General features: G+C 32.8%; 2 protein-coding genes and 1 pseudogene across 2 annotated transcripts; all 3 read left to right on the top strand.

Annotated features, from left to right (window-relative positions):
- Positions 1–2,814: 2,814 nt before the first annotated feature.
- LOC108321620 (30S ribosomal protein S5, chloroplastic-like) lies at positions 2,815–3,668 on the top strand (annotated as a pseudogene).
- A 19,196-nt stretch (positions 3,669–22,864) lies between these two features.
- On the top strand, positions 22,865–25,167 carry LOC108321645 (uncharacterized). Its single transcript, XM_017553461.2, has 4 exons — positions 22,865–23,011; positions 23,566–23,758; positions 23,852–23,915; positions 24,456–25,167. Exons 2-4 carry the CDS (start codon positions 23,598–23,600, stop codon positions 24,750–24,752), a joined length of 522 nt encoding a protein of 173 aa, XP_017408950.1. The 5' UTR covers positions 22,865–23,011; positions 23,566–23,597; the 3' UTR covers positions 24,753–25,167.
- A 23,254-nt stretch (positions 25,168–48,421) lies between these two features.
- LOC108321661 (cytokinin hydroxylase-like) lies at positions 48,422–52,263 on the top strand. Its single transcript, XM_052873248.1, has 5 exons — positions 48,422–48,889; positions 49,050–49,276; positions 49,421–49,662; positions 50,049–50,427; positions 51,610–52,263. Exons 1-5 carry the CDS (start codon positions 48,610–48,612, stop codon positions 52,027–52,029), a joined length of 1,548 nt encoding a protein of 515 aa, XP_052729208.1. The 5' UTR covers positions 48,422–48,609; the 3' UTR covers positions 52,030–52,263.
- The last annotated feature ends 292 nt before the right edge of the window (positions 52,264–52,555 follow it).

Here is a 52,555-nt window from a genome sequence, read left to right as displayed (position 1 = left end):
CATCATTAGTGTTTCCAAACAAAATCATAAGGAGATTTAAATAATTTGATTTCATACGATCAAAATTATTTTCAATATTAATCAATAATATTTATTGTAGCAACTTATATTAATGTAATAATTTAGAAAATATACAAAAAATAAAGGTAGACTTATATAAAACTTGATTATTTTATCATTAAAAAATCAAGTTAAGAATAGAAAATGAGTTAACTAAATTTCATTTTATAAAAATTACAATCTTTCTAAAATATTTTTTTCCTTTTTTTATTATTTTTTTTTTAAGATTTTGACCAATTTATTCATTGGTATAAAGATCATAGTGCACCACTGGAGGACAACAATTATACCCATTCAAAATATGAATCAGAGTAAATTTATTGTTTACTTTTTTGAGTCAATTTGATAATATGATTACAAAGAAAACTGGTTTGCATGTGATTCATTTGGGTTCAAGAGGAATATTTATTTATAAGTGATTATTAACATGTATTCAGATAATTGATGATTTTTTTTCAGAGTTTGAGTATGAGGAGTTTTATAATAATAAAAACTCAAGTTCATATATAATGGATGTAATTACTTTAGGCTAAGCACGTTTAACCATAGATTTCTTATGGGTTAGGCTACCGAAAAATAAATGCATTTGGTGATATGAGTAGCCAAATCAATCCCTTTAAGCTATCCTTCAACTGTATAGTCTCATACCTATACAGTCTCTAGATCCCTCTCATTTCGGTGTATGTTCGATTCATCCATGTGTCCCTTCCACTGGAAGCCTGCCAAGAGCCGCTCCTTGTCAGTACCCCATGCACTTCGTGCCTCTTGCACCGGCGATCACTCCCCGCCCTCGTCAGTGCCCGGGTGTCACATGCTAAGTGTGACATCCCCATAATATACGACATGCATATATAGTAAAGACGCCATTCGGTTATAATATTGGAAAGCAGTTAGAGACATATAACAGACTATATTGGTTATAGTCATCCAAAATAAAATCAGAGTTGGTCTCTTAAACATAAAGGACCACTGTGAATTATCATCAGAATAATACTACTAATCAAGATCCTAGACATACTAAGCTGCAACATCACCTTCTTCCAGCGCTTGCTCCACAGACACCTCATCTTCATCTGCTCACATCCAATTTAGGATGATCATTGCAACAGGAAACATACCCAAACAAAGCACGAACACACAAGCAAGGGTGAGCTAGTTTCACAAGCAAGCATACTATATTAAAGTAAACAATTCAACACATAAGTACTTTAAGCCAAGCAAGTTAAACCATACAAAGGAACATGTCACAAACTAGACTTGACTCGTTGCTTTATAAACCGACTCGTCCGGACCAGGATGATTACCGAGCTATGGCGGGTTATGCACTCGTGGTGGCCTCTACTGCTTTGCAAAGCCGTTGCTAATGGGTTCCACCCTACCACACTCACGAGGTTAGTCCGTTCTGCGCCCTGGAGCATACTGGAAGCCTCCAAGACTAGGACCTCCTGCTACTCCTCACCACATGGATCAATCCTCTCTACTTGAGAATGAAAACCCCCAAGACTGAGCTACCATGCAATCATTCTACACACTACCAGGACACCACCATGTATCCCCTCCTTGAGGATCATGGAATTACGTTCATGAACCGTACTGTCACTTTGTAATCATATACTTTCTGCCACAATCAACATATACACAATCTCAACAATATACATTACTCACCACTCACAAATTATAAAAATAACATCTCCACAATTGAATCTAAGTTAATCAATACCAAGAACCAAACAGCTCCAACTAACCCATAACAGCTCATAAAATGCATCAATTTATACATACCTACAAGTAATATAATTATTGCTTAACACTCGTGTTTCAATATAAGAAACAACTATCCTTACTTTATTATATATATATATATATATGTTACGTAACGTTATAAATATATATTTTTATATTATATTAAACTAATATATATATATATATATATATATATATATATATATATATATATATTTATAATATATATATTAGTTTAATATAATATAAAAATATATATTTATAACGTTACGTAACATATATATATATATATATATGGATCCTTACTTTAAATTCCAAACATACAGTGACTGATTTTCTAAAATTATAATTTATTAGAAATTAACACATGATAACTTTATGCATCTACAATCAACTTGTTTTATTTTATTTTCATCCTAGTAGCGATTTTTCTTTACTCCCAATTGGTCACCGGAGAGGACCCAGATGTCTGAACGCATCAAACTCAGGTTTTTAAGATTCCTCTATCCTACCAACAAAGAAAGGCTCTCAACAATTAATAATTAATTTATTTAAATTATCTACTTTGTTCTCTTATGCTCTAAATCTGAAATGCCTAATTTTAATATTTTCACTTCCTCTCACAGCAACCTCAAACAGTACCTGTACATCTATTTAATACTCATATACATGCTATTACAGAACCCTTACTCCAGACCTTCCAACAAGATCAATTTCAGCCAACAAAGTCATTCAAAACAGATTAAATTCATCACATCACAACATGCACAATTTCACAGTTTCAGTTATAACACCCAATACAATAAAAGTCATAAAACAGTTTCACAAGAGCACACCAGTTCAACATTCATATGCATATATTTTTATAAAATAAATTCATACAAAAATAATTAGCTCCCCTTACCTTAGTGGTTACAAGCACAACACTCTTTAGAGGAAACCCCAAAACAGTATTCTTGCACAGAAGCAAGTTCAACAGGATCCGTCCAAAGCAGAATTTTAATCGGATGAATGGGAAGCTCTCAACTCCGTGAACAAAAGCACACTATCTATTTGAAATTTCAACGGTGGCACTACAAGAAATATGTTTATTACCGAAGGATTAACACCGACGGTCTTTTATCCTTCGGTAAGGCAGTGACAGTACCGAAGGAATACGCCCTTCGGTAAAAGGTTGAATTGAGTGAAATGAAAATTTTGGGATTTCGCTAACCCATTCTCCCAAATTCAGTTGTGAAATCTTCTCCCTCCCAAAACCTCTGGACCCTAATCTCAACGGTGGCCATTTTTTCGCAATTCCCGCTTCTTCCCGCTTCTCTCTTCTCCCCTCGCTGCCGCACACCGTCTCCCTCCTCTTCGCCAAACCCCAACACCACCCCTCCCTCCTCTACGCCAAATGCAAACCCTCCGATGACATCGACACCTCCAACAACGTCAACCCATTGGAAGACATCCCTCGGAGCCTGCGGAGGGATTTGTCACCCCTCCCTCCTTCGACGATGGCCCCCTCAAGACGGAGGACGAGATCGCCGCAACCTACGAGGAGCTCTACGGCCCCACCTTCAGCGGCGTTTTCGTGCTCGGGAATGACGTCTTCGAAACGGACGCCCTGGTGAAGCAGGACACGGGGTTCGGGTCCAACACGAAGAAGGAGAAGGTCCGCGACGGGTTCGAAGATAGGGTGGTCCAAGTGAGAAGGGTGATGAAAGTTGATAAGGGAGGGAAGCAATTGCCGCCGTCGCCGCCGTTTAGAAGTCGTCGCCGTCGTTCAAAAGTCCGCCTCCAATGCCAGGAGGAACATCGTGAAGGTGCCAATGACTAAGTACTCCACTTTTCCCACAGGTACACACTCAGTTTCTGCTTAGAATGTTATAGTTCTTTTGCTTCCTTGTATCTTCTGGAATTGGAGACTGAGATTAAGATTGAGATTGAGTTTCAGTTTGCTTCTCTTGTATTCATCATGTTTCCCCTTGTTGGTTCATCCCAAGAGCACCAGAAAATTACAAGCAGCCCTTCACGAACCAAAGAATATAAGGTTAGTTGTAGCATTGATTTACTGTTAGATTCCAAATTTTAGTTCATTTTTTACCCTAAAGCTTGTTAGTAGCTAATGAGATTATGCATTGGTTTGTTAGAGATCCGGGACAATGCAAAATTTAGACTTGTACAATTTGAACAGAAATGCTTCAAGACATTTTCTATCTATTCAACCTAACAATATCCACTAATTATAACACTATAACTTACAACATCAGGAAAGCTCCCCCTAAACTCCATTTGTAAGAGCATATTATGCACTTCTTTTAACCTACCCAAATGACAAAGTGAATGGAGAATAATATAATATGACATGGTGTTCCAACAAACACCCACTTCTGGATACTCTCTGAACACCTTAATTGCCACCTTTCTCCCATCAAAACTGTTAGATAGCCTAGCTAGAAACAAATCACGTTATTATGTTATTTCAGTTTCATATCCCTGGTGTAGAATCTGACTTTTAGTATTACCTTTTTGCTTTGAACAATTTGGTGTGGTGTTGTCTGAACAAATATGCATGTAGAGGGAATCTACATTTAACCCTTAGAAACAAATGTTGAAAAAGCAAAGACAAACTTTTGAGGGGCTAAGTGGAAACTTGCACAAAGAGAGAAATTAAGCTTGTAGAAATGGATGCATATATTTTCATATGGAAAAAAAGTGTGGTAGAGTTCCTTTCTTATGCAATTCATGTTTCTCATCATCTAGTATACATATCAGTTGATGATTTTGAATTTTTCCCTTCTCAGCTTAGGTTTTTGAGACCCGTGTGGCATTTGTACTAAGAGAGTAACATCAGAAAAATAGTGCTTTGTAAAAGAAAGAATTACTGAAAAAGAGCATTTAACATTAGGAATAAGAAATTAGGAAAAGGAAAATTGTGAAACAAAGTAAGATTTTTTCCAGCAAGGAGGGTTGGAGGTTTAAATAACCAATCTTAGCCAAGTCTATGATTAAATGATTTTAATCATTCAAAAACATGCTCAAAAGGAATAGGCGTACTAAAACTCAAGTAGGAAATGAACAGCTGTCAACCATGTCATCTGTGTCCATTTATGCATGGAAGAAGCTTTGATCAAATTCCAGCAGAGAAAAATAACCACTCCATTGCTAATAAGCCCGTAATTTACCATCAAAACATTGTTTCTCACTCAAGCTGTTTTTTGTGTCTAATAGCATTCATTCTTGATGGCATCTATTTCTATTTTATTTATATCTTCATATTTATTGTTATTTGCAACAAGCTGTTGCTTGATTTTGTCTGGGTTAGATTTATGTTAGGATTGGTTGTGTTTGCAATGCTTTAGGTTCAGGAAGCTGAGAACAAGCTTAATGTTCCTAATGTTGCAAAGGAACAACCGCATGATGTCAATTATTTTCTACTCTTCTCAAATAGTTATTTTTATTTTAAAATTTTGCTTGGAAATACAATTCCAGGGATTGCTTCGTTAAAGCACAAGTCAATATTAGTGCAGTATTAAACTTTATCTCATTCTTAATTAGGAAACAAAGGGTCATGAACCTAATGTTACTAGTAAGAGAGAGGTCCAAAACTACAGTCTTGTTGGTATACCAAAACTAATGCCTAGTTAAAAGCTTTTAATGAGGGTACATGTTTTTTGGAATTCCCATGAGGTAGTACTCATATTTCACATAGAGAGTAAAACTAAAAGCAGTGAAAATTTCTGCTAGCTGCATGTGTGATGTGGACTTGAAATCAATGAAAGAGACTCAAGGAATGTCTCTGGCCTTTTTGTGTTCACTTTTGGGGACTTAGGGACAGATACAGCAACGAGTAGGACACATGAAATTAAATCAACCACCTATATATCTCTCCCCATTTCAATCTTCTATATCATAACATAACATATTATGTGACCACAGTAGTTAACCATGGTTTGTAATATATACATAAGATAATGTTAGAGTATGTTTAGAAACTTGTTCAAATTTAAAAATAGATGAATCACGTGTAAGATATTAACATTATATACATTAATGGATGTCCTGTGGATTATTTGATGTGCATTGGATATTGATCATTGATTAGATCTTTGAGATGCACATTATGCATGTTTGTATGTGTTTGAAAACTGTTATGCAGGTCTGGTTGTAATTGAATTTTGTTATACAGGTCTGGGTTGCACAACAAAAACCATTTTGCTGAAACCTGCCCTGCATATTACCGAAGGCTTTTGCCCTTCGGTAAATGCCCTCGTATGCCCATTACCGAAGGCTTTTGCCCTTCGGTAATTACCGAAGGCTTCTGGCCCTCGGTAATTACCGAAGGGCAAAAGCCCTCGGTAATGGTTAGCGACAAGGGATTTACCGAAGGATTTTTGGCCGTCGATAGGCCTTCGGTAAACACCCATTATCGACGGCTTTTGGCATTTTCCGAAGGCTTCTGGCCTTCGGTAATGCCATACTTTTTTGTAGTGTGGGAAGTGGTGGAAAAGTAGAGAGAAGTCAGAGTAAGAATAAGAAAATGAAGCTGAACTTAGAGAGAGAAAGAGGAACTGGATGAAGAATTCAGAGCTGGAAAATGAAACATCTTCTAAGGTCCTAGGGTCCTTAACTTCTTGGGCCAGGCTGCAGGGCCTAATAGCCTTACATTTTCAGTGTTGCAATTAAAGTTAACTATTATTTTTATTTATTGACAATGAAATTAAGTGATGTTGTGTATGAGTTAAATATGTGATGATGCTAATCATTTTAATTTTAATATACATGATTTGGTTTACAATCTTTAATATATTGATTTCATTTTTTCTCAAAAAGAAAATACTATACAGTACAATAATGTTCTTATAATATTGCTTAAAACAGAGATGTAAATTTCAACTTGGAAATAGCTGTTTGATCTATTTATCTAATTATCAATTCATTGTTTAAAGATTTTAATGATAATAATAACACCACTATATCACTCACCTGCAATTTTTGTTCACAAGTATTATATATGATGAACACAGGGAGAGAGCACGTGCTTGGTCACTTTTATTATTGTCGCGAGAAGGTGAGAAGAATAGTGATAGCACGTGCCACACTCCCAAATTCTTTATGCATTAATATATAAAGAAGTGAAAGAAGATCTCAGAGATCACCACACTTTGTTTCTTCTTTACGCAAAACCCGGTGTCCACATTCATCATACCATCACGATTCTTTTGCATAAGAATTGAAGTGAAATTAGGTTTCAAGACTTAAAGGTTTGTTTTTGGCTTAATACATATTTTAGTGTCTTTGTTTGTTATTTTTTTCAAAGTAGTTTTATGAGTTTTTTCGGTAAAGTGATTTAATTTTATTTTTTTTTGTAAAATTTGTCCAATTTAATTTTTTCATTGACAACGTTTAAATTGCTAACGATATAGTTATCACGCAGTAGAGTTCACAATAACTGGTTCAATCACTATAAACTTTATTGCATGACAATTTATTTTGTTTTTCTTGCATGAACTTTATACAATTAACTATTTAAATGTGTACTATATCAAATATACCGATCAGAGTTAATTGTCATTTATGAGCAGGTATTAATAGGTCAGATTTTCTTACGCGCTACAAATATACGCTATTAATTAATCAAGCCCTATAAATATACGATTGTAAAATAACCTTGATAGATTCTAATAAAGTAAAAAGATATCTCACTTGAACATCAGATGTCTTCTGCACGTCAACAACAACCTATCGTAGTGGATTGCATTATCGAAAAGGATTGGACGATCGAAAGAGAGCATAACAAAGAATGACGACCGACTCTAGAACAAATTCAACCTATAAAATGTAAAAGAATTATTAAAAAAAATAAAATAAATATTAAACTGTTTAATTTTTATTGTTTTCAAAAAATTATAATTAAGTATGTTATGATAAGAGCACATTGAAGAGTGTGGAATTTTGGGGGAAAATGGTTGGCCAAGTTTAACGGAAAAGGTCAAAGGGTTGTGAGTGGGTGAAGAGGTGGAAGGCAACAAGTTGAAAGTGTGAGGGTGATATCAGATGATGTGATACGACACAAACCAATCATCTCACTCTTTCCTCGCATATGGTTTCTTTGTCTCAGAAAAAGACACCTTCGCCACCTTCTTTTTAGCCTTTCACTTTCCTTCTGTTCAAGTTTTCAATGTCACAATCATTACCATTTAATCTTTTTTATTAGTTTTTTCTTTATTTTAAACACTTTCATCATTCCTGGTTTTAGACTTGATTCAGCTTTTGCATAAGTTTTCAGTAAGTTAACGAGAAATAGTTTTAAGAGATTTATATTTTTTTATTATGTATACCATATTTCATTTATTTAATGACTTATCTTAATTTTTAAGTTTCAAATCAAATGGTATCTTTATTCAAAGAGCATATGAAAGATATTCAATTTCATAAAAAGGATTTACATTATTTTTAATTAAAAATTTCAATTTTTTTCCACCGAGGAAATTTATTACATAAATATGGTATATATTTGACTTCATTCAAACTTATATAAAATATTGATACAATTTTTAACTTAAAAACTCGAGAGATTGAATTTATACTTTTTTTATATTATTTAATTTTATTATTTCTACTCAATATTTATTCCCAGTAATATTATCTTATTTTTTATCATGTGTAATAATCCATTTTTTTAACAAATATAAATTAATTAATATTTTAATATCATCAATAATATTTGTAACTAGAGGTGAACTTATTCACATTACAATTTATTAATATATAAGATTATTTGAGAAAATATATTCAAAATACAATTATAGAATTAATACAATTTTTCAAAAAGATAAACTTATGATCTAAAATACTCCTATACTAATTCTTTTATATAAGATTACTTAAGAAAATACAATCAAAATAAAGTTATAAGTACTTCAAAATACAATTATAGACTTAATACAACTTTTCAAAAGAATAAATTTGTGATCTAAAATACTCTTATACTAATTCTTCAGTTCCTATTCCATATTTCAGTTTGAGAGTTATATCTCATCAGCTCATGTCCTTGCTTTTGTATATATATAATATATACGATCATCCCATAAGAAAAGAAACAAGACACACAAATATAAAAGTAAACTAATTTTCACAAGAATAAACTCAAATAGAAAGATATAATACATTTTCACAAAAAGTTGTCAAACTAAAAACTTTGAAATATAATATAATTAGTGTACTAAGGTTCATGCATTATGCTACAAAGGCTTTCGAAAGACTAGTGTATTAAATGGACTCGTGAAACTTTGCACTGTCATGCTTGGTTTCAAATTCTCTAGTGATGTTCCAACGCTCAAGACTAATGTCCCTAACCAAGCCATGAGAGGGTTAACTCCACTAGTTCCCTAAGTACGTTTCTTTTTAATATTATATTGTATGACATGTGAAGCCTCTTTAGACTCACACCACCAAGATATCTAACTCTATTTGAGTGAGATTCTATATATCATTATTTGTATTCAAGTATGATGTACTTTAGTGACATGTTATATTAGTTATAGGACAACTTTCCTCAATTACTTTCATCTTACTCCTCTTTTGTTTCACAAAAAATCTACCACTCACACATGTAAATATGCTACCACAATGGTAATGAATTCAAACTTATCAGAAAGTCCACCCTTAACAAATGAGCATAGATTAAGCCACCATACAATACAATAGAACAAACCACGACAAAAGAACATGACTACATAAAGTAACATCAAGAAACCATAGCACAAACGAAAAATGGTCAACTATGACATACATAAGATTTATATATACAAAAACCTACTGACAATTCTAGGAAATAGGGAAAACTTATTCTACAAAACAAATCCATATTATTATAATATTGTTTCTATATATCCAATCCTAGTATTAATAGCAAGACATATTATAATGATATAAAATAAAAAAGTATAGCAAGACTAATATAAAACTTCCTAAAATGCATAAAGACTAATCATGATTTTGACAAATACCATATAACCACAAAGACCGTTGAATTTCCAATTTGCTTTTTCTATTTGAAAGTGGATTTAAAGACTATTAGAAATGAAAAAGTTGTTTATGTAATCAACTAATTCACTAATTATAAAAGCTAGCTTAACTATTAAGATATTAAGCTAGATTATTCAAACGTGTTCAAAAACAATCTTGACATATTTCATATATATAACATAAGAAATAGACCAATATGAAAATCCTAGAATTTCATCATTTAACACTTACAAATTTCCCAGAAGTACATGATAACACACACATTTTAAAGTTGTTTACATATAAAACACACTAAAATGATTCACCATATAGTACAAATATTACATAAAGTTTCACCTGCACCGTATCTACTTAATTCTCAAACTTTCTACTTAATTCTCAAACTTTCTACTTAACTCTCAAACTTTATGGATACAAATATCAAATTCTAAAGATTTTTACATATTAAACACATTAAAATGATTCACCGCATAATACATATATCACATAACATTTCACTTGCATCATATCTATTTAATTCTCAAACTTTATAAATACAAAGGTCAAACCATAATTCAACTCTCTCAATACCATTTAGATACAAAGATTAAACCATAATCCAACCCTCTCAATATCATTTCTATTTCTATAATACATTCAATTTAGATATTATAGAGTAATTTAAACACTTTAAACTACTCAAAACTCAACCTTTATGGAGAAATAAATTCAACAATAACTCAACCCTCTCAATACTATTTCTATTTTACTTTGCTACATTACCAAGAAAAACATAACAAAATTTTCTTCTTCTTTCCACATTTTCACAATTCTAACATTATATTTTCTATATCAATTCAACTTCAAAACAGTTATACATGCCTTCAATCTATCAATCACAATCACAATGTATGCATCTTAGATTTTCATTCATACAATTATAAATACAATTTAGAAAAAATGAATTGATTAATTTTCTTTACCTCAATATGAGTTCACGAAATAGACCATCGTTTACATAACTTATTCTCTTTGATTTGCTCTTTCTACATACTCAGTAGAGTCCAAACAAAGATAGGGCATGATTCTAAGATTGTAAATAGATAAAATAATATCTAGAAGGTAGAAAAAAAAAGACTACATATAAAGTGAAAAATAGATTTTTTCAGAGAAATTTTTTAGAAAATGAACTTACTCTATTTTAAAATTCAATGTAAAATACTTATTAATTCTCAATTTCAGAGTAATGCAATTAGATTTTGAAATAGATGAAAATGAAAATTGAATTTAAAAAGAGAAGAAAATAAAAAGATGAATTGTGAACAAGTAAAAAAAACCCTAGTACAAACTTCCCACTTCTTTATTCTCTTTCTTGTTTATATATATAATTACTCATATAATCATCTGTGACATCCCAAAAATACAGTCATAACTATAAATTTAGAAAATCACATATAATAATAATTCAAACAGTTTTCCACTAGGAAATTGAAAATTTTAAAACTTTCAAACGAACGAACGCGCAAGGACGAACGTCCTTGAGTACAAAACCAACATAACGGACGAATGTGCAAAAGCCGCACGTCACGGATAAGAATTACAATAAGAAGTCGAGCGTACAAGAAACTTGGCCGAACGGTTTACAGAAACAATTACCGAACGGCCGAAATCAATTTAAATGAAAACTAGAGATGGTCGAACGACCACTCATTTCAACAACTAACTAGCCGAGTGTCTCACTGCTCGGTCTTCACTTCAACATCAATCAGGTTCTCTTCATTCAGCGCCTCTTCCAAACGCTCGTCTCCCTCTGCTCACATCCACACGAATGATCATCGCAATGACAAGACGGACGTACAAGGACAAAGGACAACACAAGGAAAACGAAAGGGTAAGCTTACGTAATTTAACCCATGCATTAACATATAAGTTCCAGTCAACAGTTTATTCCACACATACATAGCAACATACGCATTCATCATACATCACATAATTTAACGCACGTACAAAATAAAACTCAACACGACTGACTGTCCGGACTGTATGAAATCTGCGTAGTTACAGGCGTTCGCGCACCCGGGTGGTGTGGTAACTGGCATCCTCATCAGCTGCCACCCGAGGTTAGTACGCTCGTCCAAAGTACCTCTAAGGACGACGACCTCCTGCCGTTCCCACACATGACGTGCGTTCTCTACTTGAGAACGAGCACTCACGGAACATCAGGATTGAACAGCCAACATTAACTTCCCACAGTCATACTTAACAATTTCCAATAATTTTCCAAGAGTCGTTCCTACCGGGAACGCTCATTCAATATCCATAACTTTCATTTCATCTCAAATATTATTCACCATTCACTATTCACCAATCCATAATCATTTTCATCTTGATAGGGAAATCATCAAAACCGAACGTTCTGTTCTCAATAAGACCGAGGACGAACGCTGTCAGTGAGACCAAAAGACGCTCGTTCAAATCAAAGTACGAACGGCAGAATTTCAATAACGTACGGGAATACATAATCTACTGTTCATTGGACGAACGCTATTTAGTGGGAAAAAGAACGAGCGCTCAAAATGATACCGAGCACTATTAGGACGAATGCTCGAGGCCGAGCACTATTTGGACGAACGCTCAGTTGGAGACCGAGCACTATTAGGACGAATGCTCGAGGCCGAGCACTATTTGGACGAACGCTCAGTTGGAGACCGAGCACTATTAGGACGAATGCTCGAGGCCGAGCACTATTTGGACGAACGCTCAGTTGGAGACCGAGCGCCACTTTGAGCGTACGTTCAGTGTAAGACCGAACGTCTTCCAGTACGATCGTCCGGTGTAAGACCGAACGCTATTCTGAGCGAACGTCTGGTGTAAGACCGAGCGTTCAATAACTCAGATTGAAAATCTTGAAAAATAAACTAAGGGAAGTTTGGAGCAGTAATACGAACGGGGAAAAGTTCACTGTTACATATTCATACAAGTACACAGAAAGAAGAAGTTCATCAAACGTACAGTATTCAACAGTGAAAAACCGAACGCTCAAACAGTGAGGACGTTCGTTCTCGACCAGGATTCTACCCAGATGACAGTATCCCATTTCAATGATTTTTGCCAACAGAACCGAACGGTCAATGACCGTTCAGAACGAACGCACAACATCTCATGGAAGGTTCATTTCTCATAAAATCAGATCATCTCATTCGTTCATATAAACCCAAACTCTCAATTTCATATATTTCATTTTATCCAACATCTCATGCATAATATGTAACTCAGTCATATATCATTCTCATTCCATAAAAACGAACGTTCAACATAAATCAAGCATAACAGCTTCAGATAATCAAAATAACGAACATTCATGCAAGTCACCCTAGAAACATCATACAGTAAAATAACGAACGTTCATACCATCATTTCATACATCAAGCATTTCTTTCATACAGCCAAATAACGAACGTTCACATAGCATACATCAAAAACAGTTAAACTCAGTAAGCTTCCCTTACCCGGAAATGGACGAACGTTCACTGACGCACACACAGACGCTTCTCCACTCAAGTTCCACTAACCAGCGCTCGTTAATCCACTGTACGAGCGAACGAACCCCAACACCAAACTCAGAATCACGCTACTCTAAGAAAAGACGAACGCACAACTCAGAATTGAGTTTGCATGCAAAGAAAACGAACGTTCAGAGAGGAAGAAAAGACTTACGAGATTCACTAACCGAACGTTCTCCTCTGGAAGCTCTTGTCGCCGAGCGTCCTTCCACGTTGCCGGAACCAGAATTGGAGGAGGTGCAGTGGTGGTTCCTTAGAGAGATAAGGGTGCAGAGAGTGTAGAGAGAAGGAGGAGAGAACTTAGGTTTCTCAGAAATGCAGAAGAGAGGTGCGTGCAGGGGAAGTGGGGAATAAGTTCAGAATTTCCACTTGCCAGCGCACGTTCGCACACCACCAGCGCACCCCATTCCGCCAACGCACGTCTGCACTCTGCCTGAGCACTCCACTACGCCTCTGACAACCCACGCCGGACGGTCGACCACTGCACTGTTGCCACGCGTCTTCCACCATCGCGGACGCACGTTCTCTCTGACTGTAGATGCCGGACGTCCACTCTCAGGGAGACACGTGTAATCCACTACACCGAACGCACGTTCCCACTGTGCTCTGACTCAGTTGGGCGTGCGACAGCTGGCGTTCAGCAGAGGGTGTCGGGCACTGTTTGTCGGCCATGTGTACTGCTGAGGTGGCGTGCTCTCCTGCTGCCACGTGGACGCCACGTGGACGCACGTTTTTCGAGGCCTGACATTCCCCCCAACTACAAAAATTTTCGTCCTCGAAAATTAGGACTGAGTCTCGAACAGATGGGGATACAAATCCTTCATAGCATCTTCTACTTCCCACGTAGAGTCGCCTGTCTTCTCGTCCCAGACGACTTTTACCAATCTAACTGCTTTCCTCTTGTAGTACTTGGTGTCGCTATCTTCAATGCGTACCGGCTGCATTTCCAACGTACGATCTTGACGAAGACGAATATTTTCCAACTCTAATACATGAGAAGGGTCGGATACGTACTTCCGGAGTTGAGAAACATGAAAGACTGGATGCAAGTTTGATAACTGAGGCGGCAAAGACAACTCGTATGCAACTGGTCCAATCTTCCTCAAGATCTGATAGGGTCCGATGAACTTGGGAGATAACTTTTTGGGTCGAATAGCTCTCCCAACTCCAGTGGTCGGATGCAATCTAAGGAAAACATGATCTTCTGCATCGAACTCCAAGGGCCTTCTCCTCTTGTCAGCATAAGATTTATGTCGACTCCTGGACATCTTTAACCTCTCTTGAATCAGCTTCACCTTCTCAGTCGTCTGCTGAATGAGTTCTGGTCCTGTTAACACCTTTTCCCCTTCCTGAAACCAACACAAAGGTGTTCGACATTTCCTTCCATATAGAGCTTCAAAAGGAGCCATTCCTATACTGGCTTGAAAACTGTTGTTGTATGTGAACTCCACTAAAGGCAAGACTTCATCCCAGACGCCCATGTGATCTAGGACACACGCCCTCAATAAGTCTTCAAGCGTCTGAATGGTTCTCTCGGACTGACCGTCTGTCTGAGGATGATAGGCCGAACTCATTTGAAGTTTACTACCGAGCTCACTTTGTAATGATCTCCAGAACCGAGAAGTAAACCTCGTGTCTCGGTCTGAAACAATGCTGGATGGAACTCCATGCAGGCGAACAATTTCTTGGATATAAAGCTTAGCCAGGTTCGTCATTGACATCTTCAGGTTGACTGCTAGGAAATGAGCACTCTTCGTCAGTCGATCTACAATTACCCATACGGAATCATGATTCCTGACTGTGCGAGGTAAGTGAGTCACAAAATCCATCGCAATGCTGTCCCACTTCCATTCTGGAATCTCTAACTGCTGAAGTAATCCACCAGGCCTTTGATACTCAGCCTTGGCTCGCTGACATGTTAAACATGATGCCACAAAACGCGCGACATCACTCTTCATTCCCGGCCACCAGAACGTTGTCCTGAGATCTTGATACATCTTAGTCATACCAGGGTGTATGCTAAGACGACTGTGATGTCCTTCCTCAAGAATAATCCTCTTTAGCTCGCCATCATTTGGAACACACGTCCTATTCATGTAGCGTAAAAGACCGTCCGTTCCAGTGTTGAAATGCTTAGCTTGATCTGTACCGAGTGCGTTCAAGATCTTCACCAGTTCTTCATCTTCTCGCTGTTTCATTCTGATTCGGTCGAATACATCACTAGAGATCCTACAAGTATAGCATTTGATAACATTCGGTTGCAAGTCAAACTGTAACCTCAGATCTCTAAAACTTTCTACCAAACTCAACTCTCGGACCATCATAGAGGAGACGTGAACTACCTTTCTGCTTAAGGCATCTGCTACCACATTTGCTTTTCCCGGATGGTAGAGTAGTTCAAAGTCGTAGTCCTTCAAGAACTCTAGCCAACGTCTCTGTCTCATATTCAGCTCCTTCTGATCAAACAGATACTTGAGACTCTTGTGATCACTGAACACTTGGAATGTCGATCCATACAAGTAGTGTCTCCAGATTTTCAAAGCAAAGACGACTGCTGCTAATTCCAGGTCGTGAGTTGGATAATTCTTCTCGTGAATCTTCAATTGCCGAGAAGCGTACGCGACCACCCTCTTTTCTTGCATGAGTACACAACCCAAACCCTGATGAGACGCGTCACAATATACTACGAAGAGTTTAGCCGTGTCAGGAATGACCAATACCGGGGCGCTCGTTAACTTATTCTTCAATTCCTGGAAACTTCCTTCACACCGATCGGTCCAAGCGAACGGTTGATCTTTTCTGGTCAGCTGAGTCAACGGAGCTACTATCTTGGAAAACCCTTCAATGAACCGTCTATAGTAGCCCGCGAGTCCCACAAAGCTACGAACTTCAGTTACCGAACGTGGACTCTCCCACTCCAATATTGCTCTTACTTTTGCCGGATCCACTGATATTCCTCCAGCTGAAACTATGTGTCCCAAGAATGGCACTTCCTTCATCCAAAATTCACATTTAGAGAATTTGGCGTACAACTCCTTTTCTCTTAGTACGCCCAGAACAGTCCTCAAATGATCCTCATGTTCTTCATAGCTCTTGGAGTAGACCAAAATATCATCAATGAATACCACCACAAACTTGTCTAGATACGGCCTGAATATACGATTCATGTAGTCCATAAATATTGCTGGGGCGTTAGTCACACCGAATGGCATTACTACATACTCGTAGTGTCCATAACGAGATCGGAAGGCCGTCTTCTGAATGTCTTCTTCCTTTACCCGAATCTGATGGTATCCCGACCGTAAATCAATTTTTGAAAATATGGTCGCGCCATGCAATTGATCCAGTAGGTCATCTATCCGAGGCAAAGGATACTTGTTCTTGATAGTCAGCTTGTTTAACTGCCTGTAATCAATGCACAGACGAGAACTGCCATCCTTCTTCTTCACTAAGAGTACTGGCGCTCCCCAAGGTGATGCGCTTGGTCTGATAAACTGCTTGTCCATTAACTCTTCTATCTGTTCTTTGAGTTCAGCTAACTCTGCTGGTGACATCCGATATGGTGCAATAGAGATAGGTCCAGCATTCGACACTAGGTCGATAGTAAATTCCACCTCGCGCGGAGGAGGTAATCCAGGCACTTCGTCAGGAAATACATCAGGGAATTCATCCACAACTGATCGTTCTCCACTCGACTTACTGGACGATCGCTCATGATTCAAACCTTCAAGTCGTTCGTCAGAATGCGTCATGATCAGAAAACAACTAGCACCATCCACGATGTCTTCCTTTAGCTGACCGAGCGTCACCGATAGCTCTACTTCGTACTCGTCCGGAAACACCAATTCCTTAGCACCACAGTCAATGAGAATGCGATTGGCAGCCAACCAATCCATTCCTAGGATCACTTCCAAATCCTTTAGGGGTAGGCAGATGAGGTTTACCTTATAGTTACGTCCTTCAACCTCTATAGGACATTTAACACATACAGTGGACGTCCTAACCTCACCCGCTGCTGGGGTTGATACTACCAAGTCGAACTGCATCTCGCGTTCGGCCAATCCCAATTTCTCAACACACGCCTTCGAAACAAAGGAGTGTGTTGCCCCCGAATCATACAACACACAAACAGGCATTCCATGTAATAAGCAAGTACCAGTGACGAGCGTACCTGAACTGGCAGCTTCCGCGCCCGTGATCGCATAAACTCGACCGACAGCCTGAGCTCGTCCACCCCTTCCTTGCTGCATTCTCCCAGCATTTGGCGGTCTCATCGCCGCTCGTCCACCCATATTACAGTCGCGTTCTATGTGACCATTTCTTCCACAACGGTTGCAGGACTTCACTCCCAATAACTGAGGGCATGACGACCGGTAGTGTGGTCCTCCACACTGGTAACACCTGACTGATCCCTGCTGTCCAGACTGTCCGGCAACAACCATAGCCTGAGAATTTGATGGTTGTACTGGACGAGCATACGGCAACCTGTTCCGATTCATATTCGGTCTGGACATGATCGGCCCTCTAGTTGGTGGTTGCTGCTTCTTTAGTCGTTCTGCTTCAGCCACATTTTTCTCCAACACTTTTGCTCTCTCAATCATGGCCGGAAATGACTTAATACAGAGGCTGGATATCAATACCTTAAGATCACTCCTCAGTCCATTTTCAAACTTCCTGCACTGCCACACTTCACTGGCGGCAAGGGTATTAAAGCGAACCAGATGTTTGAACCTGTTGGTGTACTCAGAAACAGACATATTACCTTGCACCAACTGGAGAAATTCCACTTCCTTGCCGAAGCGAACACTATCCGGAAAATACTCCTCATAAAACTTTTCCTTGAAGACTTTCCAGGAAATAGGGCTGTGAGATTCTGTTAGCAACATCTTCGCAGTCGACCACCAATGACTGGCCTCTCCAGTCAATAAATATTCAGTGAATGCCAGTCTTCTATCGTTCGGACATTCCTTGGCATCATAGATCTGTTCTATGTCCCTTATCCACTGATCAGCTCCGTCAGGAGGGCACTTCCCATCGAACCTCGCAGGGCGATGCTGTAAAAAGCTCTCCAAAGTCCACTCACCCTGATGAGTAGCATTCGAAGCAGATGCTCCCGGCGTACCCCTAGTAGCTGCAAGAATTTCCATTAGCTGCCTCTGAGTCATTTCAGAATTGGCGCGAGCAGCTTCCAGATTTTGTGAATTAATCGCGTTCTGCTGCATCAGAACAGCATTCTGCTCTTGTAGCTTCTCAATCACAGATTCCAACAGCCTCGTGTTATTCGGCACATCATGTTCATTGATCTGTGGTGGAGGAGGAGGAGGAAGTCTAGGTGCCATTGGTTCTCTGGAAAGTAGAGGAAATGATCGTTAGATAAGTTCAAAGAGTCTATATTACTCAATAAACGAATGTCGAGCACACAGCAAAACATGCATGGTGCACTCACAACCTACAATGTCCTTAAAAGAACAAAACTGCTCTGATACCACTAATGTGACATCCCAAAAATACAGTCATAACTATAAATTTAGAAAATCACATATAATAATAATTCAAACAGTTTTCCACTAGGAAATTGAAAATTTTAAAACTTTCAAACGAACGAACGCGCAAGGACGAACGTCCTTGAGTACAAAACCAACATAACGGACGAATGTGCAAAAGCCGCACGTCACGGATAAGAATTACAATAAGAAGTCGAGCGTACAAGAAACTTGGCCGAACGGTTTACAGAAACAATTACCGAACGGCCGAAATCAATTTAAATGAAAACTAGAGATGGTCGAACGACCACTCATTTCAACAACTAACTAGCCGAGTGTCTCACTGCTCGGTCTTCACTTCAACATCAATCAGGTTCTCTTCATTCAGCGCCTCTTCCAAACGCTCGTCTCCCTCTGCTCACATCCACACGAATGATCATCGCAATGACAAGACGGACGTACAAGGACAAAGGACAACACAAGGAAAACGAAAGGGTAAGCTTACGTAATTTAACCCATGCATTAACATATAAGTTCCAGTCAACAGTTTATTCCACACATACATAGCAACATACGCATTCATCATACATCACATAATTTAACGCACGTACAAAATAAAACTCAACACGACTGACTGTCCGGACTGTATGAAATCTGCGTAGTTACAGGCGTTCGCGCACCCGGGTGGTGTGGTAACTGGCATCCTCATCAGCTGCCACCCGAGGTTAGTACGCTCGTCCAAAGTACCTCTAAGGACGACGACCTCCTGCCGTTCCCACACATGACGTGCGTTCTCTACTTGAGAACGAGCACTCACGGAACATCAGGATTGAACAGCCAACATTAACTTCCCACAGTCATACTTAACAATTTCCAATAATTTTCCAAGAGTCGTTCCTACCGGGAACGCTCATTCAATATCCATAACTTTCATTTCATCTCAAATATTATTCACCATTCACTATTCACCAATCCATAATCATTTTCATCTTGATAGGGAAATCATCAAAACCGAACGTTCTGTTCTCAATAAGACCGAGGACGAACGCTGTCAGTGAGACCAAAAGACGCTCGTTCAAATCAAAGTACGAACGGCAGAATTTCAATAACGTACGGGAATACATAATCTACTGTTCATTGGACGAACGCTATTTAGTGGGAAAAAGAACGAGCGCTCAAAATGATACCGAGCACTATTAGGACGAATGCTCGAGGCCGAGCACTATTTGGACGAACGCTCAGTTGGAGACCGAGCACTATTAGGACGAATGCTCGAGGCCGAGCACTATTTGGACGAACGCTCAGTTGGAGACCGAGCACTATTAGGACGAATGCTCGAGGCCGAGCACTATTTGGACGAACGCTCAGTTGGAGACCGAGCGCCACTTTGAGCGTACGTTCAGTGTAAGACCGAACGTCTTCCAGTACGATCGTCCGGTGTAAGACCGAACGCTATTCTGAGCGAACGTCTGGTGTAAGACCGAGCGTTCAATAACTCAGATTGAAAATCTTGAAAAATAAACTAAGGGAAGTTTGGAGCAGTAATACGAACGGGGAAAAGTTCACTGTTACATATTCATACAAGTACACAGAAAGAAGAAGTTCATCAAACGTACAGTATTCAACAGTGAAAAACCGAACGCTCAAACAGTGAGGACGTTCGTTCTCGACCAGGATTCTACCCAGATGACAGTATCCCATTTCAATGATTTTTGCCAACAGAACCGAACGGTCAATGACCGTTCAGAACGAACGCACAACATCTCATGGAAGGTTCATTTCTCATAAAATCAGATCATCTCATTCGTTCATATAAACCCAAACTCTCAATTTCATATATTTCATTTTATCCAACATCTCATGCATAATATGTAACTCAGTCATATATCATTCTCATTCCATAAAAACGAACGTTCAACATAAATCAAGCATAACAGCTTCAGATAATCAAAATAACGAACATTCATGCAAGTCACCCTAGAAACATCATACAGTAAAATAACGAACGTTCATACCATCATTTCATACATCAAGCATTTCTTTCATACAGCCAAATAACGAACGTTCACATAGCATACATCAAAAACAGTTAAACTCAGTAAGCTTCCCTTACCCGGAAATGGACGAACGTTCACTGACGCACACACAGACGCTTCTCCACTCAAGTTCCACTGACCAGCGCTCGTTAATCCACTGTACGAGCGAACGAACCCCAACACCAAACTCAGAATCACGCTACTCTAAGAAAAGACGAACGCACAACTCAGAATTGAGTTTGCATGCAAAGAAAACGAACGTTCAGAGAGGAAGAAAAGACTTACGAGATTCACTAACCGAACGTTCTCCTCTGGAAGCTCTTGTCGCCGAGCGTCCTTCCACGTTGCCGGAACCAGAATTGGAGGAGGTGCAGTGGTGGTTCCTTAGAGAGATAAGGGTGCAGAGAGTGTAGAGAGAAGGAGGAGAGAACTTAGGTTTCTCAGAAATGCAGAAGAGAGGTGCGTGCAGGGGAAGTGGGGAATAAGTTCAGAATTTCCACTTGCCAGCGCACGTTCGCACACCACCAGCGCACCCCATTCCGCCAACGCACGTCTGCACTCTGCCTGAGCACTCCACTACGCCTCTGACAACCCACGCCGGACGGTCGACCACTGCACTGTTGCCACGCGTCTTCCACCATCGCGGACGCACGTTCTCTCTGACTGTAGATGCCGGACGTCCACTCTCAGGGAGACACGTGTAATCCACTACACCGAACGCACGTTCCCACTGTGCTCTGACTCAGTTGGGCGTGCGACAGCTGGCGTTCAGCAGAGGGTGTCGGGCACTGTTTGTCGGCCATGTGTACTGCTGAGGTGGCGTGCTCTCCTGCTGCCACGTGGACGCCACGTGGACGCACGTTTTTCGAGGCCTGACATCATCAAACATATAAACATATATATCACCCTCAATCTTATAATTAACTAAACCTTTATCAGGTAAATGTATCACATCACTTAAGTGAGATAATTCTAATAAATACAAGTAATTACATTTCTTCTTCGTTCAACAAATATTTTTTTATTAACACTTATTACTTAAGAATTCTCATCATGATTATGCAATACACTAATTTAATCTTATCCAATAAAATTTAAAACACATTATATTGCAACTAATTAAACATCATAATATAACTAGTTAAAAATAAAAATGTAACATAAAGATTAAACTAATCTTTAAACTTACAATAAGCTTTTCAACTTGAGGTTCAAAAAGCTAGTTAAATAATCCCCATTCATTATAACTTTAAGCTCATCTAAACTAAACCATATTCAATCTATTATTCCACTTAAGAGATTTTGGGTTACTGTAAAATTAATTCTCAAGTTTAACCAAATCATGTAACAAGCTGGCTTTTGCTTAGATCCATCACATTTATGTTGTGGTAGTTGAGTAACGGTAGAAAAACACATTAATCTAAGTAACAGTTACAAACATTGAAAAAAAAGGTCTAACTTTGTACTGTTTCATACAGAAGGCACCATCTAAATTTTTTAATTTCATTTTTTCACTAGTTTTACCAGCCACTTATCAACAAAGTACACTGCAATGTTAAACCAGTAATTTTATATTAATTTACGCGATTGTAATAGTTTAATCATAAAACTTTTTAAAATATATTAAATAAAATTAATCTCTCAACAATATATTGATAACTTTATGTATTAAAAGTAAAATTAATCTGTTTAAATAGAAAAGGAATTTTTTTTCAAAATTTTCAGAAATAAAACTTCACTTCTTCTTATCAATATTCAATTGATTCTATTAGTAAAAAAATAAAGGTAATTTATTTTTTAGATTACAACTTTTTTATAAAAAATAATTTTTTTTCTCTAAGTGTTTAAAGTAATTCTGTACTCACAATTTGATAAAAAAAAAAATCAATTGATCCTGACATTTGCTTGCACGTGATAGTATTCTAATATAGTTTGTAATTTAAAGATTACAAAAACAATTAGAAGACAGTGCTCAGTAATGATTTCAACCCTAACGACGCCGTTTAAGCGTGTTCCTCGTTCATGCTAGCTTCGTTGCTTTACCTTAAATAGGATTGCTGTGAGCATAAGGTCCCCTTCCTCTCGCCCTTCCAGCTTGGTTGATTTCTTCGTTTGGAGGATACCTTCAGAGGTCTCTCTCTCTTTCTCTCTCTAGCATGTTTAATGTACTTTGATTTGTTCATTTTTTCTCTTTAATTTTAGCATTCTGTTCATTACCTCATCTGAAGATCTATTCCATATCTATATTACCCCCTTTTAATTTTGTGTCTGCTAGCTCTTTGTAAGATGGTGTTAGTGATTATTGTTGTTTAACATAAGCTCAAGTTTGATTTTTTATGTACCTTACTTATCCTGGCACTTCTTGATCTACCCATAACAAAGAAAAGACAAACATTTAACATTTTCATAGTTTACTCTCAGATCTGCCGTTAATTTGTGCACTGATTCGACCCCATTGTTTAGGTTGTAGATAATTGGGAAACAGTGAAATGGGTGGTGGCTTTTCGTTATGAAGTTTAGATTTTTAATTTTTCTATTTTCCATTTTGATGCATTTAGTTGATCTGGCTAAACGGATCTGTTGGTAACTTGCAGCTGGGTTGAGTGCTATAATTTCCTTTTGTAAATAAAATAAAATCCCAGCTTCTGTTTACATTTCCTGATTTTCTTTTTTGGCTTGGTTTAGGTGTTCGAGTGTGAAGCTAGCAAATTTTGAGGATGAATTGTTATAATCTTCATCAGAATGCCTTCTCAGCACGTGAAGAGAGGAGGGGCTCTCTTCCCATTGCTGATCAGAATGGCCCTGTATTTTGCCCTAAGCCACGCCGAGCTGGAGTTTTAATGAACTTGCCTATTCGACCAGTGAAATGGCATTTTGGGTAACTTTTATAATTGATCGTTTGCCTTTTGATTCCATTATTGTTCTTTTTACTTGATGAAGACCTGATCTGTTTGCTTTTGGTGTTTACTAGCCAACAAGCTGAGGGGTCTGATTCAAAAGCTGGGGCAGAACTACTTGACATTGTTCTTAAGAGGGTAAGAGACGACTCTGTTACAAGTTATTAGCTTATGTTTTTAACCAAGAAGAATAAAGAACAGTCAAATGGCATGTAAATTTTATCTTTCTTAGAAATAGTTTATGTTTCTAAAAAATGCATGTTATATGAAGTTTTTATTTGATATTGATATGTTTATTTTTATGTGAGAATGCTTGTGGTATTTTCAAAGTTGCATCTTTAGATCGCCATTTCTTATTAGATGTTTTTGAGCTTAAAGACATGTTGTATTTTTCAAGCTTTAGTAAGGTTTTATGAAACGGTCTTCAACTGCTATTGCGGCTGCAACACATAAAGTCGTTTTGTCTGCAACACTAATTGGCTGTATTTGTCTGTAATTTTTTGCAATATTACTTACGGTGACAACACCACACCCTCCACTACAACTTGCAATTTTATACCTTACTCATCACTCATTATTGATAGAACCGCAGATAGTTGTCATGGCCATTGCTTTTTGTGCAACGGATGTTGTTGTCTGTGATCTTTGATTGATTAATTTTAATTTTGCTTTCAATAGGAGAGTTACTGGGAGGACTTTTCCAACCAGATACCTTCCTCTCCTCCCTATTTTTGTGGTTCTCCTCCAGTTCGGGCTGCGAATCCCTTGATCCAAGATGCTCGCTTTGGGGATGAAGAGAACAGTCTTGCATCAACAGTTTCCTCGCCTTCTGGTTTGCTATCTCCATCTTCAGCATCTCGCAAAGGAGGATGTGCTAGGATGAAGTTTGGACTTAAACCAGCTGCAGTTAGAGTAGAAGGATTTGATTGCCTCAGCAGGGATTGTCAGAATTCTGGCATCCCTGCTGTTGCCTAAACTCTATTCATAGAAGTGTATATAGAAGAAATCCAGTGCCATCGCTTATTAAACTTGACTTAACTAGAGAATTTTGAATGTTTTGGAGGGAAGTAAGAAATTCAGTTAGTTGTGTACATAGCACAAGTTTATTCTATATGGTGAGGTGAGTCATCTCATTGTGATTATCCGTAGCAAGTTTAGGAAGTCGCAGAAATTGCAAACCTGTTTTCGAGGTTTGATTTGTAGAGAGCACGTCTTTTTGTAATATTAGGTGGTTTTATCTGAGTGTGTTTTAAAAATTTTAGGCTATCACCACAACTGTGTTCTGTATAGAAATTGGTGATTTTGGTTATGGTTCCTGTAAATATATTTAGGTGACTTTGCACGTATGCTTATTATATGAAGTTATTCAATTGTATTTTCTGTTCCAAAATGCAGATCTTATGTAATCCTTTTTAATTTATGGTTACCGATGTTCATGAAGAAGGTTGGTGGAATGTTGGTTAAGTATGACAGCAGCACCAACTACTTGTTAGATTATTATGAAAGTCATTTTCAATCACCATGACTGATTTATGAACATTAAAAAGGCTTTTCATTCATGCTTTTATTTGCAGAGTTAATGGATTATACAGTTTTTTATTTCAAATAAATTAAAGAGATTATATTTCATTGGTGAGATGTTTTTTCTTTCTGATGTATGAAGAAACTCACAATGTTGATAAAAAATGATTTGGATCATCCTCAGTTATTTGTTTTCTTGTGAACTTTCAGTTCTTGGATTTTAATTCTCTAATGGTTTAGAATAATTATATTACTATCAGTGAAAATTGCACAACATATAAATAAAATAATCAGTCTGTACACTTTTTTATTATTGATGTATATTGGTAGTAATATAATTATTTTAGATAATTAAATTATTCAAATCCAAGAGCCAAAAATGGTAGGAGAGAGTTGGAGAGAAAAATAGTAAAAGATAATTGACATTCAATCAAAAAGGAAAACAGTCCAAAAATATATAGATTAAAAAAGAATATTGCCATTATAATAATTATATACTATAGATAAACTCAACATATAAGTAATACATTAAAACGTTTATTTATTAGAAAATGTAGTTATAATAAAATTTACATATTTAAAAATTCTTATTTAATATAAATTTTAATTATATGTAAATGAATATTCATTCAGTACAATACACATAATAAAACTCTACTCTGAAATAGATGATAATATGCCAAACTACATTTTTTTAATCTTAATATAGTTGTTTATTGAATTTTCATTACATTTTTCATTTTGATGATGAGAAAAGAATGAGGTACTGGAGAAACTATTTCTTACATGGTTAAATTTTACATTGGTTAACTTTAAAATCGAACTAAACCTTTTTATTTATTTACAGAAATACTATTATATTTAATTTAACATTAGATTACTCTGTCCTCATTATAAATATTAGTAAAGATACATCACTATTCACAATTTTGTAATAAAAAATAATAAAATTATTATTATAATTATAGAATAAATATAAATAATTTTTAAAATTTTATTTATAAATAATATAGATAAAAGAGATTTAAAAAATAATCAAATTAAAACGATAAATTTAAAAAAAACCAGATCATCAAAAGAATAAAATTAATAAAGTGGTTATTTTAATAACCTCTCTGTCATCAATGTATTTATTTATTTATTTTATTTTTATTGACTTTGTTGGTAACTAGTCAAATTAACACAAAATGTTTTTATTTTTTTATTTTTATGCTAGAGCATTATAACGTATTGCACGTTATCATTTATAAAACTAAGAAAAAGACTCAGCTATTTTATTTTTAAATTACTTTGTGTGAGAAATATTGGTTGGTTCTTATAAAAATTTGCTTGTCCAACAAACAAACACTTCCTGAATATCGACCAACGCATTAAAATCTATTTTATAATTTGAACATTTTATTATTAAAGTATTATAGTGTTATCTCTTTAAAACTATCAGTACTCTTTAAACTCTTTTCTAGATTCTAATAGAATTTCTAAAATTGTTTGATTTATGTAAAACAAATTCAGAACTTTGTTATAATGAAAGAGAGAATATTTCTAGATGTGATTTGCAATAATAAATAACATTAAATATTTTTTTTTATCAACAAGATGGTATAAAAGAACAAAATGTTTTTGTAATCAACATTTAAAATTTGTTGATTTTTCTTTTGATTGAGTTTAGAGGAATTATTAGTTCTTTACTTTCTATTATGTATATGCATATGCAAATTAATATTTTTATATTAATTATTTAAGTTAAATTACGTAACTTTTAGACTTTAAATAAAATATAAATGATGTAACAAAATTTACGTCAATTAATCACGTGACATTAAAAAAATTATTTCCGTCTATTTAAATCATCAACATATGCAGAAAGAGGAGATATGTATTAGGGTAAATCGATGTAAAAAAAAACTATTTGTCTTAAAACAACTTATTTATCCTTTTTTTTATGCTTTTCCTAAAAAAAATCCCATACAAAACCTTCTAATTTTTAGAAATCATTACCATCTTGGCCTCTCCTTTATATATATATATATATATATATATATATATATATATATATATATATATATATATATATATATATATATATATATATATATATATATATATATATATATATATATATAATTATATTATGAAAGTTGTGTAAAACATTATCTTTATAACACATGAAGATTATATTATATTCTATGATATAATTTCGTTTGTCATAAAAAGTGTGATTACAATTCAAACTGAGAACGTAATACCCAATGATAATTATTTCAATTTGAATTATTATTTTTATAGCTTTACTAGTTATTATTTTATCCTTGATAAATTATTTTACTGTAGTTTATTTTGTTGCAAACCTTCGTCTCCATATTCATCTTTATATACTTTTTTTTCTTTATTATTATCTTTTTTTTTTCTACCCACCATTCCATCTCTAAGCACAAAAACACAAAAAGATATGATTGTTGAAAAAAATACATGAATTCTTAATGAAATGCATAAAAAATAATTCGATGATTTAAATATAATTGCGACATTAATCAACAATATAAGGGAGTTGTACATCAAATCTACGTTAATGTAATGGTGCTACTTAGGTTGTTTCTCGTTACACCCACACATTTCTTCTTGTATCTTTATATTCTTTTAAAATTTTAAAATTATCCTTTGTAATTAAGAAAACTCTACATTCTATTTTTTTTCTCCAACAAGTTTCGAAATTCGTTAAAAGATTCCTTTAACTGATTTCAAAATTTGTTAAAGGATTTTTCAAGTCTTCAATGAATTTCGAAGTCTGTTGAAGAAAATTCTTCAACGAATTTCAAAATTCATTTAATTTTTTTTAACTCATTTCGAAATTTGTTAAATCCTTTGAAATATCTTTCATTGGATTTCGAAATTTGTTGAAGGATTTTTTCTTTAACAAATTTTTTAAAATTCGTTGAAGGATTTTTTTCTTCAACAAATTTTGAAATCCATTGAAGAATTTTTTGAAAGCTTTAACATATTTCGAAATTTGTTAAAAATAAATCTTTTAACAGATTTCAAAATCCGTTGCATAAAACATAATTATGATAATATTTTTGGAATGTGGAGATGCGGGGATAAATGTGTGAAAGTGTAGGAAAAATCGTTCACTAACTTAATGGATCGCGTTGTTATATTTTAACATAATATATGGTCAATTTTCTATCATTATTTCATTTTAATTAAAAATAATTTATAAAATTATTATCTATAAAACTAAAAATTACATTGTAATAGGATTGCATTAAAGATATGTTTATATTAGTCTAAATTTTTCTAATAATTTTTGTTATGATTGTATATGTTTTACGTTTTCAAATTATTTTTAAAAATAGTATTGTTCCCTGATATATATATATATATATATATATATATATATATTATATTGTGAAAGTTGTGTAAAATATTATCTTTATAATACATGAAGATTATATTATATTTTATGATATAATTTTGTTTGTCATAAAAAAAATACTTTGTTAATTATGTTTGTATAACTTTTATAAAGTGTATATACATAATATGAACAAAATTTAAAATGAAATATAATTCATCCGAGGTAGTTTAGAATGACATTTAACAAACCTAAATAAATTAATGTCAAATTTTAAATGATTATATCCGATATTTTTAAGCTTAGATACCAATATGTATATGAGATATGAAAAAATTATAATTTCATATTTAAATTTAAGAACTAAAAAATATATATATATAATATTAAAATAAAGAATGAGATTTTGGTATTAGAAAAAGTGAATTGGACAATTAGGTTGGTGAGCCCATGATGAGGTTGGGCTATTATATAAAAGGTAAATTGGACAAAAAGAATCTAAGCAATGTGTTTTTTGTATTGTTGTAGTATAGTGTGTGTAAGTGAAGAGGGTTGATATATGAGTGAGTAGAAGAATTAGGGTTTGTGGAAAATTTGGCAGAGTGATGAATGCACATTAATAGAATGGTGGGAATTGGATGCCAACCATGATGTCGGTAGGTAAGGCTTTTAAGGAGCCAAAAGTTGAACTAAGGTTGGTGTGTTTGTTAAAAGTTGTGTTGAATGTGTTATTTGTTTATGTTGGAATTTAGACATCAGCCTTCGCTATGGCGCAAAGTGCGCTACAATTTTACACCCACAAACTCACTACTTATCTTTCGTTGGGCCCAAATATTCACGGATCACTCTTCTTCTCCATTTTTGTACATATTTCTTTAAAACCTTTCACCAATAATTCATCATTTTCCACCACCTTTGTCAACATCTTTTCCTCATTAAGGATATACATTTTAAATCAAAACTTTCTCTATGTTTTTCCTTTTTAAATAAATACACGATGCTTCGTTTTTCTTTTTACTTTAGTTTGCTTTGTATCTATGCTTCAAGTTTTACTCATTAATTCCAATAAACATTGCACACGTTTTGTTTGATACTATAAAAGTAATATAGCCAGCTTATGTGTTTTCATTTTGATAGGTGTTTTTACCATCATCAATTGGATTCATTTGCGTTGAGTTCTTCAAAGAAAAATAATACTGATACACATAAATTTTTTATATTCATTTGATATCATTTCTTACTTTTTACTTTTATTTTTGAAAAAATACAAAAATTTACTTATTTGTAATTATTTTATCTTTATCCTGTGTATTAAATGAATGTAAAAGTATGTTACCTTATCATTACTTTTATCAAAGAAAATAAGATTTTTAATCTCTTTAAGTAAAGTTGTAAGTAACAATGGTGATCTACTTACCAATAAGGTTTTTAGTATTTGAGAAAACAAATAAATAAGAGTATAATGAGTAAGAAAGTAAATGGATATAAAAGAGTGAATTGAAGGAGATATCTATGATGAATAAAGTTATAAGTCTTATCATCATATGAATTGGTGAATTAAAAAGAATTATTTTTTTATTTCTTTGTATTTTTATTTTATATTAATTTATATGATATTATTGTACCTGCATAACAAGTTAGAGATAATATTGAAAATAACTAACTTGCTGGTTTTATTTCTTTATTGTTGTGTGATTTTTTTTGTGTTAATAATAATTGATCCACGTTCTTAGATAAAGTGCACAAGTTTTCAAAGTTTAAAGTTTGAGTATAATATATATTGATGCATGTCAATGGCTTATTTGATTTGATACTCTGACGAGGATAAAAGAGATTTGAATAGTTTTAGTAGTCTTTGTAGTGTGTTTAGTTCAACAAGATGCTCATGCTTAACAAAACTTAGTGTGATGCTTATCTTTGTTCATATTTGTATCACACAATTTGTAAGTTTAAAGGATGTTTATATATTTGTAAGTAAGTTTTCAATTATGATTATTGATTGTTGCATTGTCATTTACGAGTAGTTTGTGTTAAGATAATTTTAAATTTTTTTAACAAAGTGTTTTCTTGAATTTTAAAATGATAAAATTTGAACTTGGTTTGAATTGCTCAACTTGATGTCCGAATATCTTATAATGCATAAAATTGACATATTAAAAATATGGTCATGAAAATAAATTAAGATATGAAAATAAAATCATAACATAATTTCTCCATAACATAAATGACGTCATTCACATTAAATTCATCATTTAAAGAGAGTGAGTTAGTTTAGGTTAAATTGATTCAATTATAAATTAATCAATACAATTTAATTGAATTGGATTGAATCGAGTTGTTAATATAATAAACACTCCTAATTGTTTGATTTAAAGATTAGGCAAGAATTAACACGTAGTGTTAAGTCAAAACTAATTACATTTATACAAATCTTAAAGAAAAAAAATAAAATATAAATAATAATACAGAGCCAAATAAATTTAATGTTTCTCAAATCAGTTTTTTCAACTTCAAATCCTCGTCTTTGTCCTTCAAAGTTTGACCAAATTAATTTAATTCAATTATTTTTTCATTAATCGGACATGATCTAATGTGTGGTCATTCCTAAGGTTATAATTTAAAAGTTTTTAGTTCAGTAGGTAATTCGTTTTTTACTTTAATGGATTATGGTATCTTTTATTATATTTATTTTGGCTGAAAACTAATGTAGTATTCTTATTTAAAGCAGAAAATGAAACCTCAATCTAATCAAGAACAAAAGCCATGTCTAAAGGGTGGACAAATCCGTTGAATAGATTTAAAACCTAACACAGAAAGACAGTATCTAAATAATCTGTTGAATAGATTTAAAACCTAACATAGCAATATAGATATAAAATTGTTAACATCACAAAACCTTTTTAATAATTTCTGATTTGCCAAATAAATGTGGGCCAATGCTACAATGAACATGCCATTTTAAAAAAAAAAAAATTGTAACATATAACGTGCTACACCGAATTTTGGTTTTTGTTTATCTAACTTCCTGAATTCCAATTTGTCTTTCTGTCCCTCTCTGCATCAACTGATAAGACTTTCGTACAACTAACTGTCTTCACAATAAAAAAGATTTTTCTTTTTCCCACTTCATTAATGTAAAATGAATATGTTAGTTAGATATGATCTTCAAATAATATTACTTCCTGTGTTCCAAAACTATACTTGTTTTAGTAATTTGTTGGTTCAAAAAATTGTTTATGTCGAATATGCAATTATTTTTCAATTGTTTTGGATAGAAAATTATTTGGCTTAAACTATTTTAAGTAATCCAAAAACAAGCGCAAAAAGCAAACAATTAATATTGATAATTTTTATATCACTTGTTCATTTATAATATTAGATATAAATCTATAATATTTTTATCTCTTGAAACATCTTTCTTTTATCTAATCTACAATATAATTAAAAAAATGCTAACTAATAATATTGTAACACAAAATAATAAATAATTAAATTAAATTAGGTGTTTGGTGAGCTAATCCGGCTCATCACGGGTTCAACCCGTATAAAAAAAATACACTTTCATCAAACCCAACCCGATTTAAACCTGTGGTGGGCCGGCTTGGCTCGCGGGTTACAACCCATTTTGACAACACTAATATATATATATATATATATATATATATATATATATATGTATATATATGGGGTTTGCTAACGCGCGTATGCCTGTTTTTCAGTTGGTACATTTTAACAATATGTACCGGGTTTTAGTGGACAAAAATACCCTTATATATCATGGATTCTAAGTTTTAAGGTTAAGGGTACTTTAATAATTTTCATTCTTAAAACTAAAAAAAAAGAAACCCCAAACCCTTACTCACCTCTCTCATTCCTCTCAATCCTTTCTTTTTTATCTCTCTCATTCCAACATTTTCTCTGTCGTAGCCCCAACCGAAAAAAAATCAGAAACACTCGCGGTTAAACAATTTCTTACAAAAAATGATTTTATAATGAGTTTTCATTTTATAATTTTTGTCTTATCTAATTTTATCTAATTTTCACAAGCATAATGACATATGAAGGAATTGGTAATTGGCCTTGAAAAAATAAAAAACACTCGCTGTTAAACAATTTCTTACAAAAAAATGATTTTATAATGAGTTTTCATTTTATAATTTTTGTCTTATCTAATTTTATATAATTTTCACAAGCATACTGACATCCAAAGAAATTGGTAATTGGCCTGAAAAAAAATCAGAAACACTCGCGGTTAAACAATTTCTTAAATAAATGATTTTATAACGAGTTTTCATTTTATAATTTGTGTCTTATCTAATTTTCACAAGCATAATGACATATGAAAGAATTGGTAATTGGCCTAGAGGGTTTTTTTAGAGATGATGATTCAACATCTGCATATGATGAAATTAGAAAGGTTAGTGAAGATGATGAAATTGAAGAGATCTTGAATAAACTTTTGCTTGAAGGCGAATATGTCAATGACTCAACTCTTTACAAAGAAAAATTGTTTAACAACGAATGTTTCTGACTTTTTCACTTGGGGCTACAGTAGAGTGAGAGAGATGAAAGAGAAAGGGTTGAGAGGAATGAGGGAGGTGAGTAAGAGTTTGAGAATTTCTTGTTTTTTTTAGTTTTGAGAATGAAATTATTAAAATACCATTAAGCTTAAAACTTAGAATCCATGATATATAAGGGTATTTTTGTCTACTAAAACCCGGTACACATTGCTAAAATTTACCAACTGAAAAACATGCGTACGCCCGTTAGCAAACCCCTATATATGTCCGACCCCATTAAAACGCACCCAAAACCCCAAGTAGTGGGATCCATGTGCCAAGAAGAGAATGAGCGTCTTAGTTAGTGGAAAACAGGTGGCTGCAGGAGAGTGGCTGTTCGTTTTGGGTGACGCCAGTATTTAAGGCCAAATTTCAAAATGTTGTGCCACTTCTCTGCATGTCTTCCTTCTTCTCCAAACTGCTGAAACCATTTTCTCCTCCTTCTCTCTAAAATATCTACCTTCTCTCTAAGAAAACCTCACTTTTCCTTCTTCCGATCACCTCTCAGGCACCGCTGGAACACTCTCGGCGTCAAGAGCTTCCGTTTAAACCAATAGGTTTGTAATTCTGAGCTGGTGAGTTTCCTTCTCTTCAAGCATGTTCGTTTAGACTCGCATGCAACCTTCTATTTCTGGTCGCCTGAGTGGGTAGTATTATTCTGAGCGTTTCTGGTTTTCTGTGTGGTTTAGTTTTCTTAAAACGTGGCCGTCGAACGTTAAGTCTTTGGTAGTAGGGAGCTCTAATTCTGCATAGTTGAGCGTTCGATTACGTATAGAGGTAAGGGAAGCTTATATAATTTGATTAAATTCTTGTTTGAACGTTGGTATGTTTGCATGATACGTGGTTTGATTATTTGATGAGTATGAGATATGTGTGTACTGCTTGTTTGGTCGTGTGGATGGATGAATGATGCATGTGGTGAATTGGGTTGAGATAAGGATTGATCGTCAACTGTAGTATTCTGAGTAAATGTGGTAATCTGGTCCAGCGTCCGTCTATATTAGGTTCTCTTATACAAGGAATTACGGAAATAACGAGTGTGTTATAATATTAGAAATGTATGAATGAGTGTTCGGCCTAAGTGTAGTTCTTCTTTAGACTTCCTAAACAGTTTAGTTAATGTGTTATATACTCCTTAAGGTCATAGACATTATCGTTCTTTTCATTCAGAATAAGTGGTGGCTCAATTGTATATATATATATATATATACCCCAAGCGTTCAGTCTCAGTAGTGCTCGTTTCTGATAAGCACTTGGTCTTGGACCAACACTCGTTCAATAATGTTCGGTTTTCATAGGGCTCGGTCTTAAACCAAGCGTTGGGTCTTGATTTATATTATATACATATTATTACCGTTTTTAGAATAAGAGTCTTCATTCAAACTCGATAGCGTTCTTTACTCATAGTTTCTCATTAGTATTAGTATTGTGTGTCTAACAGTGTTGGTCTTTAAAAGGTGTTCGGCCTAGAGTTTTAGTACTCGGCCTAGGCTTCGTGGCATCCGGTTTGAACTCTTGGGGGTCTGTTTAGTTAAGTGGATGAGTAGCGCTCAGTCATGTTAGTTTCTAAGAAGCGTTACTCCAGTCGTACTTGGGCTATGATAAGAACGCATGATCTTATTTCATTTGAAATTATGGATGATAAAGTATGAGAGAATTTGAAATGTGATGTGGATGAAATAATTTGGTTACGAATGAGTATTCCAGGGAGGAATATCTCAGAAAATGGTTATTGATTGGTAAAGTATGAATGTGGGCAAAGCTTAGCTGGCGTTCATCCTGATATTCCATGATTACTCGTTTTCATGTAGAGAGGAGTAAGTCACGTGTGGGAATGGCAGGAGGTTCTAGTCCATAAGGTTAACTTGGACGGAATGGATCAACATCGGGTGACAGCCGTTGAGGGTATTCCAGTTACTACATCACCCGGGTGCACGAACGTCGTAGCTACATAAGATTCATACAGTCCGGACAGTCAGAGTTAAGTGGTCGTTATTTGCATGCATTGAAGTATGAATGATGATTTGGGTGTTGTTGGTTAAATTATGAATGTTGTATGTTGTTATTGAACAAATTAAATTACATAAGCTTACCCTGTTTATCATTTTTGTCTGTGTGTTGTACGTCCTGTCGTTGTCCTGTTGCAATGATCATCCGTGTGGATGTGAGCAGAAGGAGAAGAGCTGCTGGAAGAAGTATTGGAAGATACAACGGAAGTGAACGCCGAACCTTCAGAGCGTTCGGTCTGGTGTTGGCTTTATCTTTTGTAAAGACCATGCCGTATTAGTATATTTTGAAAAACGTTCGGTCTAGTGATAGCTAGTGTTAGTTTAAATTCCCTGCTATTATGTAAGGCCGTTCGGCCATAATCGTATCTCGTTCTGTGTAGAACTGATCTATAGTATTATTAATATGTGATGATTCTCGTATATGATTTTAAACTGTATTTTTGGGATGTTATATATATATATATATATATATATATATATATATATATATATATATATATATATATATATATATATATATATATATATATATATATATATATATATATATATATATTTATATATTACTCTTAAAGAGGTAGAATGTGTATAATAAAACGAACGAATTATGACTTTAAAATCTATAGTTACTTTTTTTTCTACCAAAAATTGAATTAAACGAACGAATTATGATTTTAAAATTTAGTTTTACTTTTTTTTTCTTCCAAAAATTGAATTGCGGTCTTAATATAATTAAACGAACGAATAATGATTTTAAAATCTATGTTTACTTGTTTTCTTTTTTATCAAAAATTGAATTATTGTCTTAATCCTCTTAGAAGGTATAATAAAACGAACGAATATGATTTTAAAATCCTTATTTATTTATTTATTTCTTCCAAAAATTGAATTGCTGTGATAATTCTTCAATGTATAATAAACCGAACCAATTATGATTTTAAAATTTATATTTACTCTTTCATTCTTAAAAAAAAAATGAATTACTGTCTTAATCCCCTTGAAAGAATTGGAACTCATCTAGTACATTTGTCCTGTTAAGAAGTTATAGATACGGGTCTCATATACTATAAGCTTATAATAATATACTAAGATCAATCACCTAATTAGTTACATTCACTTCCATGAAACATTTTTGGAATCATAACTCCTGAAACGCTATAATCCTCCAAAACAAGAATTTGCTTGTTTGTGTAGAAAATTTCTCTACTGTGTTGGAAGCTCAAAGTTGTCACTTTTTGAAAAAGTAAAGTTTAGTTTACAATAGACTAAACTCATAAAGTAGAGATTTGTATATAAGGTAGTGAAATGAAAATTTTGATCAAGTTAAAATAATATAATATTTTGAGAGTAAAGATTTGAATGTGTTGGTTTGACACTGGTAAGATATTATCCGTTTTGAGTCAAGGTCTTACAGATTTATTTTTGATACTATTTCAAAAAATCTCTTATTAAGAGTTGTATCTTATGTGTATATAAATCCATGTTACATGTTTATATCTTGTTTTATCTAATATGAGACTTTATTTGTATCCAACCGTCAAAATCGTATGCAAGGACTTGTTAGTCGTGGTTATCTGAGTAAATCTTTTCAATCTTAAACGCAAATTCGGTTTTTGATTTAACCTTAAACGGGTCGAACAGTAAGCATATGTTCGAAGATGTAGCAACATTGTTCCTCTGGAAAGGAATAAAAACGTCTCTTCAATGTTTCTTTCCCATGAAAAATAACTGACCTGTGCATCATCTAAGATCCTAGGAAGATTTCGACATGTTCAGTTTTGGGAACGAAACTGTTTTCTAATTTGTCTTTCCATTTGAATGATGGGAGAAAAAGGAAGCTACGAAGCAAAACATCCACCGATAGATTGTACATATGCTTTCTCCAATCCTAAACGTACAAGGGCATCTATACTATGATTAATCTCCATTGTTATTTGAATTCTGGCACATGGGAATATTAACATGTCCCTACCATCTTCGTCCTTCGAAAAATCGTTCTGAGAAAAAAATGTATGAACATACAAAAGCCTATATGCAACTAGGTTTTCGGTTTTTGGTCTTTGGTCAACAACAACTTCTCACTTTTATAACCATGAAAAAACTTGCTGCTTTTTTAATTATTAGAACATTTTGATTCTCTTCCACGAGTCCTTTCCGCCAAGGATGACATTTTACTACAAATCCTTTTTCATCAAATCCAATGAAGATACTTTGTTTAATTTAATTAATTACCATCTTAACGTTCAAATTTACTATAATCACGCACGGTCATGCCAATCACCAACCTTTTTTAGTGCATCGCATCTTCATCTATAGAACATATCCAAAGCCAAAACTGTGTTAGATTCTTGCACTGGATTCTGCTTGATCATTTTCTTTCTATAAACACATTATTAAGTTATTGATCCTTAAGATTAAGGACTTGAAAAAGTTTTAAGCTTTCGGTTGGGTTCCATGGAGATTTTCTATGGGTAGCTAGACTAGGTTCGTAGTTCATAGACTCCAACGGTGCGATCAAAAGTAATTCTAAATATATACAATGTTTTTCAACGTTGACTCATCATCATGTGCAAAAAAACGAGTTTCTTGTTATAGTCATTGCGATCTACTTCAAATGAAGACTTTGGGTAATTTTATAATTGCTTTTCAGAACTAAAAAAGAAAAGCATAATCTCCTAATAGGTTGATTCTCCGTTTTCACTTTTTGTTCCGTAACGTGGAATTTTGATCTTTAAAGCAAATAATATGTGATTTCAAATGAGAGTATATATGTTAAAGCTTTTATATTGTAAGGATGATGAATTTTGGTGTTCTTGAAATTTATTCATTAAAATGTATATACATAAAACTGCAAGAGGAGTCAACCAGTCAACGCATGCATTCAAGTGGCACAGTTTTTTTTGTTTTTTTTTTATTATATATTTTTATATAAGCCATGAATTGCTAGATATTCTTCTGGTATATATAGAGAATAATCATGTTAAAGTTATATACTTTATTCTTATTAGGTAACTTGAATTAACCATACAAAAAGTTTTCTCTTTATCTGAACACTCTTTCCTTTCATTGTTGGATTAATATGCCAGTTTCAGTACACACAATGTCAAAGGCATCTTCCTCTTTAGAACAAAGGGCCTCCAAAGGTTCCACCTTCTAATGTTATAGATAACCTTTTGACAGAAAGCCATGGAAAGAAACACAGTTTTCCAAACATTGTTTTTTTTTTCTCTCTTTTTGCTATAAATTTGATTTAATCACACTTGCATTGTATAAAAAATATTGTCGTCCAATCTTAGACTGGCATGCATAATAAGATTCTTAAAATAGTTGTGTATGACGTTTTTCTAATTAATTGATAAAATATAAAAATGTTTATAAAGATGGAATTATTTTATTTAATTATTCAATATGTAATTAATTTTCTGTCTGGTATAAATTGAAAATAGGTTTAGTTAGGTACTATTCAAATTGGAAATTGTTCTGAGCATAGACCAAGGATACCATTTGAATGGATTGAAGAGTCCGATCTACTGTTATTTTACGAAAAGATCCATCCATACAAAAATTTTAGATATTCAAACTAATAAGTAAAAAAAATTTCGATATTCAAATTAATAAAAAAGTTTTAATCTTTTTAATAAAATAATAAGTATAAGTGAGTGTGTATTCTCGGTTAAAATATTATATATATTTATAGATTTCTAATTTTTAAGTAAAAACTGATAATATTAAAAAAATATCAAATAATACTAACAAATATAATAAATTATATTATATATGATAATTAATAAAATAATAACAACAATATAATATATCAAATATTTTATAAATACATTATAAGTCGATCACATATATTATTAATTAATATATGAATTTACATCAATAAATATATTTTATGATATTTTTCAATCAATTTATGTTAATAAAACTAAATAGATTTTTTTAAATTATATCACTTTAATATATTTCCTTGGAGTGTAAAATTTTTATATATATATAAGTACAAGTATATATCCATATACAATTCTTGATACTAAAGCTGTTTACACATCCTTTGTGCATCATCAGAATTCTTTAAGCTTTCACATCTGGTCCTAGCTTTTCTTTGCTTTTTTACTTTTCACTAAAAAAATATTGTTCATGTATATATTCTGACTGTTATATATTCCGTTTAACTAACTTTCTATAGTGTGCTTTTAGAATCATTTCTGTCCTATCAAAAAGCATTTTTTTTTCCGTTGGGTATCGACTTTTTAAGGGCGCTACTGGTAAATTATGAAATTGCTTTTATGTTCTGTGAAAAGACAAGTACGAAGGATCTAAATTTTCTGCAGTTATTGAATATTACAAATATCAGGACAGTCCCTAGAGATTAAAACAAAGCAAATAAGTTCATAACCATTTGAAGATATATAGATAATAAATTTTGCAATCATCTCCCTCATACTATGTTCGTGTAAGAAGACAGAAAAATAACTCATCCTAAACCGAGCATTTAATTTTGATTCTAAACACATTTTTTTAAGTACTCAGAGTTTGTTACTAAATGGAACCCACATATATATATATATAATATGAAAGGAATATATGAAAATTAGACAGCAAAAGTTCTATTTAAATAGGATAAAGTGTTGGATCTATCAAAGAAGAAATTAGACCAGTTTATAAAGTGAGAGTGTGAGATTAAATATTAATAAATCGTTCGAAATCGGTCTGATAAGGGATGAAACAATATGTTCACACAAATCTCGCTATAATGGACTATTACTTGACTCTGATATCATGTTAAAAAATGGACTTTAAACCTAACTTAGGTCACAAAACCGGCTTATAAAGTGAGATTTACCCCCATTTATAAACTATAAATTGGTCTTATCTTTAATCAATATGAGACTTTCAACAAATAGATCTTTAACCTTATATAACATTTTATTTTTTCATTTTTACTTAATATAAGACTTAGACTCACACTTAACCTCCAACACAAAAATGAGTAGATTTATTAAAGTTTTTTTTTATGATGATAAAAGAAATATACCCTATGATAGAAGTGGACTTTAAGCCTAATTCAACCCCACAAAACCATCTTGTAGGGTAAGGTTTGCACCCACTTATAAACTATGAATTGACCTTATATCTAATTAATGTGGGACTTCCAATACACCCCCTCACGCCGAAGTATATATATATCGAGCGTGAGATTAAACATTTTTAATGGGTGATCCGATAATGACCCGATAGCGAGTGGAACAATATGCCCAACAAACAACAAATTATCATTAGGATAAGCTCTAACCATGGTTCTGATACCATGTTATAAGTGAACTTTAAGCCTAACTCAACCCCACAAAACCGGCTTGGAAATCTCACATTGACTAGAAATAAGGTCAATTCAAAGTTTATAAGTGGGTGCAAACCTCACCCTACAAGCCGGTTTTGTGAGGTTAAGTTAGACTTAAAGTCCACTTCTAACATGGTATCAGAGTCATGATTAGAGCATATCCTAACGATATGTTTGTCGAACATATTGTTTCACCCGCTATCAGACCGTTGTCGGACCACCATTAATATCTAGTCCCACATTCGAGATATATATAAGTGGGTGTGTTGAAAGTCCTAGGCCTTCTTAATACCCTAATTATAGTTTGCAAAATATATATATATATAGTGATGAAAGGGTAGTTGGTGATGAGTTGTAAAGCGAAGGGCAGGCAACCTGTGTATTCAGAAAAGCATTGCAAGTTTTTTATACACAGTAATATTACAGGGTATTGAGAAAAGCATTAGATTATTACTACATTAGACATACGCAGAGGTTAAAATTAGTAATAACTAGATATTTACTGGCATTGAATGATGTGTTGAAAATGTTGTTTTCCTGAGTGAGATCAGATGGTGTCTGTCTAGCAGAAGAAGCAGTAAATTAAAGGGTTCTTTGTGTTGAATCTGGTGTCCCAACTAATAACTGACAGCTACAGGCTTTTTATTTTTTTTAACGAAGTCAACTTAATTTTGTGAGTAGATTTTAGGAAGAGAAAATTAGGTTAAAAAAGGAAGGTAACATGAGATTGGAGACAAAGGCTGCATCACATGCTGGCATGCAGGCTCATCTCATTGTACCTATCTCTCTCATTGGTTCAATCAACGGTTCAAAACAGCCTTTCTCATATATTCAAAACTGCTTTAACCATTTTCATGTCAATTTAAGATCTACAAATCCAACAACATTCCCGCCCAAAACAGACAAATATCCTACTCTCCACATCTTTCTAAATATACTTTTATTTTCTATGGTAAATGTTATATTTATTTTAATTTTCATCTCTCAACATTTTGGATTATCATTTTAACTTTTGTAAGATAAGTTATTTCTATTTTTTTTATCTTATTAAACTATTTTCCCTTAATTATATACATATATTAATTAGTATGATTTTATTTGCATTTCGAAAAAAATCAATTTTATTTAATGAAATAGTTTATATGACTCGTATTTAATTATTTTTATATATTATATTTTATTTATTTTTTATTTTTTATGTAAAAAATATAACTCTCGTCTTTAAGTATTCAACTAAGTAAATTTTGTGTTCATTAAATTACTTACAATTCTTATCTTATTTATTTTATTTGTCGTCTAACATTGGTTTAAGTTCAAGAAGCTATTCTAAATTCAAAGTACTAGTTAAAATTCTAAGGTAGAATTAATTTTCCTCTAATACCATATTGAGAGTGGGTTTAAAACCTAACTCAACTCACAAAACCAACTTGTAAGGTGAGGTTTGCACCTCACTTATATATTATAATTTGATCATATCTCTAGTTGTTATGGGACTTTCAACATTCATATAGTTGGATTATATAAATTAAAGCATGAGGTAGTGAAGTTAAAAAAAGTTTGTATAGTGGGTTGTTACCGAGGTACATGAACTTACCCTTGTATAAGAAAATGATGAATTATTAATATTCATTTGTTGAGAAGTTCGTTTAAGTAAAGAAAACTTGTTCATAAGTCTATTATAAAGTAGGGACAACAAGTTATTTTAATCCAAGTTTTAGTCTCTGATGAGATATTCTAGTATGATTCTTTTAAAAGATACTATGTGTAATAAATTAGCATAAATCATTAAGATAAAATCGAATATTCTTGAAAGATAGAAGTGTTTCATAAATAAATTCTTATGATGTTATTTAAAGTGAGAATGTTGTGATATATTATGTTAATATACTAAATTATTAAATCAAACTTATGTGTGATGTGTAAATTGATGTTATCACATCAGAAGAAAATAATATTACTTATGATAGTATGAAAGTAAGACAAAATAATAAAGATTTATTTTTTTTAATATATTTATATAATATACCTGCTATGAATTTTATATATTATTGACTGTATAACATATGTTTTAGCATTAGATATTTATATTTTATTGATTGTTATAAGCACGTGTGTTTTAGGTTCAACTATATGCCTATTTTGTAAGGGTTTTCACACTATACTTTGGTTTGATTCTTTTTATATGTCATCCAAATTGAAAATTAAGTTTGATTTTACTAACATATCAAACATAAATCAAACCAAATTGATTTTTTTTTTATATTTGTTTGAGATATTATAAACATACAATTTAGGGTTATGATATTTTATGAGTCTAAGAAAAAAAAATACAAATATAATGTGTGGTTTGATTTGAGATTCAATAGTGGAAAACGGATTTAAATTGTTTGTGGTATACAATGACGTTGTTTGGTTTAACGTTACTATATCGTACTTAAAATAAAAGAAAAATAAAATTTCTAAAGATAAATCTCTTACTTTTCGTGTTTAGTGGAATATTATTTTGCTTTTCTATGCATATAGGTACAATGATTTGCTAGATTTATGAGGTATATTTATGAGGTATATGCTAGTTTGAAACCAGAAAAAAAAGACATATCTAATGCATGATTGGTTCATGAAATAGCTAGATGTTAGGACCTTTTTAGCAAAAAATTATTAGCAATGATGACTCTTTCATTTTCCGTTTTTATTATTTACCGATACAAAAATATTAGTTTATGTTATAAGAGTTAGTTTAGTCCACTCTAACACAATGTAAAATATTAATTTTAAAAAATTGTAAGATTATTTTCAATGATCTAATTGTTGATAGAGTTTACTTAACCAAGACTATGCTAAACATAATAATTTGTATTAAAAAAAATGAAGAACTATACAAAATTCATGATAAAGTTGCATTCCACATATAAGGAAAAACAAATTAATATATATAAAAAAAACTAAGTAATACCATGGATGGATAATAGTAAAACCCTGATTTCCTTCACGAAAATAATTTCATATTTTAAACTTATATATTAGGAAAAATACAAATTCTTTATTATATTAAAAAAATCATCATCAGTCAATCCATTCATATTTAAAAAAAATAATTTTTATCTTCCTTCTCATTAATTTATTTGTGTTAGTATTTGATCAATATTTATTTATATGATAATAATAGAGTATACTTAATGTTAAACATTAATAGAGTCGGTTTAACCAAAATAAGATGATCTTAACTATTTTAAATGTTTCAAATTAAAAAAAATTATTTGTGTTAATTAGTGTCATACTAACATTGAATTCTAATTAAAATAAATATTACAAATAAAAAATATTAGTATATGTTAATCTCATTTACTTTTAATTTATATTTATTTAAGTTAACATGTTAAGTGATGTTAATTTTATTTATTTTATTATTTATTTAAGTTATTGTTTATTAGACAAATATTAAAATAATATATTTTCAATATTATTTAAATTAGTGTTAATTAACGTTAATTTATATGTTATGAAATTATACACTTTTCTTACCATAAATAAGAATTCATGAATAGATTATTTTTAATCTAAATATTCAAATTTAAAAATAATAAATATTCTCTTTAACAATGTTTCTCCCTTATTTTCTGTATAAATACTTTTACATTTATATTTTTCATTCACACTCGTCTCTTTTATTCATTCATTTTTTTTTTATCCACACCCGTGTCCTTCATCCATATTTATTCTCTTTTACTCAAACATTATTTTTTAATCATCTTCGTTTCCCTCATTCATACTAATATTTTTAATAAACTAAAAATAATTTGCTAAGTCACACAGAGATACAATGGATTATCGCTATTGATTAATTAACACCGATTTTTACTTAATAAAATAAGCCAAAAGTTAACACATGTTGTTACCGTGTTAATACATTATATTAGTTTAAAACTTACGGTAAAGAAATTATGAAAAAAAAATAAAAACTATTTTAATGCTTGAGTAATTAAGCATCAAGTAAAGGATAAAAGTTTTAGGATGTACCATCTTTCTCGTTTCGATCTTAAATCACAAATTCAGCAAGTAGTGTTATTGTTTAAACATGATAATAATTGTTTGAAAATAAACTCATTGTGATCCAAATTGTAATTGTTTGAATATATAAGGGTAGAATAAAACTAAATCATTAATAAAATAAAATAAATATTTGTAGAATGAAATAAGTGTAAAATAAAACAAAATGTAGAATAAAAAATAATTGTAAAACTGATTATAAATATTTCTTTTATTATTACAGTAAAACTAAAAAAATAATAAATAAATTATTAATAAAAAATTAATTAATTTTACAATTTGTTTACTTTATTTTCCATTCTTATTATTATTTTTTATTACTTTCTTTTTTTACCATCCAAACAAAAATGAGGATAAAGGTGGAGACATGTAGAAGATCCCCTCTTTGACCAATGCATTGTTTCAAATAATATAAAAAAAATTGACTGGAGCTGATAGTGGAAGTGGGTGCATTTTATTTTATTCTTTACAGTAATAATTTTATATGAATTAAAATAGAGTATAAAGAAATGAAAGGAAGACTTATATCAAATTTGTACTTTTTTTCTTGAGTTGAGAGAGAGAAAAAAAAGAAAAGAAAGAAAACAATTTTAAACTATCACCAAATTTTAAAATATAATGTACAATTAATTTGTAGAATTTTATACTAATAATTATTTTAAAAGTCATACCAGTAATAATTTATAATTTAATAAACTGCCATAACATATTCGAATTCCTTCTATATATTTAAACTAAAAGGGAAGAAAAATTAACTTATTCTGAATTTTTTAAACATGTTATAAATGTTTCTAAAACAAAAACAATAAAGTTACTCATTTGTCAAATAATAAATTTTATAGTAAAAATTTAAGATATAAATTTTAAGAATAATTGGTTTTTTTTACGTTTTTGGATAAAAATTAAATTGTTATTACGAATTTAGACAATTTTTTTTTATTTACATGAACGGACAACTAGTACATCCATACAAATTACCAAAGAGATTTTTGCATAAAAAAGTTGTCATATACACTCATTATAAATTGGATCAATTAAATATGATTGTAAATTATTTAAATTCAGTATAAATTATTTCCTTGAGTATAGAGGAAACAATTAATCCATAACGAGTATAAAGGAAACATAAGTATTTAATATCAAATATGAGTGTGAATTATTTAAATTAAGTATAAATTATTTAATTCAGGATTAAGGAAATAATTGATCCAATTTATGATTAGTATAAAGGATTTAAATTCAGTATAAAGGAAACAATTGATTAATTTATGATGAATATAAAGGAAACATGAGTGTAAATGATTTAAATTTTGTATAAATTATTTAATTGAGTATAAAAAAAACAATTGATCGAATTTATGATGAGTATAAAAGAAACATGAGTATTTAATTCAGTATAAAGAAAACAATTAATCAAATTTATGATGAGTATAAAGCAAACATGATAACTTTTTTATGCACAAATCTCTTTCCTAATTTGAATTTCCATCAATGTAATTAATGTAATTCATATTTTAACTTAGTTTTAACCTTTTTTTCCTCTGATAATCGATTACGAGAACATTCTAATCTATTACTAGACCTTTTATTCAAATTTCAGCACTGATAATTGGTTACCAGTAAAGTCGTGACCTCCCTACACAACTTTAACAATGTGTAATCGATTATAGATGTTCGTAATCGATTATCAGTGTTTGAAAACGTGTGGAGTACACAATTTCACCTTTTTTGGTGTGACAGTGTACAAGTCGTGCACCCCTGCACAACTTTTTCATTTAAAGTCGTGTGGGGGCTGCACGACTTGCCCATTTACGTAAACTAAAAAAATTGCCTAGATCTATAATAATGAATTAATTTTTTCCTAAAAACGTAAAAAAAAAATCGAATAATTCAAATATAAATTTAATTTCTACATTGAATATAAATGATAAATTTAAATATTATACAAGAAAATAAATTTCTAAACTTAATATTATAATCTCTTTCCGATGACTTCCATAAAAAAAAAAAACATACATTAAGTAAAAATAATAAAATTAAAGAGTATAAAAAAAATTCACAAAAAAAAATTATGAAAAAATTCTTCCACTTTTCTACTCCTTATTATCTCCACCTCTCTAAATAAGACATCATACTTACTATATTTATCATCTACTTTTTATCCTTCATATTTCTTATCAATATTTCTTTGACCTCAAATTCAATCACAATACAAACAAAACATAACCGGTGTACTATGACATGAAAAAAAGGACATTTTAATGTACTCCTTTTGTTAATGTTAGGTGAATTATGTCGATGTTGTTCTTGCTGTTCTCTTCAACTCCTGTTTTGTTTAGTTATTATTATGCGTAGGACAGGGTACAAGAGCACAAGCTTTAAACAATCATACATGTTTTCTGTTAAATGATACAAATCAGTTTCATAATCACACAGCTCAGTGAGAAGACTAATGAATTTTCATGAACCCTATATCTCTGGATAATATACATTGTACTTAACGACATATATTTCATTTCAACATTTTATCTAATAATTAATTAGCTCCATATTTCTTGTAAAGGAAAAAAGGTTGGTAGTTTACTACATACCCTCCACGCATTCTTCAATTTTTTTTTATGGATTTTCATCTAATGTAGTATATTTAAAACTATATGACAATAGTTTATTTTTTACTTTTTGTTTGGTTCTCGTGACTGTTATTTGGTAGACTCGTGACTATGATTTACGAGAGATTTGAGAAAAAATATTTAATATAATGAAAGGGTAAAAAAAACTACAATTAGTCGTGTATGGAAAAATTATAATTTGATAACAATTACTTTAAAATACGTCTTTCATAATTTCACATTTTTTAAAACAAAATAGAATGAATTAACAGGATATTATTAAATTATATATTAATTATCTTTGTTACAATAAGTAAACCATGTACAATAGAATCATTAAATTTTTCTGTTATATTTTAAATTAGAGAAAGTTACATTTTGACAATAAGTTAGAGAGTGCTTAACTTATTACTCTCTTAATAAAAAAAAAATTATATATATGAATTATATTTATTGATATAATGACTAGTACTGTTTTTGAAGTCTTGATCTGTCAACGAGAGAGCGGATCAACGGACTTATATTATTAACATCTTTTACTAAATTAGGATTAGACTGAACGACCTTTGAACTTGACCCACTTTATTATTCCTAATTATAATACATAAAAATATATAAATTATTAAATTTAATTATTTTTATTCACCTAAGTGAATTTTATCTCTTCTTTTTTTCATATTCAGAAACATGCTGAAAAATATTGCCAACTCATCATAGGATAAATTTATTGATTTTTATGATATGTACGAGGGCGTTATTGAAAAAAAACACATTCACACATATGACCTTATTCTAAACTTTATTCCTACATAATCTCATAAATACTCCAAAATGGATCTTTTGGTATGAAAGTTAGTCCATAAACACACACTGAATTGTTTTCCCACACGTTGTTATATTTTATGAGTGTCCATGTTCAAACAACATTGTTTGGGATAAGATATTCCATTAATTTCTATGGACATATACCTCACCGTCCTTAGAATTTATAAGAAGAAAGATGATTGGTTTTCAGAAAAATAACTAAACATCCACGTCGTGTTCTAGAAATGGTGGCAAGTTTGTGAGAAAACTGTGGTAGAATTATGGGAATAAATTCTGTTGAATTTGGAAAGAAGATGATTGTATTGATCGGCAACAAAAACATTGGCATATATAAGCACTAAACCAAAACTGTAGTCTTCAGCAGTAGGAGTTTAGTATATATAAAATGAAAGAAATGAAAGAGATCCCCATCAAATGAAATTCCCACTATATATATAGGTTGAGTCACGCATCAAATTCCCATCAAATAGCCATAACCATCTCACACAATAACCACCCTTTTACTTCTCATTTCTCAACCCAACAACAACATCATCAGCAACATCAACATATCCTCGTATATTACCACCATGGCTATGGTGGTCCTCACACCCCTTTTGCTCATACTCCCTATTCTCCTACTTAAACTCCTCTACGACAACCTCTCGTGTTACTGGTTCACCCCTCTACGCATAAAAAAGATCATGGAGATGCAAGGTGTCCGTGGCCCCAAACCTAGTTTCTTCACAGGCAACATCTTGGACATGGCTTCCCTTGTCTCCAAAACAACCTCCCAAGACATGAAAACCATAAGCCACGACATTGTTGGTCGTCTTCTCCCACATTTCTTGCTTTGGTCTATCCAATTTGGTATGTACATACATAAACATATACACATATACATATGTATGTATATGTATGTGAACATAATAATATTAATCAAACTCATACTATATATATGATCTCTCTGTTATGTAATTAATTAAGTTAACTGGACGTGTAAGGTAAAACCGGTGATTTGACTGTGTAGGAAAGAGGTTTCTATATTGGAATGGAACAGAACCGAGGCTTTGTCTCACTGAGACCGAATTGATCAAAGAGTTCCTTTCAAAATACAGTACGGTATCTGGGAAATCCTGGCAGCAAAGGCAGGGTTCAAAGAATTTCATTGGGCAAGGACTGTTGATGGCAAATGGCGAAGATTGGTACCACCAACGTCACATCGTTGCCCCTGCATTCATGGGAGACAGACTTAAGGTATCGATACTCTTGTAAAATTTTTACTGTTTTCGAGTCTACCCTTTTCATCTTTTTCGAATTCTGGGGTATCATGGATTGTCTCTTTGTTTCTTTGGGTTGTACTAACGGTTACAAATGGTTCTTGTCCAAAAATATCTCCAGAGCTATGCTGCACACATGGTGGAATGCACTAAGGAGATGCTCCAATCACTCAAAATTGCGTCAGAGTGTGGCCAAACTGAGGTGGAGATTGGTCACTACATGACTAAACTCACTGCAGATATTATCTCTAGGACTGAGTTTGGTACAAGCTATCAGAAAGGGAAGAAAATATTCCACCTTCTCACACTGCTGCAGAGTCGTTGTGCTCAAGCAAGCCGTCATCTTTGCTTTCCCGGAAGCAGGTTTCTCACCTCACAAACTCTTTTCTAAGCCACCCTTTTGATTTCTCTTCACAAAAAGATCCATGGCGTGTTTGGAAACTCGTCAAAAAGTTAAAAAAAAGTTAAAAAAAAGAAAAAAGCACGTTTAGAAACGCGAAAACTGTAACAATTATAGATTAACTTTGTGCTATTCTAATTCTACATGCAGTCAGTGTTTGGTTCTGTACGAGATAGAAATGTGGATTGGATTCCTTGCTTTTTTATCCCGAAGCATGTGAATAATCACATTTATATTTGTTATTCCATGGTTAGCATTATGGTTGTGTCGGTCTTATTCCATCTTTATTGTTTTATCTGAAAGCATTTGTCTGTCCCTGTCCCCCACCCTTTTTCATCTGTGTGTGTAGGTTTTTCCCAAGCAAGTATAACAGAGAGATAAAGTGTTTGAAGATGGAGGTGGAGACTCTGCTGATGGAGATCATACAAAGCAGAAAAGACTGTGTGGAGATCGGAAGAAGCAACTCTTATGGGAATGATCTGTTGGGTATGCTCCTGAACGAGATGCAGAAGAAAAAAGGGAATGGAAACAGCATCAATCTGCAGCTAGTGATGGATCAATGCAAAACATTTTTCTTTGCCGGACACGAAACCACTGCCCTTTTACTCACTTGGACAGTCATGTTACTCGCCAGCAACACATCATGGCAGGACAAAGTCCGAGAAGAGGTTAGAACTGTCTGCAATGGAGAAATTCCTTCTTTGGATCACCTCTCCAAGCTCACTCTTGTAAGTACCAAAATCACTTTTTCTTCACCACAAACTTTATCTTAATTTTAATACATTTTTTTTTTCATTTAAAGCATATATGTATACATATACATTCTTTAAAGTTTAAACCTTTGAGGAAGGTTAAAAACCTATTTTTTGATTTCACAAAAAGAGAGAGAGGCTTATTTTAGGCTACTTTTAGGGGATCGGAAGTTGGTCAAATTTGTATCTTAAATAAATTTGTTTTCTTTTTTTAATTAATTTTGAATTTTATACAATTTTACTTTTAGTGGTGTCAAGTATTGCTTTTTATAGAGCCTACACAACTGTTGCTTTTAAAACCCAGCACGAGCCAGTTTTAGGAAAACTTTAATCGGGTGGTCCATACAATTTATTAAAATGAAAAAAAGAAAAAAAAAAATAGTTTTATGAACATGTTGAGCCCGCAGTTTCTTGGCCAAAAGGCTAATTAATATAAACTTCTTAGGCTTTTGAGTTATTATTAGCACGACGATCAGAAGGGACAGCTAAGAAATATTTTAGTGTAACCCAAATATATGTGCATAAAGAAACAAACAAACAAAAAATAATTTATATAAGCATCATCTTTGCACCCGTGCGCCGGTAGTTGCTCTTATTTTAAACAATAATATTTATAATAATGCTTATCTTTCTCTTTAGAGTGTCCAAAGAGCGCAAAAAGTTTCAAGCTAATTCATTCATTTTCTGAATAACGATACGGCAATACTTTTTTGAGCCAAGAGAATGCTAAGAATTTCAATCTCTGTCATTTTCTCGTTTGTATTTTTCTCAAAACAAGTTAAAACCATAAATAAAACTAATTTAAATCATAAATAAAACCATTTTAGAATATATATATATATTATATATATATATATATATATATATATATATATATATATATATAAATAAATAAATATCCAACGCCACCTTACACAAAAGGAAAATAAGTTGACCCTACTCAACTCAATGGCACGGTTCTCAGCTACCCACTTGAAAATTTACAGATTTTCTCGTAATTATTATATTTAAATGGTAGATTTTCCTAAAGGTGGTCAAAGATTGAGCATTAATTTTGGTTTAGGTTGATGGGCAACACAAGAATAATAATAATAATAGTTATTATTATTATTATTATTAGAATGAAGTAACGAAAGTTGTTAATTGATTTTTGTTCAGTTGCACATGGTGATTAACGAATCACTGAGGTTGTATCCTCCAGCATCGGTGCTTCCGAGAATGGTGTTTGAAGACATAGTACTAGGTGACCTTTACATCCCAAAGGGGCTGTCGATTTGGATCCCTGTGTTGGCCATTCATCACAGCGAAAAGCTATGGGGAAAAGATGCAAACGAGTTCAACCCAGAGAGGTTCAGTTCGAAGTCATTCGTTCCTGGTCGTTTTCTACCCTTTGCTTCTGGTCCTAGAAATTGCGTTGGACAAGCCTTTGCTTTAATGGAAGCTAAGATCATATTAGCCATGTTGATTTCTCGGTTCAGCTTCACCATTTCTGAAAATTACCGTCATGCCCCCGTCGTCGTTCTCACCATCAAGCCCAAATATGGGGTTCAGGTTTGTTTGACGCCATTGGAGCCATGAGGGATCTTCCATTTTCAGAGATGAAAGAGAGTTTTTGTCTTTTATGGTGCGGATATATATAATATACTATATCTATATAACAATGGTCATCTTGATCTTGATGAGCATTCTTGTAATTTTTTATTTCGACTTTTTTTACAACCATCGCGGGAGATAGAGATGAAATAATGATTGCAAGGATTAGGATATGTAAATTAGAAGAAACTTGAATGAAAGAACACGTATTTATCTCTTCATCGTGCTTCGATTGAGTTTTTAGATCAATCTCCCACTCACACATGCAACACGAGAGACAAAGAAATTGGAGGAACTGTTCAGATAAAGTTTCTAAATCAATTATTTTTGTTAGTAAGTTAAAGGTTTGAGTGAAAATGAATAAAATAAATAAATAAATGTATAAGAAAAACGAGGTGATTTAGATGAAGTGGTGAATGAAAAATAAGGCAAGTTGAGTGTAGGGTAGGGATCTCCATTTTGGAGTTAAAAGGGATTTTTTTGTTTTGTTTTCTGAGGCACCTTATCATCT

This window comes from Vigna angularis, chromosome 2 (assembly GCF_016808095.1).
Source record: "Vigna angularis cultivar LongXiaoDou No.4 chromosome 2, ASM1680809v1, whole genome shotgun sequence".
Taxonomy (NCBI): Eukaryota; Viridiplantae; Streptophyta; class Magnoliopsida; order Fabales; family Fabaceae; genus Vigna; species Vigna angularis.
This window is presented reverse-complemented; position numbering and strand designations above follow the sequence as displayed.

What these genes read in the sequence shown, in the direction of transcription:
- LOC108321645 (XM_017553461.2), top strand. Translation starts at nt 23,598, where the DNA reads ATGAATTGTTATAATCTTCATCAGAATGCCTTCTCAGCACGTGAAGAG. An exon ending in CCAGTGAAATGGCATTTTGG is followed by an intron (nt 23,759 to 23,851) that starts GTAACTTTTATA and finishes GGTGTTTACTAG; the next exon opens with CCAACAAGCTGAGGGGTCTG. An exon ending in TTGACATTGTTCTTAAGAGG is followed by an intron (nt 23,916 to 24,455) that starts GTAAGAGACGAC and finishes TGCTTTCAATAG; the next exon opens with GAGAGTTACTGGGAGGACTT.
- LOC108321661 (XM_052873248.1), top strand. Translation starts at nt 48,610, where the DNA reads ATGGCTATGGTGGTCCTCACACCCCTTTTGCTCATACTCCCTATTCTC. An exon ending in TCATGGGAGACAGACTTAAG is followed by an intron (nt 49,277 to 49,420) that starts GTATCGATACTC and finishes AAATATCTCCAG; the next exon opens with AGCTATGCTGCACACATGGT. An exon ending in ACCTCTCCAAGCTCACTCTT is followed by an intron (nt 50,428 to 51,609) that starts GTAAGTACCAAA and finishes ATTTTTGTTCAG; the next exon opens with TTGCACATGGTGATTAACGA.